The sequence below is a fragment of the Oppia nitens genome, unplaced genomic scaffold (genome assembly GCF_028296485.1).
Source record: "Oppia nitens isolate AA-2021 unplaced genomic scaffold, nextdenovo-longstitch-racon4-pilon3 scaffold14_pilon_pilon_pilon, whole genome shotgun sequence".
Taxonomy (NCBI): domain Eukaryota; kingdom Metazoa; phylum Arthropoda; class Arachnida; order Sarcoptiformes; family Oppiidae; genus Oppia; species Oppia nitens.
The window spans coordinates 1,857,867-1,929,955 of NW_026533193.1; the positions used below are offsets into that span (position 1 = coordinate 1,857,867).

The 72,089-nt window shown below is 22.9% G+C and overlaps 11 protein-coding genes and 1 pseudogene across 12 annotated transcripts; 3 read left to right on the forward strand and 9 right to left on the reverse strand.

Annotated features, from left to right (window-relative positions):
• Positions 1 to 5,369: 5,369 nt before the first annotated feature.
• On the reverse strand, positions 5,370 to 6,368 carry LOC128962661 (TD and POZ domain-containing protein 3-like). The gene has a single exon (XM_054309059.1). The coding sequence runs from the start codon at positions 6,366 to 6,368 to the stop codon at positions 5,370 to 5,372; it is 999 nt and encodes a 332-aa protein (XP_054165034.1).
• Positions 6,369 to 6,522: 154 nt separating this feature from the next.
• LOC128962671 (speckle-type POZ protein B-like) lies at positions 6,523 to 9,340 on the reverse strand. Its single transcript, XM_054309070.1, has 2 exons — positions 8,428 to 9,340; positions 6,523 to 6,578 (listed from the first exon to the last, which is right to left on the reverse strand). The coding sequence occupies exons 1-2, from the start codon at positions 9,338 to 9,340 to the stop codon at positions 6,523 to 6,525; spliced, it is 969 nt and encodes a 322-aa protein (XP_054165045.1).
• A 3,218-nt stretch (positions 9,341 to 12,558) lies between these two features.
• On the forward strand, positions 12,559 to 13,767 carry LOC128962683 (putative vitellogenin receptor). The gene has a single exon (XM_054309082.1). It carries the CDS (start codon positions 12,559 to 12,561, stop codon positions 13,765 to 13,767), a length of 1,209 nt encoding a protein of 402 aa, XP_054165057.1.
• A 7-nt stretch (positions 13,768 to 13,774) lies between these two features.
• LOC128962690 (speckle-type POZ protein-like) lies at positions 13,775 to 14,967 on the reverse strand. The gene is made up of 2 exons (XM_054309094.1): positions 14,017 to 14,967; positions 13,775 to 13,780 (listed from the first exon to the last, which is right to left on the reverse strand). The coding sequence occupies exons 1-2, from the start codon at positions 14,965 to 14,967 to the stop codon at positions 13,775 to 13,777; spliced, it is 957 nt and encodes a 318-aa protein (XP_054165069.1).
• A 1,107-nt stretch (positions 14,968 to 16,074) lies between these two features.
• LOC128962700 (speckle-type POZ protein-like) lies at positions 16,075 to 18,457 on the reverse strand. The gene is made up of 3 exons (XM_054309105.1): positions 18,106 to 18,457; positions 16,488 to 17,472; positions 16,075 to 16,081 (listed from the first exon to the last, which is right to left on the reverse strand). Exons 1-3 carry the CDS (start codon positions 18,455 to 18,457, stop codon positions 16,075 to 16,077), a joined length of 1,344 nt encoding a protein of 447 aa, XP_054165080.1.
• A 2,267-nt stretch (positions 18,458 to 20,724) lies between these two features.
• LOC128962711 (speckle-type POZ protein homolog) lies at positions 20,725 to 21,626 on the reverse strand. Its single transcript, XM_054309117.1, has one exon. The coding sequence runs from the start codon at positions 21,346 to 21,348 to the stop codon at positions 20,725 to 20,727; it is 624 nt and encodes a 207-aa protein (XP_054165092.1). The 5' UTR covers positions 21,349 to 21,626.
• LOC128962722 (alpha-aminoadipic semialdehyde synthase, mitochondrial-like) lies at positions 21,451 to 24,598 on the reverse strand (annotated as a pseudogene).
• Positions 24,599 to 25,062: 464 nt separating this feature from the next.
• Positions 25,063 to 28,989, reverse strand: LOC128961493 (maltase-glucoamylase-like). The gene is made up of 11 exons (XM_054307742.1): positions 28,899 to 28,989; positions 28,224 to 28,665; positions 27,944 to 28,118; positions 27,747 to 27,843; positions 27,430 to 27,668; positions 26,945 to 27,349; positions 26,747 to 26,831; positions 26,518 to 26,656; positions 26,267 to 26,435; positions 25,803 to 26,165; positions 25,063 to 25,735 (listed from the first exon to the last, which is right to left on the reverse strand). The coding sequence occupies exons 1-11, from the start codon at positions 28,987 to 28,989 to the stop codon at positions 25,190 to 25,192; spliced, it is 2,751 nt and encodes a 916-aa protein (XP_054163717.1). The 3' UTR covers positions 25,063 to 25,189.
• A 1,307-nt stretch (positions 28,990 to 30,296) lies between these two features.
• On the forward strand, positions 30,297 to 31,295 carry LOC128962733 (speckle-type POZ protein-like). Its single transcript, XM_054309138.1, has one exon. It carries the CDS (start codon positions 30,297 to 30,299, stop codon positions 31,293 to 31,295), a length of 999 nt encoding a protein of 332 aa, XP_054165113.1.
• Positions 31,296 to 35,211: 3,916 nt separating this feature from the next.
• Positions 35,212 to 39,771, forward strand: LOC128961475 (low-density lipoprotein receptor-related protein 1-like). Of its 2 annotated transcripts, none has more exons than XM_054307731.1 (3): positions 35,212 to 39,064; positions 39,122 to 39,486; positions 39,592 to 39,771. In XM_054307731.1, exons 1-3 carry the CDS (start codon positions 35,441 to 35,443, stop codon positions 39,698 to 39,700), a joined length of 4,098 nt encoding a protein of 1,365 aa, XP_054163706.1. In that variant the 5' UTR covers positions 35,212 to 35,440; the 3' UTR covers positions 39,701 to 39,771. The 2 variants fall into 2 exon arrangements, with proteins under 2 accessions (XP_054163706.1, XP_054163698.1); XM_054307723.1 differs by having other exon boundaries at positions 35,213 to 39,064; positions 39,119 to 39,486.
• A 2,808-nt stretch (positions 39,772 to 42,579) lies between these two features.
• On the reverse strand, positions 42,580 to 43,569 carry LOC128962744 (speckle-type POZ protein B-like). Its single transcript, XM_054309149.1, has 2 exons — positions 43,448 to 43,569; positions 42,580 to 43,204 (listed from the first exon to the last, which is right to left on the reverse strand). Exons 1-2 carry the CDS (start codon positions 43,567 to 43,569, stop codon positions 42,580 to 42,582), a joined length of 747 nt encoding a protein of 248 aa, XP_054165124.1.
• A 511-nt stretch (positions 43,570 to 44,080) lies between these two features.
• On the reverse strand, positions 44,081 to 44,710 carry LOC128962755 (speckle-type POZ protein-like). The gene has a single exon (XM_054309160.1). The coding sequence runs from the start codon at positions 44,708 to 44,710 to the stop codon at positions 44,081 to 44,083; it is 630 nt and encodes a 209-aa protein (XP_054165135.1).
• Positions 44,711 to 72,089: the final 27,379 nt, after the last annotated feature.

A 72,089-nucleotide genomic window follows, 5' to 3' on the forward strand; every position in this document is an offset into this window, starting at 1 on the left:
ATTATCAAATTATTTATTATTTAAAAAAAATTAGTTTCATGTAACAGTACTAAATATCAATAAACATTTACTAAATATACTATTTGTGTTATATAGTAGAATAGTTTTATATTTATTTAATATATGTTGTAAATATTTTTAATAGATATAACATTGAAATAAATAAATTGACGATAAATTGACGATAAATAATTGTTTAAATAAATTAGGAAATAATAAAAAGGAAATTTACGATTAAATACTATAACATTTTCAACAAAAAAAAAATAATCAAATCATATATTATATCACTGGTTATCATATAATATTGTTTAGTATTTATTAGTCTATTGTAATTTTAAAAAATAAATATTTCTATAACATTTCTAAATGTTTTTAATGAAAAACCAGCATTTCCAGAAAAAAACTTGAATAACATAAATATTTTGATATAACCCATTAGTTTGTAGTCATATAGTTTTTGATAGTTTTCATTAGGATATTAAAAATATAATTTTAAAAAAATATTTTCAAAATTAAAATATTATAATTTTATTTTGAATAATCAATTGTATATTAATTTAAACTAGATTATTTTGTTTATTTTATAAAAATAAATTTAAATTAGTAGCTATTAATTTAATTACAGTAGAATTGAATGATAAATTAAATATTGTAATATTAATATATAGAAATTGTTATAATTTAATATTTAATATAATAGTAATAGTAATTGTATTCATCAACAATTAAATGGTTTAATTTTAATTATTAGTAATTTCTCTAAAATTATTATTATTATTAATTGATATGTCGTCCACAATGTTATTATCATTTTTAGTGTCACGAAATTTGATGAAATTTTTAATAAAATTTTATTATTATATATTTAAAAGAAAATATTAATTTTCATAATAATTATTATTATTAATTTTCTTGTATTTCATTATTTACTGGTGATATTTCCATAATACCTGTATTTTCTTTTTCCGTAAAATTGCGAAAACTTGCAGAAATTTTTTGTTTATATTGACTGAAATGAAAAACATTATAAAAAAATATTAGATAAAATTTATATAAAAAATAATAATATAATAATTTGTTTGAAACAATTGTTACGATTTTTTTGGTTTGCGATAAATAATAATATATAAAATCATTAAAAGATTTATAGTCACTGATATGACAATTGTTATAATCCAATAAATGTTTGAATGATTTTGATTATTATTATTATAATCAATGTCCTAAAAATAATAATACATTTAATTATAAATAAAAAATATTTTTAATTAAATTAATAAAATATTTTGTTGTTGTTATAGATATATACCATAGATCTTGTTGTACTCTCTGGACAGTAACCGGTTGGACACACACATGTGTAACCAATTGCTGCATAACTAGACGGCAAACACATATGGGTACAGTTATGTTGAGCACAACGATCCCGGCCGCCATCACTTGGCTGTAGGTAACGGGAGATTATCATAAATTTGGATATAAATGTACCTAGTTCAATTAGTTTAGTTGAATTTTGTTGTTGTTGTTGATGATGATGTTGATCCACAATAGGCGACCTATAAATTGATTGGTAATAAAACCAATAGATGTGATCATTCATAACAGTTAGTGTCGATGAAACATATTTTAATTTATTGCTAATCATATGTTGTTGTCTCTGGTCGTAGACCTGTCTATCGGTTCCGTCATATTTCATAGACACCAAAACTGTTGTCTCATAGTTTTTCAGATAACGTTTCAACCAATAAACACGTTTAGTATGAATATCCAGTGTCAATGTTTTGCTTACAATATCCCTGTCCTCGGCTATCACTTTAATATCGTTGCCATCCTGTGATGATCGCATAATTTTCGGTACTTTAGTGGCACTATCGGTAAACTCCAACCAAAACAGTTGACCATCGTTTGGATCGACTTTGATTGCATTGATAACTGTATGACAGCCTTTTGTTTTATACACTTTGACCCCTGAATGTGTCGGTGCCTTCAAATCGATGGCCATAATACCGAAATTGTTACAACTTTTATCGCAAACCGAAACATAGGCTAAATGGTGTATCCAATCGACGGCCAGTCCATCAAAATCAGTAGAGTTAGCATTGAATGTCTTTACTAAATATGATGAATAATGATTATGGTTGGCTACCGGTGCCACTATGGCACTGGTATCTGAAGGGTTTAGTGTTTTAGCATACAGTTTCATAGTATGTGCCGTTTCGTTATAGGCTAACCAAACAAAATAATTACCGGCAATACTATAATCATAGTTAACACCGTTTGGTATTAGTTGAAAATATTCTGTATTAAAATAATGTGCTGTTTGTTGTTGTCGTGGATCAGGTATTTTAAAAAGTCGTACTTCAGTATAATCATCAAAAATAATTAGTGAATCTCTACTCGACACTAGATTGCTAATAGCATTGCTATTATTATTATTATTATTATAGCTAATTGATGGCAACGGTAATAATGGATGAGATTCATTGCACCGTTGGTTTTGTGGCAAATCATTGCACAGACAACGAGATCGTTGACCACCAATACCATCATCATCATCACCACCACCAGTGGGCAAACATATATGACTACAGTTTTGGTTTAGGCAATAATTTTTACCATTGATTGGCTGCTGTTTGTTGTTGTTTTCAACGATAATTTTAAATGAAGTTATTTCTGTATCTGCAATGACAACTGTTTCCGGCGTTTCCATCGTATAGTTATCATCATCGGTAGCATTGATTATCGATACACGATATATATTTTCAGATGATGTCCAATACACGGAACCGTTAAATATATTCATTGACTGACAATCGCTGAAGTATTGTTTGGATACGTTCAATGTTTTCCTATGATTTCCCATATAATCAATGGATGACAACGAATGCAAGACATTGTCAATCCAGACAATCCTTTTGGCGGCGAAATCTATTGCCAGACAATTGGGTTGTCGGATGTCCCGGAAGACTAGTATACGTTGATCACTGCCGTCACCATTACATCGTCTAATTGATGCGCCTTTTTTGTACCATAACTGTGTAAACGTCCAAACAATAAACCCGTTGTCGTTGTCGGGATTGACAACAATTGTACCGACAGTTGAGTCCATATCATCCATGAGATTACTATTCAATAATTCGTGGTCAATGTCTTGTCCGGTATTATTGATATCAAATACATAGAGATTTGGATTTATATAATACACTAAATTATGTATCCAATCGATGGCAAACTGATTAGCATTTAACTTATTTTTTAACTTTTTTATAATTTCAAAACTCAATTGATTATTATTATTATTACCAGTTTTATCGGTGCTGTTATGATGTTTGAGCACCGACATCAATAAGCTACCCGATTCACTTAACCATATCATATACTTATCGTTGATATCAATCAATCTTATTAATTGACTAATTATTGGTTTACTACTATAAATATTATTATTATTATTATTATTAGTTAAAAAATAATAACTTAAAGAAGTTTGACTACCAATTATTATAAATGTATTATTAGTATTAATAATATTTTTAATGTCACTATTTTTATTATCATCATCAAAACAATTAGTAATATTTTGATTGATTAATAAAATAATTATAACTAAAATAATTACTTTTATTAAATATAAACTCATTTTTTTAAATTAGTTATTTAGTAAGTGTAAAATTTTGTAAAATAAGTTTATATCAGTAGTATATGTTTTATGTAACTTTATGTTTTTTATTATATACTTATAATTTTTTTTGATAATTTAATCTATTACTAATATACAGTATATAAAAATATTATTGAATTTATAATCTAAAAAATAATTTGATTATTGTATAACATTAAAGTTGTTATTGAAGTTTAATAGATTATAATATTTAAACTATATTTAATAATATAATCATAAAAATATTTACTAAAAAAATATTATCAGTCCATCCATTAGATAAAAATATGATTAATTACTATTAAAAATATTTTTAATGATTTATTTAACAACAAATCTTTTTGTTTAATATTAAATTATGTTTTTCTTAAAGTTATACTTATTTTTTTAAAAAAAGTCTAAACACTAAAGTTTATTTTATTATAATATTTTAGCAATTAAAAATTATTATTTCTATTAAAATAGAAATGTTTTATTTTTGTTTCAAATACTTGAAAATAATAAATAAAAATTATTTTGAATTAAACATTTTATTTAAACATTGTATATAATCGATAATTCAGTGAAACATTATTATTATTTTTTATATTGTGGGAAATTTGATATTTTTACTAAAATAAAATAATTGAAGTAAATTGTAATAAAAAATAAAATTTTTGACTAAATAAATTCAATAATATAATTGTTAAAATTTAAAATTAATTACATAACTTATTACTGTATTCAGCTTTATTATAAATTTATACTATTATTTAGAAATATTTAATAGATATAAAATATGTATAAACATTATTTGTTTATTATATATATGTATTTTTTAAAAATCAACAATTTATTAATTTTTAATAATTATTAATTTTCTATTGTTTTAAGTTTTAATTTACTGTATTTTATACATATTTGAGTCTTTAATTATATTACATTATACAGTATTATAGTACATATATTACAATAATTAGCTGCTATTTAACTGATTTAAGGTTTATGTGTTTATATACTGTATATATTAAAATATAGTAAATGATTGCCTTTTTTATAAAACATAATTAAAATCAATTGATTTTTATTTTATAACATTTAATATCTTTTATACAATACATTAATTTCACATATGTTATTAACAATATATTATATAACTTATATTTATATTTAACAAAGAAAAATGATTTACCATAAATATGTAGTTTTGCCATTAATATAGATTATCTAAAGTTATTATTATTATACTATTAAAAATTAGTATTAAATACAATAAACGAAAAAATTACACAATAATATTGGAGTAATTAAAAAAAATTCTTTTAATAACTATTTTTGTATGTATTTTTTTGAATAACTATAATAATACTATTTATAACTATATTTATCATAATTACAACAACAAAAAATAAATCAATGAATAGTTTAAACATAACTGATAATTATTGAATAATTCAAAAGTAACGGTAATATCAATTGAAATGATTAACATAATTAAAGAAACAAAATTATAATTATTGTATGGCAATAGTAAATACTAATATTACTATTAATAATTAATAATAATTATTATTAATATACTCTATATATATATATATATATATATATATATACTATATTACAGGTAATGTAAGGCAATGTTGACTTGAAATTATTATTTTTTATCCACTTTTTCAAATAATTTGTTAATTTTTGACATAGAGTTGTCATTAATTACGATTTCAAATTATTTTTTATCAATATTATTAAACAGTTTATCAACTTTGACGCCAATTTGTGAAACAGATTCAGATTTAATGTCGTAATGTTTTACAATTAGTTTACCCAAAACTAAACCGACATTTTTGGCAATAAAGTCATGTATTTTTGCCATAAGATCTTTATCGGCGCCAAAGTCTTCAAATAGTTTCAGTGTTTCGATTGCATTCTCGCCATTGATTTTCATATAATACCTATTAAGACATATAGTCTTCAGCGATGCCACCAAATACTTGTTGGCGACGATCAACAACTTCTTATACCATTTGTCCAATTGGTCGCACTCTCCAGTATATAGATATTGCAAAAATATTTCAAAGACATCGCTATCGATGTCATCGATGACCACTTCATTTGTTGTCTTTTCCAAACAATCAGTGGTAAACATCTTTTGGAAGACTTCCGATTGAGAGCTGAGAACAAACTTCGAGACGAAGAACTCTTTGTTTTCTTTGCCGACAATCAATCGACAATCGCTTAGTTCGCGGACACCAAATAAATGATTACATTTGAAACTTCTATTGCAATCATTTTTTTTATGGACAGTTATTTCGACGGCAACAGTGATGGCATTGTTCGGTAATAGTCGGTCCTTATTGTCCATCAATTGTTGTTTATCGATAATATACTCGAAACCCATGCCTTCTATCTTCTCGAAAGTGTGATTAATGTTTTGTTTGTCATATATCTGGTTATTGTTGTCCACGATATACATGTCGTATTCAACCGAAACCGATGACTCGTATGTCTGAACCAAATTCAAGTACAGACCAATGTCTTCATTAAGACATTCAATATTGATTTGCCATTTATCGTATCCAATGGTAAAGATTTCACTTTTAAACACTTTCATATATTTCCATTTGTTTTTCAATTGATCGGCAAAGTTGTCGACTTTGAACAAAACTTTACACTTATTGGTGATACTGTTGTCCATATCTGATATCGTGGTCTTTGTTGTGGTCATTGTTGTTGTTGTTGTTGTTGTTGTTAACACTTGTGTTGTTGTCTTATATTTATTGACAAAATGCAATGCAATTCAATGTAAACTACAGTTACAAACAATTCAATGCTATTATTATTATTGCAACAAATAGTTCAAAAGTATTAGAGACTAGAGGTTAGAACTGTTGTATTATTTGTGAAACCGAAACATAAATTGTCGAACAATTGGTCTCTGAATTAAACAAAACTTATATTAATTATAATAATAATTGATATTAAATTGATTTTATTTTATAATTATTTTTATATCTTTTTATTTCATTTATTTTTAACAGTATATATATTTAAATAAATAGTTTTATCATATTATAGATTATCTAAAATTATTATTATTATTATAAAAAAATTTGTCGAATACATTAAATTAAAAATTACTAATAATATTGAGATAATTCAGAAAAATAACTATAAAATTTAAAACAAAAACTTTTTTTTATTACTAAACCATTAATAATAAATTGTTTAATAATAACAAATAAATATTGAATAAATTGCTTTAAAAAAATTAAATAATAATTAAAAGAATGAGCGATAATATCAAATAAAAAAAATAAATAAAGTAATAATAATAATTGAAATACAATATAATAATTATTTTTTTTAATCAATACAATTATACTAAATACTTGAAATTATTTTATTAGTTATCTTTATTTTTTATTATTGTTATTATCATTAGTATTATTTAAAAAATTATATCTTAAATATTGTGGATTACTAATTATTATTACTACAGTATTATTAATATTATTATTATAATCACTGTATTTATTATCATCAAAACAATTAATAATTGTCTTTTGATTGATTAATAAAATTATTATAATTAATATTTTTATTGAATATATACTCATTTTAAAAATAAAATAAAAATTTATTTATTGAATGTTCATTTTTCTCACAAACTACTGTATAAATAAAACTGATTTTTTTTAAAAAATATTGATTAAGAAAATATTTATAATTATATAAATACAAAAATTTTTATTATTATTAAACATAAATTTATTTTTCAATTAATATTTAATAAATGTACATTATTTTTTTCATTAACTATATTTTGTGTATTTTTGCATTAATTTTAACCTAAATGTTTATATATTAATATTAAATATGTTTATATTTATTACTATATTAAGTCTATATCTAGTATTTTTTGTGATAATTTAATTTATTTCCATTAAAAATAACATTGATTTCATAATTTTAGATAATGTTATAGTAGTTTGAATTTTTAATTTACTTTAGTTTATATTTAAATCTATAATTAATTTATATCACATTATATTACAATAATTATCTGCTATTTATCTGATTAAGGTTTATGTGTTTATATATATAAAAATAGAGTAAATGATTGCCTTTTTTTATAAAACATAATTAAAATCAATTGATTTTTATTTTATAACATTGAATATCTCTTATACAATACATTAATTTCACATATGTTATTAACAATAAATATATTGTATAACTTATATTTATATTTAACACAAAAAAATTATTTACCATAAATATGTAGTTTTGTCATTAATATAGATTATCTAAAATTATTATTATTATTATACTATTAAAAATTAATATTGAATACAATAAACGACAAAATTACACAATAATATTGGAATAACTAAAAAAGTAAAAAAAAAATATTTTAATAACTATTTTTGCATCTATTTTTTGAATAACTATAATAACATTTCTATTAATTACAATACATAATTAATTACAACAACAATAAATCAATCAATGAATAGTTTAAACGAATAATTATTGAATTATTCAAAAGTAACGGTAATATTACCGGTAATTGAAATGATTAATATAATGAAAAAAAACAAATAATAATTATAGTACGGCAATAGTAATAATAATAATTACTATTAATAATATATATACTGTATTACCGGTAATGTAAGGCAATGTTAATTGAAATTATTATTTTTTATCCACTTTTGCAAATAATTTGTTAATTTTTGACACAGATTTGTCATTAATGTCGTAATGTTTTTCAATTAGTTTACCAAAAACTGAACCGAGATTTTTGACAAAAAATTCATATGTTTTTTCCATAAGATCTTTATCGGCGCCAAAGTCTTCAAATAGTTTCAGTGTTTCGATTGCATTCTCGCCATTGATTTTCATGTAATACCTATTAAGACATATAGTCTTCAGCGATCCGACCAAATACTTGTTGGCGACGATTAACAACTTGTTATACCATTTGTTCAATTGGTCGCACTCTCCAGTGTATAAATATTGCAAAAATATTTCAAAGACATCGCTTTCGATGTCATCGATGACCACTTCATTGGTTGTCTGTTCCAAACAATCAGTGGTAAACATCTTTTGGAAGACTACCGACTGAGAGCTGAGAACAAACTTCGAGGCGAAAAACTCTTTATTGTCTTTGCCGACAATCAGTCGACAATCGCTTAGTTCGCGGACACCAAACAAATGCTTACAATTGAAACTTCTGATGCAATCATTTTTCTTATGGACAGTCATTTCGACGGCAACAGTGATGGCATTGTTCGGTAATAGTCGGTCCTTATTGTCCATTAATTTTTGTTTATCGATAAACTTTTCGAAACCTCTGCCCATTATCTTCTCGAAAACCTGATTATGGGTTTGTTTGCCATATATCTGGTTATTGTTGTCGACGATATACATGTCGTATTCAACCGAAACCGATGACTCGTATGACTGAACCAAATGCAATAACAGACCGATGTCTTCATTAAGACAATGTATATTAATTAGCCATTTATCGGATCCAATGGTAAAGATTTCACTTTTAAAACTTGTCATCCATTCGTCTTTAAATTCATCAGAAAAGTTGTCGATTTTAAACAACACTTTACACTTATTGGTGATACTGTTGTCCATCAGTGATGTCGAAGTCTTTGTTGTCTCCATTTCTGTTGTTGTGGTCATTGTTGTTGTTGTATATGTGTTGATAAATTCAATACAAATTCAATGTAAAGTAAATTTTAAGTGAAATTGAAATGAAAAAGAAATGAAAAAAATAATTTATTTTGTTGAGGATTAAAATATGACTATATTTTTACCATTAATTTTATCATTTTATTTGCTTTGTATTGAACTACTATATCTATTTTTAGTACATTTATACTCTATTTTTAGTCACTTACAGTTCCTTATCTACATATTCCTGGAAATACCAGTCATTGTTACCATTCACTGGCACCACAATGACCGGTCAAATATCAATTATCATATCAAACAGTTTAATATTCAAACTATCCAATCAATGCCTTTCCTTTCAAAACTACTACCTGTTTGACTGTACAGTATAAATACAGTACCAACAGTCAAACAGGCAGTTAGTGTCTTAATACCAGTCATACCATACATCCCTCTCAGTCAATACTTTTATACTTACTTTTATTACATACTGTACAACACGTGTACTATCTTATCCACCATTATTTTAACCATTGTTTTAATTGTTAACCTTTTATAATAAAGTGACTATTATTGATATCTTGTGTCCAATCATTCCTACATCAGTGACCGGTCCACAAAGTGACCACCAATTCATTACAGGCACCGACCGTCAAGTTCACTGATTCACAAGATATACCGCTCCGCTGACCATAGATTTGGTTTGTCATACATTGAAGGCTTGGATCAACCCATTGGCTACCACTCGTGTACCACAACTGCAAGATCGGCTCTTATATCACCTGTTGGTCTAATAACGACTTAACTGGTGATCTTATAGTAGATATCTGTCTCATAACGACTCATATCTACTAGTGTTTAGTATCGATTAGACGGGAAGTACAGGTCTCATACCGACCCACGCTAAGTACCGACCGGTCTATTTAGGCATTTATTGTCTGAGTAGACATTCCTCTGGAACTAAACAATACTACACACAACAATTTAAAATAATAATTATAATAAAAGTTTAGTATTATTACTAATGATATGAATTTTATTTTAAAACAAAAATAATTTCAATATTTCCTTTTATCAAAAATTATAATACAATTTGTATTTGATATTAATATTAACATCAAATATGTTTTATTATTAATTTTAAATATCATGTGATTTTATTTTGCTATATTTGATATAAAATTTTTGTATTTAAATATTAATACCTTTAATCTGTATTTATTTACTTTATGTATTTTGTATGAGTTTTGTTGCCTACAAACAGTTTATTTTAATAATATTAAATATTAATTTTTTTAAAAATGAGCGATAATATCTAATAAAAATAATAATTAATATTATAGTATTAATTAGTTGATCCAAAACTAATCGGAAATTTTTCTCCTTGTATAGTAATAAGATTTTTTTTTTATAAAAAACTTTAATAATAACTATTACATTGAAATACAATATAATAATAATTTTTTTTATAATATCAATACAATTATACTAAAAACTGGAAATTATTTTATTAGTTATCTAAGTGTAAAAATGATTATATATTCAATAAAAATTATTAATTATTATAATAATAATAATTTTATTAATCAATCAAAAGACAATTATTAATTGTTTTGATGATAATAAATACAATGATAATAATATTAATAATACTGTAGGGTATAATAATTAGTAATCCATAATATTTAATATATAATTTTTTTAAATAATACTTATAATAATAATAATAAATTAGTTTTTCAATTAGTTTACCCAAAACTGATCCGACATTTTTGACAACAACATTGTTTTTGTTGTTATCACTTTTGTTGTGTAAATGTGTCCAAAAAAATAAAATAAATTTCAATATAAACTAACAATAAATTCAATACTACCGGTACTATAGGTCATAGCTGTTGTCTATTTATAACTTATTTTGTTTTTATAATTATAATATCAAAATGAGCTAAAGTTGTATATCATTAATAAAATGCAAATAAAATTCAAATAATTATTTAATAATTTTCTATTTATTTGCCATAATTACAATTTACTGGATTCTCTGATAAATTAGTTTATTATTAAAATAAAATTAACAAAAAAAATAATTATTTTTCTATAAATTTATGCTTAAGTAAAACTAATTAATGATTAATTTATTATCAATAAAATTATTTTTATAAAACTTATTTATACAGATATTTATATAAAATTAGTGAAACTATTAACTAAAAAATTATTTTGTTTTTTTTAAATTACATAATAACTATAATAAATATAAATTTTATAATAAACATTGTTTTAATCAACACAAAAAGTTTTGATTTTTTTTATTGATCACTAGTTTTTTTGTCACATAAATTTAAGACAATGTTAAATATAAATATTAATATATTAAAACATTTAAATACTGTTCATAAATTGTATTGTTTTTTAAAAATTAATATACAATTCAAGGTTTTTATGTGTTTAATACTGTCTATTAAATGTACAGAAAGTGATTGCATTTCCTCATCAAAACTAATTAAAATCAATTGATTTAATTTTTTTCTATTATGTACTTTGAATAACTTTTTTTTATTGTATTACACTAATTGTATTTTTAGTTTTTTAACAGTATTTATTGTAATATTTATTATAGTACAGTATTAGCTGTATGTTTATAAGTATATAAAAAAAAGTTAATAAAAATTGTTATTATAAATGTGATTTGTCATTATATTTTAATATTATAGCTTTATTGTGATTACAAGTGTACAGTAAATGATATTTATTACTATATATATAATAAATTGTTAATTATTTTATTTTATTTATTTATACAATAATACTAAAACTCATTAATAACATTTATTTTGATTTAATGATTTGAGTTAATGTTGATAATTCAAAAGTTTTTTTTGTGTAAAAATAATTATCTAAAAATAAACTTATTATAACTTTTTTTTATAGTTATGTTATTTTTTTGCTGATATATTGAATAGTTAGTAGAAATAATGAATTTCTATATAAAATACAAGTTATATCTTATAATTATTACTGTATTCAACAATTTTATTACTAATAATTGTTTATTGAATGATAATAATAATAATAATATCTTATTCAATGATATCCATACATCAGACTATAATCCCAAGTCAGACACCAAAACATCGAGAAACACCTACAATGCCAGTGCCGTACGTACCCTACTGTCAACTAATCTGCCATTAATACTGTATGTCAAGGAATATTCTGGTGCCCAAATGAGACTGTTTAAATTGGTCGATACCCACCATCATCAGCACCACCACCACCAACATCATCATCAAAATCGGGTCAACCATTTGCATACAATATTTTATGAACAACTGAGACACACTGGACTGGCACTGGACTACAGTATTTTTGGCAATTTTATTGTATGGCTAATGTTTGACAAATCAAACGTTTCACTGTATACGAAAATACTGGATCCGTCACTGGCCAACAATGTCGGCCAGGAGTCAACTCGTACTGTCCTATCGATGACCTACGACTGTATGACCTATGATCGCGATATAGCATTGGCTGTCGATTGGATACACTATTTATTGTATATACCGGTTTGCAATGAAACTAACAGAAATTTTGGTCTAATGGCTGTTAGACTGTTGGCACCGGTAGCTATGGTACAGATATACAACAGTGACAAACCGGTCCCAAGAATCAGCGATATCAGAGTTGATCCACAGGTTTCGCTAGTATTTTGGACAGAATTTTCCTACAATAGTATACAAATGACACCCAGAGTTATGCGCTCAACACAGGATGGCCATCATATTAGAGTGATAGCCGAGGACAGGGATGCCATTGCCAAGTCGTTGACACTGGATATTCATAACAGACGTGTTTGTTGGCTAACAAGTTATCGTGAGTCGCGACAACTATCTGTAGCAATGTTAGTCTGTGTCGGCTATGACGGCACTGGCAAACAAGTCTATACCCATTTGAATAGTTATTTCAAAAATATTAATCCCAACATTAATATACTAAACGGTAATATCTATTGGATTAGCGATTTAGGCAAATCAATATCAATGATACCTATTAGTAGTAGTAATGAACACTTTCCGTCAATAATAATGGACAGTAATTATAATATCGGTATAAATCAGTTTAGAATCGTTGACCGTTCCCTACAATCGCTGGGTAAGGATCACTGTACAGATCATAACTGTTCCCATATGTGTGTTCCGACACCAGATAATACAATGGGTTATAGGTGTATGTGTCCAACTGGTCGGGTAGTTTGGAACGGTAGTCAATGTTTGGATAAAATTGAGTTAACAAACAAAATAATTATGTTTAACTATACTACTAATATGATAACCAATAAGTCATCGCATTTATGGCATAACTATAACAAACACATAATACTATTATCATTATTATCAGTACTAATCCAACTATCATTACATGATATAACTGTATGATATAAATCTAAAACTGTTATATAAATTATGTTAAGATTTAATAGATATTAAAATTTGTTTTAAATAAAGTTAGAAAAAAATATAAATTTTTTATAATACTTTTTTATTATTATTAAATAATTTCCAAAAAAAATTACAATATTAATATCAATTATGTAAACTTCATAATATAAATTTGAATTCATTGTTATTTATAAACTATTTTTAATGATAATTTATTAAATCCCTATTTTTAATGTATTTATCAACTCTTTTGCCAATTTCTGCAACAGATTTAGCATTTATTTCGTAATGTTTTCCAATTAGTTTACTAAATAGTGAACCGACATTATAGACAACAAATCCATATGTCCTTAACATAAGATCTTTATTGGCGCTAAAGTCTTGAAATAATTTTAATATTTTCATTGCATTCTCGACATTGATTTTCTCGTAATACTCATTAAGACATAGAGTCTTCAATGATTCGACCAAATACTTGTCAGCGACGATCAACAACTTGTCATACCATTCATCCAATTGGTCGCACTCTCCGGTGTATAGATATCGCAAAAATATTTCAAAGACATCGCTATCGATGTCATCAATAATCACTTTATTGGATGACTTTTCCAGACAATCATTGGTAAACATATTTTGAAAGACTTCCGATCGGGCGCTGAGAACCAGTTTTGAGGCGTAAAACTCTTTCTTGTCTTTGCCGACAATCAGTTGACAATCGCTGAGTTTGCGGACACCAATCAAATGATCAAATTTAAAACATTTATTACAAATACCATTCTTCAGGACAGTTATGTCGACGCCAACAGTAAGTGCATTATTGGGTAATAATAGCTCTTTATTATCCATCAATTGTTGTTTGTCGGTAAACGTAAGCCCAGAACCTATATTTCGATAAATTGTCGCATTTTTGTTTTGTTTGCCATATATTTTGTTATTAGAGTCCATGATATACATGTCATATTGGAAAGAAACCGATGACTTGGATGTCTCAACCAAATGAAAGTAAATAGTAATGTCTTTAGATGTATATTCAATACTGATTTGCAATTTGTTTGATGAAATGGTGAAGATATCACTTTTAAATGTTGGGAAAACATTTGAGATATTATTTTGCAAAACATTGGTATAGTTGTCGACTTTGAAGATAACTTTACATTTATTGGGAACACTGTTGTCTATGACTGTCTTTGTGGCCATATTTACGGTCTTCACTGTCTAATTGTGTGGTCAAACACTTCCAGTTAATAGATATATATAATAATTACGATTCAATAACACGTTTTAAACTAAAGTAATTAAAAGTATAGATTTTATTTGACAAAAATTAATATAATTTATTTTGTATTGAAAAAACATTTATTTATATACACACAGAGTGTATGATATTGTTATTTCATTAGAAATACCAAACAGATTAGTATATAGTGTTTAAAACTATTAATTTATTTTAATCTAATCCTTAATACAAATATCAAACATGTTTTTCGCTTAACAACAGGATCTTCAAAAATAAATAATATCTATCAGACCATACATTTGAACAGTCATTTGAAAAATATTAATCATATCATAGATATACTGAATTGTAATTTCTATTAGATTAGAGATATTTTAGCCAAAACAACATCAATTATCCCTATAATTAGCAAACATTTGAGAAAAATAAAAACAATAATAACTTTAGAATAATATATAATAATAATAACACTAATTAAATAATAATAGTTATAAATTTTATCTTTAGATTACTTAGTTTTAATCAATTTATCAATTTTGTAACTAATTTATGACACAGTTTTTACATTAATTTTCTAATAATATTCAATTTGTTTACTCAAAACTAATTCAATATTTTTTTGCAAATTAAATAAAAACAAAACAATTTATAATCAATTTATCAATTATTTCTATAAATTTAAAGTTTATATAACTTAACAAAAACTAAATATTCGACGTAATGTTATTTATTTAGTTTATCTAAACTGAACCAACATTTTTGGCAATAAAACTACTGATAACTATTATTATTATTATTATTATTAGTCAACATTTGCCGATAACAGTAATTATAATATAATTGTAATAAATAGCTATAAATCAGTTTAAAATTATATAATAACAACCACACGGTAAGGATCACTGTGTAAATAACAACTGTTCCTATAATGTGTGTGTGTGTGTGCTGTCACCAGATAACACATTGGGCTATATAACTGTATATATGTAATCAATTGATCGGGTAGTTTGGGAAGGGTAGTCATTTTTTAGACATAATTGAGTTAGCAAATAAAATATTAATGATGTTTAATAACTATAATATAGTAGTTAACAAATTAACAGATTTATGCCATGACTATCACAAACAAATACAATACTACTATTATTAACATTACTACTACTACTACTACTACTACTACTACTACTACTACTACTACTACTACTACTACTACTACTACTAAAATTTTTGCTTTTAAATAGTTTTTAATGTATTACAAAGTTTATATTAATTATTATTAATATTATAAAAATTAATTAGTTTATACTGTACTATAATTAGATTGATAATTTTAGCAATTTATTGATTTGTTAATTTAATAAAATTATAAATAATAATTAACTTATTGTAAATAAGGATCTATAATATATTAATTAAATTTTTTGATCAATAATATTAATTATACAAAAAAAAACATTATTTTTTAACAATATTTTTATACAATTTATCAATTTTGTAGCCAATTTCAGACACAGATTCCGATTTAATGTCATAATCTTTAGCCAATAATTTACCGAAAACTGATCCGACATTTTTGGCAATAAAATCATAGGTCTTTGCCATTAGTTCATCATCGGCTCCAAAGTCTTCAAATAGTTTCAGCGTTTCGATTGCATTCTGGCTATTGATATCCATATAATACCAATTAAGACATATAGTCTTCAGCGAACCGACCAAATACTTATCGGCGACGACCAACAGTTCTCTATACCAGAAACATAACGTTTCGCACTCTCCAGTGTATAGATAGTGCAAAAACTTTTCAAATATATAGCTTTCGATGTCGTCGATGACCACTTCATTGGTTGTCCGCTCCAGACAATCGGTGGTAAACATCTTACGAAAGACTTCCGATCGGGCGCTGAGTACCAGTTTTGAGACGAAAAACTCTTTCCTATAGTTGCCGACAACTAGTCGACAATCGCTTAGTTCGCGGATACCGAACAAGTCATTGACTATTAAATACCGGTTGCAATCATTTTTCTTGTGGACAGTCATATCGATGCCAACAGTAAGTGCATTATCGGGTAATAATACATCTTTATTATCCATCAATTGTTGTTTTTTGATAAACAATGCAAATCCATAACTAATTGCTTTATCAAACGTATGATTAATACTTCGTTTGCCATATAATTGGTTATCGCTGTCCACGATATACATGTCGTATTGGACCGAAACCGATGATTCGTATGTCTGAACTAATCGCAAGTATAGACCAATGTTATCGTTAAGACAATGGACAATGATTTGCCATTTATCCGATTCAATGGTAAAGATATTGCAATCAAATTCTGTCGATTTTGTTTGCAAATCTGTTTGCAATTGATCGGCAAAGTTGTCGATTTTGAACAAGACTTTACACTTATTGATTATACTGTTGTCCATCACTGTCTTAGTGGTGGCCATTGTTGTTGTTGATGTAACTATTGGTCAAAACATTTACAGTCAATAGGAGATATTAATTCAAATATATAAACATAAAAAAGTCTTATATAAAAAATATAAAATAAAAGTTTAAATTTTTTTAGTATATGTTACGTAAAGTTTATGTTTAATACTAATGTTTTAATATTATAAATAGCATATAAAGTTTATTATATTAATTATAACTTTTAATTTATATAATAATAAACTTTATATTTTATAAGTATTAGTCTATATGTCAATGTGTCGACTAAGGGACAGCACCGGCACCCTATTTGAAGTTCAAATTTTGAACAGTTATTTATTAAAAAAAATATTAATCATAAATAAATGGTTAGTAAATGATAATATCTCTATTATATTAGCAATTTAGGCGAAACAATATCAATAATACCTATTATTAGTATTATTATTATTGAACACTACTTATTACAGTAATTATAATATAGGTATAAATAAATTTAGTATTTATTTATTTAGTTATTTTTTAAAAATAATTAATTAACTTATTATATAACAGCATAACTGAAATTATTATGTTTTATGTGTAATTGTTATCAATTTATCAATTTTGTCATTAATTTCAGATAAAATTTCTGAATTAATTTTATAATGTTTTTCAATTTCTTTACTGAAAACTGATCCAACATTTTTGGCAATAAATTCACAGGTCTTTCCAATAAGTTCTCCATCGGCTCCGAAATCTTGAAATATTTTCAATGCATTTTCGCCATTGATTTTCATATAATACCAATTAAGACACATAGTCTTCAACGATTGGACCAAATACTTGTCGGCGATGACCAGCAGTTCCTGATACCAGATATACAGACTATCGCACTCTCCAGTGTACAGATAGTTCAAAAACTTTTCAAACACATAGCTATCGATGTCGTCGTCGACGATAATAACTTCATTAGTTGTTGTCTTCATCTTCATCTTCATCTTCTTATTCGACGAACACTTAGAAGAAGTGGTAAACATTTTCAGAAATACTTCCGATCGGGCGCTGAGAACCAGTTTCGAGACGAAAAATTCTTTCCGATCTTTGCCGACAATCAGTCGACAATCAGTCGACAATCGCTTAGTTCGCGGACACCAATCAAGTGATCAAATTTAAGACATTTTGAGCAATTAGTCATCTTGTGGTGGACAGTGATGTCGACGACTATAGTAAGTGCATTGTCGACCAATAGCCTATCCTTCAAGTCAATCAATTGTTGTTTTTTGATAAACTGTTTGTAACCCCAGTTCTGTATGTTTTTAAATATCCGACTAATGGTTAGTTTGTTATATATTTGATTATCACTGTCCACGACATACATGTCGTATTGGACGGAAACTGATAAAACTGATCGATGTCTGAACAAATCGCAAGTATAAACCGATATTGTCTCGATCTCTGGTAATAATTATTATATAGTTTAAATTTATATTAATTATAAATATTAGTTTATATGTCAAATGTTTAAAAAAATAAAAATAAATTTAGTCATTAAAATAATTTATTTTTTAAAAAGTTTCTACTATTTTATCAAATATATAGTATATATATATGGAGATATACATGATTTTTAATAGATTACCGACACATATAAAAATTAATATACAATTTAGTCGACAATTTATATACATTATTTAAAAAATCATTTAAAAGTAATTAAAATATTTAAAAAAAAAATTTATAAAAATAAAATTATTTTTTATCAATATTTTTAAACAGTTTATCAACTTTGACGCCAATTTGTGAAACAGATTCAGATTTAATGTCGAAATTTTTTTCAATAAGTTTACCCAAAACTGAACCGACATTTTTGGCGATAAAATCATGTGTTTTTGCCATAAGATCTTCATCGGCGCCAAAGTCTTCAAATAGTTTCAGTGTTTCGATTGCATTCTCGCCATTGATTTTCATATAATATCTATTAAGACATATAGTCTTCAGCGATCCGACCAAATACTTATCGGCGACGATCAACAGTTTCGGATACCAATAGTCCAATTGACTACACTTTTCGGTGTATAGATACCAAAGAAACGTCTTGAAGACATCGCTATCGATGTCATCGATGACTACTTCATTGGTTGACTTTTCCAAGCAATCAGTGGTAAACATTAGACGAAAGACTTCCGATCGGGCGCTGAGAACCAGTTTTGAGGCGAAAAACTTTTTCTTATCCTTACCGACAATCAGTCGACAATCGCTTAGTTCGCGGACACCAAACAAGTGATCAAATTTCATAAAACTATTATTATTATTGCAATCATTATTATTCTTGCGATGGACAGTGATGTCGACACCAATAGTAAGTGCATTGTTGATCAATAATAGGTTATTATTATTAGGATTATTCAGAAATTGTTGTTTTTTCATAAAACTTTTGTATCCCTGACCGACATTTACATCGAAAGTTGAATTCAGATATCTTTTGCCATAGATTTTGTTATCACTGTTCAAGATATACATTGAACAGTGTATGGGAACCGATGACCGATAGGTTTGTCTTAATATTAGATAAAGACCGATGTTTTCGTTGTGACAATCGATTTTCATCAGCCATTTATCTGATCCAATGGTAACTAAATCGCTATAGAATTCATCGGCCATTTCTGACCAATCGTTTTCCAAAATTCTTGTAAAATCATTGATTTTGACTAAAAAATTACATTTATGGCTGACATTGGTGTCCAAAATTGTTGTCTCGGTTTCTTCGGCTGACATTTTTTATTGGTTATTGTTGTTGTTGTTGCGGTAAACTTGTGGTCAATTATGATATGTCAAACACGTGTCAATTATTAGTCACAAACTTATTAATAATAATTAATCTGAATTTATTTTTTTTTATTTCAAATAACATTACATTTATATACTATAGTAATGAGTCTAATGTAAAGGCATTTGAATGTTATCTCCAAATTGAAATCAAGTTTTATTTTGTTGATTATAAATAAATTTTAAAGTTTTATTGCAAATACTAATCCTTTAATACAAATATCACATGTTTTGCAATAAAAATGTAATTTATCGGTAATTATTTTAATATATTATTAAAATAGTTAATTTTTGTTTTGTTTTGTTTATAATTAATAGTTTAATTTTGTTGAAACAACCAAAAAAGCCAAAACAAAATTACAAAACATATATGATTTATATAAATTTTTAAACTTAATTATCATATCATATATAACTAAAATTATTTTTTTAAAATAATATGTTCAGTATATGAATTGCATAATTTTAATTTTAGATTTTAATCATTCAATTTACTAATTTTGTCGTTAATTTTTGATACGACATCCTCTCTAATAGCATAATCTTTGATAATTAGTTTACCCAAAACTGAAGCGACATTTTTGGCAACAAATTCAACAGTTTTTTCCATAAGTTCTTCATCGGCGCCAAAATCTTGAAACAGTTTAAGTATTTTAATTGCATTCTCGCCATTGATTTTCATGTAATACTGATTAAGACATATAGTCTTCAGCGATTGGACCAAATATTTGTCGGCGACGATCAACAGTTTCGGATACCAATAGTCCAATTGACTACACTTTTCGGTGTATAGATACCAAAGAAACGTCTTGAAGACATCGCTATCGATGTCATCGATGACTACTTCATTGGTTGACTTTTCCAAGCAATCAGTGGTAAACATTAGACGAAAGACTTCCGATCGGGCGCTGAGAACCAGTTTTGAGGCGAAAAACTTTTTCTTATCCTTACCGACAATCAGTCGACAATCGCATAGATCGCGGACACCAAACAAGTGATCAAATTTCAAACCACTATTACAATCATTATTCTTGTGGTGGACAGTGATGTCGGCGCCTACAGTAAGTGCATTGTTGGGCAATAGTTGGTCCTTATTGGCCATCAATTTGTGTTTTTTAATAAACTTTTCGCAACCTTTGCCCTGTATTTTATCAAATATTTCAATAAAATATCGTTTACCATATAATTGGTTATTGTTGTCCACTTAATACAAATCGTATTCAACCGAAACCGATGTGTCGTACGACTGCAACAAATGCAAGTATAGACCGATTTTATTGTTAAGACATTCAATACGGATTAGCCAATTGTCTGTCGAAATGGTAAACGATTGGCTGTAAAATACTTTCTTTTTTGTCAAAGATGTTAGCAATATATTGGCAAAGTTGTCGACTTTGAACCAAATTCTACACTTATTGTGGACACTGATGTCCAGCATTGATATCCTGGTCTTTGTTGTGTCCATTTCTGTTGTTGTTGTGGTCATCGGTGTTGTTGTTGTGTTATATGTATTGACAAATGCAATATACAGTATGTAAAGTGTAAATTGAACCTTGGTGCAATAATTTTATACAATAGATATCTATCTAATGCAAGTACCATGATAAGTACATTTTATCAACTATTATTTTTTTAATTAAATCTAATATTATAATTGACATTTTTTAAAATTTATATTTTATTTATTTATTGTAAATAACACTTTAAATAAAAAATGTCAATTATAATATCATATTTGTTTAAAAAAATAATAGTTGAAAAAATTTACTTATCATGGTACTTTCATTAACTAGACTTCTATTGTATAAAATTATTGCACCAAGGTAATCTGTTCAATTTAAACGTTTACATACTGTATTATATATTGCAAGTATGAAAATATGTACAATTAAGACAAATTTTCATAAATAAGTTATTATTTAAATATTTAAAATTATCGATAATTTGATTTAAATAAAAAGAATCATTAATATTTAAAAAAAAACAAATTAATAAAAATAATAATATAAAAAGCAAAATTATAAGAATTATATATAATTGTTATTTTTTTGGCAACAATAAAAATTTTTTTCAATGTTATTGAGCAGTCACTGATAGACCCTTATGTTGTAGTACATTGTGTATTAAATGACTCCCCCCACGCACCTACCCTTTTATCACATCCTCTATTTGTGGAGACCACTATCTATATCCATACTTGCAATACATTATGTATTTCAATGGAAAACTATCAGTCAATTCAATGTTATTATCAGGGTTTTATGGAAATAAATGCCTGCCCTGGCAATGCCCAAATAGATGCTATAAATGCCAGGCATTTTGGGCATATTTTTTATTTGCCTGACAATTTAAATTGCTAAAAAGCAACTGTATTTATAAAAATAATGTAATTTAGTGTTTTTAGCGTGTTAATTAGATTTACAATTAGATTTACTTATTTCCAATGATATTACCTTTTAATTAAAGGCATACAAAACAAAAATACAACCAAATACAGGGATATTGGATGAACTTGTGAACGTATTTGATGTAAGATTTGACTGTCTAAACATGTGTTTAAAATATTTATTTTCATAACAAAACAAACTATAGTGTTATATAATTATTGTGATATTTTTTAATTAAAAGTGCAATTGAAAATGTGGCCAAAGGTCACGCCCGAAGTTCGGGCACAAGTAAAGGCGTTTTTAGACATAAACTGGTCATTTTCGGTGATAATTAAATATTTCGAGTCAAAGGGCATCCCGTTATCTAAGAGTATGATATCTAAGATAAAAAATGCGCCAAAAATAGCGGACAATATCCCAAAGAAACCCGACTTGAGAGGCAAAAAGAGTGTCCTCTCAACTAACCAATTAAGTCGATTGAAGAAAATGGTGGAAAATCCCAATCCAATCACACAGAAAGCGATGGCACAACAATTGAAAACTAATGAATGGGTTGTCAACTACCAGATCCGCAATGTTTTAAAGAAAAAGTTGGCCAAAAAACCAAGAGGACAGGTCCTTAGCGCCGCAACCATTGAAAAGCGGGCAAAGAGATCATGTATATATTATAAAACACTGTATATGTTTGTTTGCCTCGTCTGTATCAAAGTCACCGCCATCTTTGCGTATCCAATGATCAGAGCGACTGACAATAGATCCATAGACTTTGGTTGGTTCACCCAATTGGGCCACTTTTGACAAATCTTTTACATCGACGTACTCGTAGGGCAACTCTTGAAATATTTCTTGGGCTCCTTGAGATACATTTCCTATATATAAATGGCATTTAGACGAGATTTATAGACAACAATAGTGTTATCTTTACATACCTGAGCCGGTAAAGACAAATATAAGTAGACCTATTGATGGTGGCATCATTGACAATGCAATATCGTAGCCAACTTGGCGGACAGCCTGCCTAGTCATACGACTATTGCGATAGCTATGCGCCCGACCGATATACATGAACGGTGTTTAATGGCCCAGTGCTAACAGTCTAAGTCCTAAACCATGCATTGATGTCAATCATACCGGCAATTCCGGCATATCTACCAAATGATACCAAACGTTGGTTACCATTGTTTGGTATCATTTTTTCGTAATCTATTAATCTGTAATTAAAAGTCAATTATATTTTAAAAAGTTTTAAACTAAAAATACTATTAAATACCTGATATTTCTATCGAGAATAGCATCAAGAAGTGGCACATTTGCCTCTTGAGCTTTGATTGTATGCGAAAAGAAAGCATAGGTTTTGTTTGGAAGTAATAAATAAATCGATACTTGTTTTATACCGATAACTACCGGTGCTTCGCTAATATCCTCTTGAATGACAGCACCCGCTTCGGCATACGATTGCAATGGATAAGCTCTTCGGTTAGACGGCTGTACTATAACTTTCACGCCATTCATCACCAGTTGTCTCACATGAATCGGTGCTAATGGAGCTCTTCTTTCCCAAACTGAAGAGTCTTAACTTCTAATGGCTTTTGTTTTAATAAATTTTAAAAAAAATTATTAAATATATTATTAGATAATTATTTTTTTAATTAATCAAATATATATTTTCTAAACATTATATATATAGTTATATTTAAATTGTAAAAAAAACATTTTTATTTGACATTTTGAAAATTATATTTCGACATTAAATTCTAATTCAATAGAGATTTAATTATAATTACTATAATTATAATATTAATTAGTATACAATTATAATTGAATTTCTTATTTAATTAAATAATTTTTTGATTGTCAAAAAAAAATATTTCTCATATATTTAATAATTAAAATTTACATATACTTTGTCACAACAACAACAATACCTATAACTTTATGATTAGGACAGTGAGAAATTGGTAACATTTTTAATTGATATATTATATGATTTTATATGTGATATTAAATTTATTGATTTGATTAATAATGTCTTTTTATTTGGTTAGTTAACACCAATGGTATCGTTTATATATTGTAATTTACATGTAAAATTTGTTGTAATGTTTCACTAAATTTACGAGTAATTTACATAAATTGCATGATTAGCAATCCTAAACGTTTATATATGTAAATATAATATATAGTATAAAGTATTATAATTTATAATTTTATAATTTTTTTTTAATGAATTTCTTTTATGAAAAGTGTATATTAACATAAATATTGAATAACAGTTATTTAATATTTGTATAGTAATTTAAGTAATATATCAATAGTTATATTATTGTCAAATAATTAACATTTACTTTTAATTTTATTTTTTTTAAAAATACTTTTTATGCATAAAGTCTTCTGAAACCGATATTACAAGTAATAAAAAAATACTAAAATATATTCAATTCATATATCAATAATTAATTACTTTAAGTACTTTAAGTACTTTAATATAACTTTTTTTTTGTTAATTATATTTTAGTTGTTATATCAATAATTAATTATATAATCAAATTTTGGTAATCAAACGGGTTTCCATTTTAGTGTCCACTTTTGTCCAACCGATTTGCCGAACAAATCAATGTTGACGGCAATGTTGGCCAATCCTCGATTAACTTTGACCGACGGCAATGGTTTGTCATCCAATGTGACAGTCCATGTCTGGCCCTCATTGCTGGACAATATTTCTATTGATTTTAATAACTGTTTTGTCTTATAATTTAGTTTTTCAATTTGCAAATCCAGCGAATTGTTTGCCACCGAAAACGTATAGTAATTATACACTGATTTTTCGATAGTATCGATACTGTCGCCGTCGTCCCAGAAAAAGTCGCCGACGGCTCGGCCACTCTGATCGGGTAATACCAACAGATTGATACCGCCCTCTCTAACGGTTCGGGTATTGACATGCGGATAGTCGGAACTGATGGGCAGTACATAACCGCCTCGAAAATGTACGGGTATTATACCATAATCATCGATAGCTATATAACCCGATTTCGATCGGTTTAGATTTAAATCATACCATACAGTGTTATCGGGTAAATAGGCTTTCACTTGTTTTTGACCCTAAAATTTTAATAATAATTTTTTTAATACTAGTTAGTAAACTACTTGTGCTATACGGTACATATACCTCATAGAGAAACGGTGACACCAGTACTGCCGGTCCAAACATAAACTGTTCGTCAATTGAATAGGTATTGTTATCGGTGGGAAACTCGTGAAACACGGGTCTGGCCACTGTCTGGCCCCGGGTATGAGCCCTGTAGAACAATGTATAGAAATAGGGTAGCAGTTTGTAGCGTAAACCAAATGACACTTTCATGGCTTCAGTGACCTCAGGATGACCGGCCGTTATCCACGAGGCCGGGTCCTGATCTCGGCTACCGATACAGTTGTGGTTACGACTAAACGGATAGAAGGCGCCCAATTGGTGCCACCGTTTGCACAGTTCGGGTGTTGTATTGCCGCCAAAACCGCAAATATCTGGTCCGACCTATTATTGAAAAAATTTTATTTTATCTTTTTTATAGAAAAGTTGTATTTGTGTGTAATATTTTCCAACAAAAAAAAATAAATAAAATAAAAAGTGTTTACAAAATTAATGCCAAACATATTGAACTCGAGTATACCAATTATCGAGTACTTCATGTGTGGCCATTCACTGGTATTATCGCCCAACCAGTGGGTGCCGTACCGGCCCGACGATACATATGTTGAACGGGAAACGGCAAACCCACGTTTGCCGGTCGCTGCATGTATAGCCCTAATTGGTAGATACAATACAGGTATACAACAGTATGTATAATATTAATTTATAATTGACAAACAAATTGTTTAAAACAAACTTTTGTGTGGCCATAGTCTCGGTTAGGCCGTACAATGAATGGACGTCATAGTGCAGGTGCCCATTGTTATCGCCCTGTCTGGTAGTCATACATATGGTTTTGTGACCCAAATCGCGGATATTGTTACCATAGAGAACCTCTACAATAATGATAACAGTTTTGGTATGGATTTATTAATTGTATAGTTTTATTATGATATACGGATTGACTTGACATATATTGTACATACTTGTCCTAATAGCTGGATAATCGTATTTATTTTGTGGACAGTGATAGACTTTATCATCAATCAGATTGGACGGTTCGTTCATATCCTACATGAGCGCACACATTATGTTTTTATTAAAATGCATTATTAAATTACAATAATAATGATTAAAACTTTTCATAACTAAAAAAAAAAATTATAATAGCAATACACTCTTACAATCCATAGGGCATCAAATTTGAGATCATTGTGCAGTTTGACGACCCACCTAAGCCACCAGTCCTGGGTAACATTTTTGAAAAAATCAGGAAAAGCTACCGGTCCCCGGGGCCATACTTTTCCATACAATACATCACGATCTGATGGTACGTTTGGCGGATTATATCTGTCTTTCTTAGCAATACTTTTATCCCATTTGACGTAAACATCGCGACTATAGCCGTCCATAAATACTTGATTGTCTTTGTCCACGGCTTCGATGGCCGGATCCAGGATTAGTGTCCAGTGAAGGTTACTATTGGTTTTGGTATCATTAATCAGTTGAGGCAATTGACCGAAAGCTTGTTTATTGTAGGAAAAGTCGTGATATTGATCCATGTAATCGATATCCATATACATGACATCCTAATTAAAAATATATGATTTTTAGAAAAAAAAGTTTAATTTGGTTTTATATGTCTAAAAGTAAATATATAACATAATACCAGAGGAACGTTGGCTTTTAAATTACGATCGATTACTCCGCGCACATCATCTGTACCTTTATATCCCCAACGAGTCAATTGAAAGCCCAGTCCCCAGAATGGCGGCAAAATTGGTCGTCCGATCAGCGATGTGTACAACTCGATCACGTGTTCCGGATTATCGCCGACAAACACAAACATATCTAATACACCGCCCAGTGTTTTAAATGATAGGCCCGGCTCCGGGAGCAATGTATACTCTATTTTTTTTATTGATAAAAATTATTATATACAGATACAGGTATGTATTAAGTGGCATTTAAATAGTATATTAATACCCATAGCATTGCTGCTTAGATAAAGTATGCCATGAGATTGACCATCACTTTCCAGACATGTATAAAACGGATGGACACCATAATAGTTGAATTGTTCCTAAAAATTATTGGTTAGTATTGATTGGGATAACCAAATAAATAATGATTAAATAAGTGGTTAATAAAAAAAATGGATTAATAGGCAGATAAAAACATACATCACCGGTACCCCTGTCCTGTGTAAACAATGGAAACGTCTTATAATTGTTAAAGTCGTGTCTGAGGGAATGGTGTGTATTTTCGCCCATACCGTACACGTTGGCCGTCGGCAATCGGGTAGCTATTTGTAGCAATTGGTCGCTAAATATCAGACCACCGATTGATGTATCAAAACTTCAAGGTTCAAGGTTTAGTCCAGTATTTCCAGTCCAGTCAATTATTTTGTAATAATAATAATAATAATAATAAGTAATAAATAAGTTATATATGTTTTCATACATTTTAGTTTTTGTCGACTTTCTCTGTATTGAAAAACTAAAGTCATCCAAATCTTGGCCAATGTCTACACTGTATTGTAGTTTTTGTGGATCAACTACTGATAATTGTTTGTCAACTAAAAGCGGAAAGTTTTGCTGAATGGGAACCTCATATCTCTTGGTTGTCGGGTCCACAAGTTTTACCCGAACAATACGATCCGTCAGATATGTCCACTCAACCCGTACTGACTCTACTTGCGGTGACTTTGTCAGTACCGATCGGGCACTGTCTTTCAGCGACAAATCCAACTGTAAACCGGTCGTAGTATTGCGGATATCGCCGACCCGCCGATAGCCCACTCGATTGCGGTCTAAATAGCAAATGGGAACGCCGTTCGGCCGTTTCTCTCCGTCCCAAATACAACCTCTCTGTTCACAGGAGACCTTATCGACGCTAAAATCATCTAAAAATTTATAATAATTATAATAAAGATTTTTTTTTAAAGAGATTTACTGTTTGCTAATAATAATTATAAAATACAGTAATACACACAAAAAAATGATAACAATGTTGTATAAATAATAATATTATTTTTTTCTTAGTTTGTATTTATAATAATATTATTTGATTAGATTTTATTATTAAAAATATATTTTTAAAATTAATTATTATTTTATTTGTTTATTTGACACTTACTTTCCAACCAACAATCAAGTCTATCATTTAATGAACAGTTTATGTTGTATTGTAGGCTCAAAATCAAAAACAAACTTAATATTAATTTCATTATTAATATTTTTAAAAAATTTATTTTAAACTTTAAATATTATTTATATCAATGTTTTTCATTTATATATTGATATATTATGGGTTAATAATGATAACATTTATTACTGAACTATAAATTATTATTGAATACTGAAATCAATTTTTTTTATTGTATTGATAAATATATTTATTTTAATAGATAATATTGATATTAAAACTAATATTTGTAGTTATTTTTCCAATTAATACATGTGTATTACTATTATCATATATATTACTTAAATTAATATTATATATAATTATTATATATAAAATATGATAACTAAGAAAAACTAATTATTATTTTTATCAACATTTAGTTTTCAAATATATTAATCATATATTTTGTACTATATTTTTTATAAAATAATTAACAAAAATATAATATCTATGATATGCTATAGCAAAATAAAAATATTTTTATTAAAATTAATTATTTATATAATAATTGACATTATAATTTGAATAATTTAATACAGTATAATTTAGTTACAGTACAATAATTGCTATTAAAATGCATGTCATATTATTCATATTGAGGATTAAAACTTATATAATATACTTATTTAATATTTATTGTATTTTATTTTACTTTAAAAAATCACTACAAATGCTACTACAAAACTAAACTGTCATTTTATTACAATTTATATTCAATATATTTTTGTATGTGATATTTATTTTCAGGATTAAAATATTATTAAACTTTATCTAACCTTAAGAGTTATGAATTGTAATATTAGTTTATTTTTATAAAAATAAATATCAATGTATTACATAAATGAAAAATTTTATTTTTCTAATTATATGATTTAATTTAATTATTTATTAAGAAACTATAAAATAATAAAAAATATACCTTACATTATTAATATAGTATTGAAATTAAAGTTTTTTTTGACATCTATTTAAATGTTATATAATGGTATATATAACCTAAATTATGATAATAATAATTTTAAAGTCATATTTTTAAAATAATTTATTGATATTATTGTAGAGAAATTTTTTTTCGAGAACTAGTAAAACAAATTAATTAATAATAAATTAAAAATAAAAATAATACAAAACTTTATATATATATATACAGTATATACAGTACACGCACTTAATGCGAGACAATAACAATAGTAAAACTAAATCATTAGAATATTCTACAAAAAAAATATTATACAAATTAAATTGGACTGTAAATATATAAACGGTTTTTATTGTAAGTGATTTTTTTTAACCACAATTTGTTTGTTAATTACAACAAAATAGTTGATATACTGTAAAACAATAACAATGACTACAACATCGCTGAAGATAGAGAACAGTTTACATAATAAATGTAAAATTTGGTTCAAAGTCGACAATTTTGCCGATATTTTGCAAACTAATTGGACAAAAAAGAAAACTATTGAAAGTCAAGAGTTTAGGATTTTATCGGACAAATGGACAATAAGTATTAAATGTCTTAACGATGATATCGGTCTGTACTTGAATTTGATACAGACATACGAGTCATGTATTTCAGTCCAATACGACATGTATATCGTCGACAATGATAATCAAATCTATGGTAAACGAAGCTATAATCGGACATTTGAGAAGATAGAGGGCTTCGGTAGCAAAGTATTTATCAAAACTAAACAATTGATGGACAAAAAGGATCGACTATTGCCAGACAATAAACTAACAGTTGTCGTCGACATGACTGTCCACAAGAATAATAATAATATTGTTTTCAATAGTAGTTTAAAATTTGATCATTTGTTTGGTATACGCGAACTAAGCGATTGTCGACTGGTTGTCGGCAAAAACAAATCAGTGTTCTTCGTCTCGAAACTGATTCTCAGCGCCCGATCGGATGTGTTTCTGAAGATGTTTACCACCGATTGTTTAGAAAAGACAACCAACAAAGTGATCATCAAAGACATCGATAGCATTGTTTTTGGAAAGTTTTTGCGTTATCTATACACCGGAAAGTGTAACGATTTGAACAAATGGTATCCGAAACTGTTGATCGTCGCCGACAGGTATTTGGTCGCATCGCTGAAGACTATATGTCTTAATCAGTATTACATGAAAATCAATGGCGAAAATGCAATCAAAACACTAAAACTATTGCAAGACTTTGGCGCCGACGAAGATCTTATGGCAAAAACCCATGAATTTGTAGCCAAAAATGTCGCTTCAGTTTTGGGTAAACTTATTACCAAAGATTATGACATTAGATCTCAATCTGTGACACAAATTGGCTATAAAATTGAGAATCTGATTAAAAATAACGATAAAAAATAGTTTATTTTATTGTTTAAATCTTAAAATCTAAATTTAAATTATAACTTTCAATACTAATAGTATTATTATATAACCATTTTAAAAATGTTTATTGAAAAATTTGTAATTCATTTATTTTTATATATTGTCAGTATTGATAATAAAATAATATTTATTTATTAAACTAATTATGTCAATGTATTGTTTGAAATATTTATATGAAATATTTATATGAAATACTGTTTTTATAATTTATTATTGAATATATTTTTTTACTACTTGTAATCAGTTTAATAAAAATTTATACATAAAAGTATTTAAAAAAAATTAAATTAAAATTAAATATGAATTATTTAACAACATTGTTTTGATAATAATATAATAATATATTTGTATTTTACATTACCGTTAACTATATATATATATATATATATATATTATTACTTAAATTACCATGCAAATATTAAATAACTATTATTCAATATTCATGTTAATATACACTTTTTTAGAAATTCATTTTTAAAAAAATTATAATAAGTTATATATTAAATTAAATACTATTTTCATATATATAACAAGTTACATGTAAATTACAATATCTAAAAGATACCATTGGTGTTAACCAGGCCTTAATTTTGAGTGAAAATTTTGACGTCATATAGTATTGTTTGAATTCAAAATAATTAGATATTAATAAAATTACATTAATACAAGATATTTGAAATTTTTTTAACAGACATGAAAATTAATAAAAATTTAAAAATATAAATATAATTGATATTTTACTATAATAATAATGCTTATATTGTTTAATAACATTTCTATTATATATATATATATATATATATATATATCTATTCTACTTGTTTTAGTGCAATTGTAATGTATTTTTAATATATTGATAAATTTTATTAATACCTGTTTCCAAAATTGCTAATGATTAATGCCATTGACTGGCCCCACAATGATCGGTCAATTATTATTATTGTTGATATTAAATAATTTGCAAATTATTATTAAACAACTACCTGTTTGATAGCACAGTATACTTAAATAATTACTTATTTGTTAAAAAAAGTGATCATATTACAATTTAAATATAAGTTTAAGATAGTTTAATAAGTTAACAAAACAACAAATACTTAAATTACAAGGTTTTTATTAAAAATTTTTAAAATTTTAACTTAATAAAAAATTAAAAATATTTTCAATTTTATACTTAGTATTCAGTCAGTATTTATATAAAAATAACAATAAAAAATAAAAATATAAATCTATAAACTTTAAACATTAAGTATTATTTTAAAAGTTAAAAATTACTAAAATAATAAGAAAAATCATAGTGTATCATTAATGCTTTTATAAACTATTTTTAAGTATTAAATACATTATTATTTTATTTTTTGTTAAAATTTGTTTTTATTAATTTTTTAAATTTTTTTTAAAATATTTATTTTTTGTTAAAATTTAAGTTTTCGTTAATTTTTAAGTTTTTTTTGTATTTTTGGAAATTTTTGGAAATTTTACCTATTTTCCTGGGAATTTATACGGGAACTTATGGGAACTTTATCTAATTTACATGGGAATATTCGGGAATTTAAGGGAACATTAGGGAATTTTCTCTTGATCCCCCTTGATTTTGGATTTTTGAAAAACTTGCCGTTTAAAAATGCTATAAAAATCTTACCCCACCCAATACCCCCCCCCCCCCCCCCCCCCCCCCCCCCAAGATTTTTCGAGAATTTTGTAAATTTTACCCCGGTCTACCCCCCCCCCCCCCTAAAATCCAAAACCTTGCTTAACCCTGATATATATATATATATATATATATATATATATATATATATATATATATATACTGTATATTTGTTATACTTTTTTTATAAAATCTATGTATTATTATATTAGAATGAAATGTAGCGATGAATTATTTATATAAAATTTTATTATTTTATTTAATCTTAAATATTATTATTTTTTTGCTTTATTTTTTTTGTTTTTATTGTTATATATTAACTTTTCTTAAAATTAAAATCATGAAATATATTTTATTTTTTAAAAATCAAATATAATAGTAGAGTTAATGATAATGAAAATTTTTGTTGTTGTTGTTGTTATCATTTATTATTATATAATATAAACAAAAAAAAAACAGATATAAATAATTTATTTTACATTTCAATCACACACAAAAAAATTATGATTCATAATATACTAGTAGTTTGCTATTGAAAGAAAATGTTTGAATAAATTATAATTGTTTTTCTGTACTTAAAATTTTTGATAATAAAGTTTAAAGTTTTTGTAAACAATATTTTTGCTGATTTATTGAATAATATTTCTAATTAAATAAATAAAAATTTTACGATAATTTATAATAATTTTTGCTCAGTTTATTATACATTCAATTTCTAATATATATAATAAACATAGAAAAAAAATTAATAAAATATTTACTAACATTTTAATAAAATGATTAAATTAATAAAAAAAATATTAATAATTTTCTCTCTATCCTAATTGTTTATTTTAAATTAATTAATATGTTATGATATTATTAAGTCATTAAAAAATATATATAAAAGGGTTATTCATTAATCTCGCGCATGGGGTTTTTGCTATAAATCTTAAACGGAGTGAGATATATTAATTTTGTAAAAAGTGTATTAAAATATGATTTACGCGTGATATCTTAAAATATAAAATTTTTAATTTTGATAACGTGATCATATTTATGACGGGCTGTTTGTAAACCACTATGTCACAACCTAACCTATAAATGATAGAATAAAATTTCAATAGCAATTTTTTAAAGCCTGACTTGGAAAATTATGGGAAGAAAAATTTTTTAAAATTGGTCGAAAAATAAATTTTTTATGGCTTTTCAAACTTGTGAAAAAACACATTATATAAAATAGTCAAAAATAAAATGACGTTATTTATGGATAGTATACACTTATAAGATAAAGATTTTAATACTAATACATATTTTAAAAACTAAATTCTTTTATGTCTAATATTTTTTTAGATAATTAAATTTAAAATTAAATTACATTATCAAATTATAATGCTATGTTTTTATTGTAATTTTAATATCTAAAAAAATATTTGACATAAAAAAATTTAGTTTTTAGAATAAGTAATAGTATTAAAATCTTTATCTTATAAGTGTATACTATCCATAAATAACGTCATTTTATTTTTGACTATTTTATATAATGTGTTTTTTCACAAGTTTGAAAAGCCATAAAAAATTTATTTTTCGACCAATTTTAAAAAATTTTTCTTTCCATAATTTTCCAAGTCAGGCTTTAAAAAATTGCTATTGAAATTTTATTCTATCATTTATAGGTTAGGTTGTGACATAGTGGTTTACAAACAGCCCAGCATAAATATGATCACGTTATCAAAATTAAAAATTTTATATTTTATGATATCACGCGTAAATCATATTTTAATACACTTTTTACAAAATAAATATATCTCACTCCGTTTAAGAGTTATAGCAAAAACCCCATGCGCGAGATTAATGAATAACCCTTTTACTTATCATCTAATAATACAGTATATCTTATACATTATTAATTTATACAATATCTAAATATAGCTTAATTATTATACACAATATATATATATATACTGTATGTATATAATTAGTTAACTGTTATATCATATATTAATTTTATCATATATACTATATATATATCAATATAAATTTATTTCATAGATAAGTTATAGTCTATATATTATAGAATTACTTTGAAATATTGATATACTTTTATGATTAGTTATCCAAAATAAAAACAGCAAATATAAACAATTTTATCATCAAATATTATATATATATATATATATATATATATATATATCTTTACTATTAACACACAATTTACATATAAATATTAAATAAGTTTTAAAACGTATTTTTATTTTTTTTAAACAAATTTTATTTATTTGTGGATCAATGTTAATAAAACAACAACATTAATAAAAAAAATAACTAAAATATTGTGTTAAAAATTAGTTTGTTTTGTGTGGTTTATTTTTAGTTAATTTAAAATTAACTATTTTATATTAGTTTAAAAAAACCTAAAAAATTATTTAACTAAATGCTTAAATTAATTGTTTGTTAATAATAATAATAAAAATTGGTTTTTATAGTAAATATGTCATTAAATAAATTATTAAATCTATTGATACAGTTAGCTATAGTAGCAATAGCTATAACTGAAACTAGTAATGCAGGTTTTTTTAGTCAAAATAATAATGATTTAACTACCGTTCCTAGCAATCAACCTAACGGTGCTATTGATTCTACGATAACACTTCCCATAATATTGTTCAACAACGATGATAATGCTATACACTATGACTTTATTAGTGACGACACTACTACTACTACTACTACCACTACTAATCAATCGGTAATAATCACGGAAAAAGCGGCCAAACTCTACTCAACCGACTACAAGATCAAGTGTCTGGACATTGATGTCAGCGACAAATACATGGTATGGTCGAGTGCTTCCTATCCGTATCCGATATTTTTGGCCGAATATCGATCGAAAGCCGATCCCAGGGACAGTCGTCGGACACGACTACAAATCTACAAACGCTCGCTAGTGGTCACCCGTAAGACATACTACGACCGATCGGATGTGGCCATCGATTGGGTACACGATCTGGTCTACTATTTCAACAATTCGGCGCTCAGTGTTGTCGACATCCGGGTGCCCGAAGTTAGCTACGAACTGACTGCTGTCGGTACCGCCGACGATGATAGGTTGACATCGTATCGGTCATTCAAGACGGGCAACATTGCCGTCAATCCGTACGACGCTTTTATTGTATGGTCCGAGTATAGGGTATCCGATGGTATGGGTGTTATCCGTCGGTGTCAACAGGACGGCAGTGGCCAACAAATACTTGTCCAACAAAACGTATTGCTGCCGATATGTTTGGTCATTGATTTCCGAAACAAACGTATCGTATGGATTGATAATGATTTGCATTCGCTATCATCGGTTGACTATAGCGGCGCTAATCGCCGGACACTCAGAGTATCCAAACAATACTTCAGCGACTGTCAGTCTATGGACATACATAACGGATCACTGTATTGGACATCACCTAAACATAACAATGTGTTTCGGTATGATCTGGACGACAACAGTACTACAACAAGCAGTGGTAATATCCGAAAAATTGTTGAATCAGATCTGGACATTGATTTTGTACGAATCATAAGCTCCGACAAACAATCCACACAACCGGCCACTAACTACTGTCAGGCGGCTAACTGTTCGCATCTATGTCTACCGAATGGCCCGTCGAGCTACCGGTGCGTGTGTTCCGATTCGCCCAATCAATTGGACACTTGTACCGAACCGAACCAACAAAAGTTTCAATTGCCAAAACTAGCCGAACCTAAACAAAATACCAGTGCTATAGCCGAGCTGACCAACACTGACGATCCGCTGATATTGTTTGTCAGCAGCAGTCGTGACATACGATTGGGTAGACTGTTGTCCACTAACATCGGTACAAACGGCGGCGGCGGCGACAACAATCCGATGCACTTTATGAGCTCGGAATTTGTCCACAAAATCAATCACTCGGTATCGGCACTCGAGTACTCGGTTTCCGGCAATTTTATTGTATGGTTCAAAATGTTTTCGTTTTACGAATCAAAGACAACAATGTTTGGCGCGCCGTTTGTCGACAACCGCGACAACGATCTCCAGCACCAGCCGGGCGTCAACTATATGGTCAACATTACCGGATCGTCGCCACCGCGGACAATGGCATTGGATTGGATACACAATCTCCTGTATTTCCCGATGTGTTCAACCAGTTTGCTATACGTCAATAAGGGTGTCTACGTAATGAATCTGACAGCTCAGTCACCGACCATCTATCAGGTTGTACCGCACGACCAGTGCGTTACCAAAGACGTACGGGTCGACCCGGTACAGGGCTATCTGTTTTGGACTGAACTACACGAATCGGTACCGACTACTTCCAGGACTGGCGGCGGCTATTCACGACTAACCAGTAGCTACCGATCGTACGGTGGATCGACTTATGGATCGACGACCTACAAGAGCCAGATATGGCGGTCATTACAAGACGGCGAAAACAAGACACTACTTCACGAGACGCCACTCGTTCGCCGAAATACACTGACATTGGATTTGGCCGAACAACGACTCTATTGGATTGATATGCAATCGGTGTTGACTACAGTCAACACACTGTACTCTATACGCTATGACGGAACTGATCTGAAAGCCATTCACACATTTCAGCGACAGTTCAAAGATTCGGTAGTATCGGCAATGGATGTCTTCGGGAATCATGTCTATTGGACAGAGAATACAAACGATACGATTATGCGAATACCTAAACGCAAAACAGGAGCCGAGTCGGTGACGCTGACCGAAAGCCAGACACCCGAACCGGAACTGGTGTTGCAGTCCAGTGTCGATATCGACTCGTTTAAGATTATACACCAGTCTCGTCGGCCGAGCGGTCAGAACAAGTGCGCTCAACATAACTGTCATAATATTTGTCTACCGATGCCAACCGGCGCCGACAATCGATTTCATTCGTGTTTCTGTATGCAAAACGAGGTCTGGAATGGCCATCAGTGTGTCTACTCGGCCACTACCGGCACCGGCGGCGGCGGCGGCCAAACAACGTCGATGTCTACATCGGTTATTGGCGGTGGCGGCGGCGGTAGCGCTACCGGGATTACCGCCGGTCGTACGCCGTCGACAAGTTCGCGATCGTTTGAAGTGTTGAACCCAAATAAGACCCGATTGTTGTTTGTAGTCTACAAAGAGGGAGTCTATGTAAAGCCGGAAATCAATGAACTGAATACCAATTATATGGACAGTCTTGATCTGTATCCGGATACCGATTGGATTACCGAAGTTGACTACAACTATCGGGACAACTATATGCTATGGTTGGAAAGTAATATTTTTGACGGTTTCAAACTAAACGCTGCACCCATTGATAAAAACAAGACCAGCCGCTATGGTCCCGGTGTTACACTGTTGTTGATGCGGACATTCAATGCCAAACGGCTGTCCTACGACTGGATCCATAATCTAGTCTATATGGCCATCGACAGCAACAAGTGTATCGATGTGTTTACATTGGCACCCAATTGGTACAGTTATACAGTAGTCAGTCACGACTCGACACAGGGAGATGTGGCCGTCGATCCGGTTAATGGTGTACTGGTTTGGTCGCAATGGAAATACCTATCGTTGTCCAACCAGCACACGGGTCAGATAATGCGGGCCAATCAGGACGGATCGGATCAGCGGACACTGTTCCAGTCGGCAAAGATACCGAATACACTGGCCCTGGATATGGACAGTCAGCTTATCTATTGGATCGACACATCGCAGTACTCGCTTAGCCGTATAAGCTATACGGGTTCTGGTCATACGGTAATACTGACCTCACAGGCACTGTTCGACGGCGCCTTTTCGATGGACGTGTTCGACGACTACGTGTTTTGGTCGAACTACGAGAAAAACAACATTCTGGTCACCCATATCTCGGGTGCTAACGGTACTGAACCGTTACCCCTGGTCACCGCCTACACAGATCTGGAAGGACTACGTGTGCTGGACAGTAGCCGACAGCCGAATGCCACCGATCGCTGTGCACAACATAATTGTTCGCAAATTTGTCTGCCGGCCGCTGGCGCCGATAGCTACCGGTGCGTATGTTCAAAATCACAGCTACCGTTTACCAGCCGGTGCGCTGAACAGGTATGAGACAACTAAAATACAGACTTTCCGTTATTTGTATTGTTATGTATGCAGCAGACAACAGAACAGTCGACGACAACAACAACAACAATGACATCATTGATAACAACTGAACCTACAGTTGATGGCAGTCTTCGCGGTGATGATAGTAATGAATACATGACAACAATAACTACGACACCAACCACCACAACATCGGCACCAGTAGACTATGTCAGACCAGTGGCCAGTCATGTGATTGCCAATGAAGAAGATCCCATACATTCACATATCAAAAATCTGACCAATCGTTTGGATTCGCTGGTTCAGGGAGTGGACAGCGCTCGGGGAACAACACTAACCTGGGTTTCGGTAGCTGTAGTATCGGTTGTCGTCAATGTTTTGATTATAATATCGTTATATATTTATTATAAGCGCAAAAAGTAAGCTAATAATAATAATAATTATTTTTTTGAAAAATTATTTTTCAAAAAAAACAATTAATAATTATTTTTAACAATTTTTTGTTGTTGTCGTTATAATTTCAGTCAACTATCCACACAAATGAGGGCTCAGTTCAGTAATGATAGAGAAGAGGTATATCTAAATCAGGGTCACAGCACTGATAATATTGTTATCGAAGAGGAACGGGACTAATAGACAACTATTTTTTTAGTTAAAAAATAAAATAAAATAAATATAATATTTTATAACTTTTAAAATAACTAAATATAAAAGTTATTTTTTTGTTTGTTTTAATAATAATTACATTTTTAAAATATATCAATAAATTCAAAAGTAGTTGATGTTATTTTAAAAAAAAAAATTATTAACAAATTTGACAAAATATATTAATTAATTTTATTTAATTTAATAAATTATTAATTCAGAAATTAAAATTTAATAGTTTTTATAGCACTTTTATAATAATAATTAATTATTTATTAATTATTTATTTATATAATCTTATAAATTGATTAATTTAATGAACTTAACTGTATTTCTATATTATTTAATGAAATTAACTGTATTTCTATATTATTTAACAAAATTACTGTATAGAAAATTGCTAATCAAATTAATATAATAATATATTTTTTTAAATTTAATATATTGATAGTATTAATTTAAAGCTGTTTAAATTAGTTATAAAGTAATAATATATTTTCAAATTATTTTTTAATACTATCGATAAACTTTGACATTGACATCAAATTAATACCGTATTGTTTACCAATTTCTTGACCGACAACTGATGTGATGTTTTCGGATATAAATTTAATAGACTTTTCAATGATGTCTTCATCGGCACCAAAGTCTTGTAGTATTTGCAGTGATTTGAAAGCATTATTTGTATTGATTTGCATATATATGAGATTAAGACATATAGTCTTAAATTTTTTCTTTTCTTTGCCGACAACGAGTCGACAATCGGTGAGTTCGCGGACACCAAACAAGTGATCAAATTTTAGACCACTATTGCAATCATCAGTCTTGTAGACAGTGATGTCGACGCCAACTATAAGTGCATTGTCTGTCAATATCTGTGTTTTATTATTTATTTTTAATAAAAAGTTAAGACTATTAATTTTATAATTATGAAAAAAACAAAAAATAGATATACTTTATTAAATATTTTTAATTTAATTGTTTAAGTAATAAACATATTTAATATTATAAAATAATTTCTAATACACTAAATTATTACAATATCAAATTGTAACTATAATAAAAAAAATATATAATAAGTTTAATATAAAATAACAAAATAAATTATAAGATAAAAATATTTATTAATTTTATGATAACAATACAAATACAGAATAATATATTATTAAAAAATCATAAATTTTATATTTAATTTTTTATTTCAATATAATTATCAAATCAAATAATTTTATTTCATACATAATTTTTATTTTTTTAATTAACTCAAGTATATGATAACAATATACTGATAAAATACATTATTATACTTATATAGTATATTAGGATATATCTGATTTATTTTTTAATATTGTCAATAATCTTAGACATTGACTCTAAATTAATACCGTATTGTTTACCAATTTCTTGACCGACAACTGAAGTAATGTTTTCGGATATAAATTTTATGGACTTTTCAATGATATCTTTATCGCCACCAAAGTCTTGCAGTATTTGTAATGATTTGAAAGCATTATTTGTATTGATTTGCATATAAATGCAATTAAGACATATAGTCTTAAACGATTCAACCAAATATTTGTCGGCCAATAATAGCATATCCTCACACATATCATCTAATTTATTACATTTTCCGGTATAAAGATAACAAAGAAATTGCTCAAAGATTTCGCTATCGATGTCATCGATGATCACTTCATTTGTTTTCATTTCCAAACAATCAGTGGTAAACATCTTTCGGAAGACTTCCGATCGGGCGCTGAGAATCAGTTTCGAGACAAAAAATTCTTTCTTTTCTTTGCCGACAACGAGTCGACAATCGGTGAGTTCGCGGACACCAAACAAATGATCAAATCTTAGACCACTATTGCAATCATCAGTCTTGTAGACAGTGATGTCGACGCCAACTATAAGTGCATTGTCTGTCAATATCTGTGATTTATTATAAATCAATTGTTGTTTACTCATAAACATTTGAAAACCATAACCACATTTTTTCTCAAATATATATTTAATATTTTTTTGGCCATATTTTTCATTATTTTTTTCAACAAAATACATGTCGTATTCAGTATTAACTGACTTTGCATTTGTTTGCATTAAAAGCAAATACATTCCAATGTGTTATCTTTGCATTCAATATTTATAAGCCAATCATCGGATTCAATGCTAAAGATATTACTTTGAAATGCTTTCAATTCCGACCAATTGTTGTCCAATTCATCGCCAAAGTTGTCCACTTTGAATATGACATTAAACTTATGTATGACTTTGACACTGTTGTCCACTACACGGGTCGATGTCTCAATTGTTGTCGTCGATGTCATCTTATAAATAATATACAGTATTTACAGTACTATTAATTAATAACAAGGAAATACTGTATATATATATATATATTTTTAAATCTATATATTTATTATTAATAAATAGTACTACTATATTAAATAAGACTATATTAATTTATAATTATGAAAAAAACATAAAATAGATATACTATATTATATATTTTTAATTTAATAGTCTAAGTAATTTACGCATTTAATATTATAAAATAATTTCTAATACACTAAATTATTACAATATCAAATTGTAACTATAATAAAAAAAATATATAATAAGTTTAATATAAAATAAAATAAATTATAAGATAAAAATATTTATTATTTTTTGTGATAACAATACAATTACAGTATAATATATTGTTAAAAAAGCATAAATTTTATACTTAATTTTTTTATTTAATATAATTATCAAATTAAATAATTTTATTTCATACATAATTTTTTTTATTATTTCAATTATATGATAACAATATACTGATAAAATACATTATTACACTTATATAGTATATTAGATATATTTAAGTTTTATTTTTTAATATTATCAATAATCTTAGAAATTGACTCTAAATTAATACCGTATTGTTTACCAATTTCTTGACCGACAACTGATGTGATGTTTTCGGATATAAATTTAATAGACTTTTCAATAATATCTTTATCGGCACCAAAGTCTTGTAGTATTTTAAGTGATTTGAAAGCATTATTTATATTGATTTTCATTGAAATACAATTCAGACATATAGTCTTAAACGATTCAACCAAATACTTGTCGGCCACTAATAGCAGATCCTCACACATCTGATCCAATTTATTACATTTTCCGGTATAAAGATAACAAAGAAATTGCTCGAAGACATTGCTGTCGATGTCATCGATGACCACTTCATTTGTTTTCTTTTCCAAACAATCAGTGGTAAACATCTTTCGGAAGACTTCCGATCGGGCGCTGAGAACCAGTTTTGAGACAAAAAATTCTTTCTTGTCTTTGCCGACAACGAGTCGACAATCGGTGAGTTCGCGGACACCAAACAAGTGATCAAATATTAGACCACTATTGCAATCATCAGTCTTGTAGACAGTAATATCAAAGCCAACAGTAAGTGTATTGTCTGTCAATACCTGTGTTTTATTATTAATCAATTGTTGTTTACTCATAAACATTGGTAAACCAAAACCACATTTTTTATCAAATATATATTTAATATTTTTTTGGCCATATTTTTCATTATCTTTATCAACAAAATACATGTCGTATTCAGTATTAAATGATTTATGGTTTGTTTGTATTAAATACAAATACAATCTAATGTAATCATCTTTACAATCCATATATATAAGCCATTTATTGGATTCAATGGTAAAAATATTGCTTTTAAATATTTTTATTTCTGACCAATTGTTGTCCAATTCATCGCCGAAGTTGTCCACTTTGAATATGACTTTACACTTATGTATGACTTTGACACTTTTGTCCACTACACGGGTCGATGTCTCAATTGTTGTCGTCGATGTCATCTTAAAAATAATATACTGTATATACAGTATCTACTATTAAATATTGACAAAAAATATAATTTTTTAAAAAATAATCAATAGTTTTATTTTTAATAAAAAGTTAAGACTATATTAATTTTATAATTATGAAAAAAACAAAAAATAGATATACTGTAATAAACACATTTAATATTATTAGATAATTTCTAATACACTAAATTATTACAATATCAAATTGTAACTATAATAAAAAATATATATTCAATATAATAGCTCAATATAAAAGTACAAAATAAATTATAAGATAAAAATATTTATTAATTTTATGATAACAATACCACTACAGTATAATATATTATGAAAAAAGCATAAATTTTATACTTAATTTTTTATTTCAATATAATTATCAAATCAAATAATTTTATTCCGTACATAAGTTTTATTTTTTTTATTACCTCAAATATATGATAACAATATACTGATATAATAATTATAACTATAATATTATATTTATATAGTATTAAATATAGTTTTATTTATTAATACTATCAATAATCTTAGAAATTGAATCTAAATTAATACCGTATTGTTTACCAATTTCTTGATCGACAACTGAAGTAATGTTTTCAGACATAAATTTAACAGACTTTTCAATAATATCTTTATCGGCACAAAAGTCTTGTAATATTTTAAGCGATTTGAAAGCATTATTTGTATTGATTCGCATATATATCTGATTCAGACATACAGTCTTAAGCGATGCCACCAAATACTTGTCGGCCACTAATATGAGATCCTCACACATCTGATCCAATTTATTACATTTTCCGGTATAAAAATAGAGAAGAAATTGCTCGAAGACTTCGATATCGATGTCATCGATGATCACTTCATTTGTTTTCATTTCTAAACAATCAGTGGTAAACATCTTTCGGAAGACTTCCGATCGGGCGCTGAGAACCAGTTTTGAGGCGAAAAATTCTTTCTTGTCTTTGCCGACAACGAGTCGACAATCGGTGAGTTCGCGGATACCAAACAAGTGATCAACTCTTAGACCACTATTGCAATCATCAGTCTTGTAGACAGTGATGTCGGCGCCAACTATAAGTGCATTGTCTGACAATATCTGTGTTTTATTATCAATCAATTGTTGTTTAGTCATAAATTTTGGAGATATTTAATATTTTTTTGGCCATATTTTTCATTATCTTTATCAACAAAATATATGTCGTATTCAGTATTAACTGACTTATCATTAGTTTGTTTTAAACATAAATACAATCCGATATCGTTATCATTACATATCATAGAGATATACCAGTCATCGGATTCAATGCTAAAGATATTGCTTTTAAATGTTTTCAATTCCGACCAATTGTTGTCCAATTCATCGCCAAAGTTGTCCACTTTGAATATGACTTTACACTTATGTATGACTTTGACACTGTTGTCCACTACACGGGTTGATGTCTCAATAGTCGTTGTCGATGTCATGAGATGTCGATGTTATAATTGATCCTCTATTGAGATAAGTATTAGTTTTTTATAAAAAAAAACAATTAACTATAAATATAATAAAATTCAATTCAAATAATACAGTATATATATATATATATATCTACAGTTAACTATTAACAAAAACTATGATGTTTATAATAAACACAAAACAAGTTAACAAACAACAAATATTTAGTATTTTTCTTGTTTTTTTTAATTTCATTGCTTTAGTTGTCATACGCATTTATACAGTTTAATTATTACAATATAAAATTTAACTATAGTACAAAAGTTTAAGATAAAACAATAAATATAATTTATAGCAAAAAAAATGATTAATTTAATGATCTTAAATTATAATACAATAACATAGAGCATATTTTTTTATTATATTGTAAAATTACAATATATACACAATAATTTATTTCAATGTAATTATTATCATTTCATATTTTTCAAATAATTTTATTTAAAAAAACTTATAATAAGATATCCAAAATAAAACTATAATAAAAACTATCGTAATAAATTTTAGATAATATAATAATTTATAAAAAAATAATATAATCAGACAATTAAATCATAAATTTTAATACAGTATTTTAATATAGTTTAAAAACATTTAGAAAAAGCTATAAAAAATTATTGTATAATAAAATTATTTCATACATAATCTCTATTTAATCATTATTTTAACAATAAGTAATATATTTATAATATTGTATAAAAATATGTATTTAATTATGTAATATAATTAAAAAAAATATTTATCAGTAAAATACAAAATTTAATTAAATGTTTATGATATACTATAATTAAAATATTATAAATTATATATCTTTACAATTTTTATAGTTTACTTTATTTAATTAATCAGTTATTTTTAATTTATTTCAATTGAAAAACAAAATAAATCTTAAGTAAATATAATGTTAATAACGTATAGAGTAGTTAATACAAAGTAATAAATATTCAATAATAATATGTATTTTCAAAATTTAATTACAATACATACTGTATATTTTATAAAAATTATTTTTTAAAAAATTGTATACTTAATAATAATTATTCAATGAACTAAAAACGGTTTTATAGTATATATATATATATATACTATATATGATGTATATGTGTTTTTAATGTTTATTATTATAAGCATTAAATTATTTTGCATAATATATTATCAATTATCAACATATAATGATAATCTATTCAACATTTATTTTAAAAATAAATAGATTAATTGGTATAAAAAAAAATAAAAATCAGATATTGAAATCTTATATGATATATAAATCTTAAAAATTAAATAACAAAACAACATTTTGAATAACTTTATAATTTTAGTCATTAGCTAAAAAAACTAAAAATTTTAAGTTATATTAGTAAATATATCAAAATATTTTAATATTGTTAAATAATATTAATAATATATCTAAATTTATCATTTAATATTATTTAATTAGCTAAATAAATTGAAAAACAATAATAAATTTTATTAATCACAACATTTTAAATAACTTGAATATTATTTTTGTCATTAGCTGCAGAAACTGAAAATAAAATTGAAAAAATATAAAAAATTATTAACATAATTATATCAAATATTATATAATATTGAATATATATATAAATAATTTTATTTGTTACCATTTGATAAGTAAATTGATTGATAATAAATAATTTCCAACAATAGAAACCAATTTTTTGTTTAGCAGTCAATTCAATAAATGTATTCAACTATAAATATTATTATAATAAAATAAAATAATTAAATTTTATTAATAATTTAATAATAAAAATTATATTTATATATCAATACTTTTATTTTGTTATGTAATGAAATATTTGAATATTTACTAATCAATAGTTTACAATTAAGTCGATTCAATAATTTATACGATTGTTTAGCATTAGTATTGACATTACTGGCAAACTCTACCAATAATGTCAATAATATTATTAGTATAATAATAAAACCAATCATTGAAAATACTATTAATTTAAAGTTAATTAAGTTTATGGACATAATTATTAAAAATGATATCAGAAAAATAATTGTCAAACAATAATACAATAATATTGTTGACCATAATTGATTTAGTTTATAATTTTTTAGACAAAATAAATTATATAATCTATAGATTTTTTTCGTTAAATAGTAATTAATAAAAATTTTGTTTATTAAATATTTTTTACTATTCAATAGTATTAGACAATTAATTTTCTGATTAATTACTATGATTTCATAGTTTTGATACAAACAAATTACTATGAAATATACTAATTGATAGGAAAACATTAGACCCAATTTGCCATAAATTATTGTATAATATACAAACCAAAATAAGCCAAACTTGATTAAATCATTTAGTGGATAATATAATGACAAACATAATCCGGGTAATATACCGTTTAGTGTATGTAAATTGATTGTTATTATTAGATTAAATAATTTAAAATATTTATAATAATTTGAGTTTATGATATTGGGTATAAATTTTTTATTTAATAAATAATAATAATTATTATTATTATTACTATTGTTTGTTGTATGGTTTAGTTTTTTAAATTTATAATACATATTAATTTTTGAACTTAACGTACACACAATAACAACAATTGTACATAATGCAAATAGTTTAAATTGAAATATATATGACCAATCACCAAGGTAAATATGATAATTTATATTATCAATGAATATGAATGATACAGTTTTAATTAGTTCAATAATTCCAATAAAATCAATAATAATATTACTTGTATTAGATATATGTTTATAATTAGGATTATATTTAGGAAATCCCAATCGATAGCACTGTTCGCCCAATAAATACAATAGGATATCATATTTTGTTATTTTCATGTTTTTTGATGATTAAAACTATAAATTTTAATTTATTTTATTTGCTGTTATAAATTTTTTTGATATTCATTTTTTTGTAGTATTATTTTATATTTATAGTATAATTTAAAAATTTATTTTTTTATAAATAATTCTAATAATAATATTATTAAGTAATAATATACTTAGATATATTATGCCATTATAACTTTATATATATATATAAACATAGTATATATTAAGTATAATAAATTATATCATTATACAAACATAATTATGAATATCTAACTATTATTATCAAATTAATTTTATTTTATTATATCAAATAGGCAACTATAATTATATAAATATATATATATACAGTACACGTATATTCAAAATCTAATTAAATATATAATTAAATATCAATGTAAATATTTCGTAAACTATAAATTAATTTTTCGAGTTTATAAAAAAATAATCAATAATAAAAAAAATAAAAGCACTATATCTTTATAAAATATTTATATATAATATTGTTTGTGTATACAATAGAGTATTAATTATTAATATTATATTACTACAAAAAATTATTTAATAATGTAAATTTATATCGTATTTAAAAAAAATATTACTATTAATTAATTTGTCCGAAATTTTCAAGTTGCAGATAATATTTAATTAATCTATTTATAGCTTAATATCTTAATTATTGTTTATTATGATACAGTAATAAATTAGTTTAAATATTAGTTTATTGACTTATTATAATTTACTACATATACTTTAGTTAATTATAAAAATATATTAACTAAGAATCAAATAAAACAATATAATTAAAAATAAAAAGTTAATTATATAGTTATTTTTGTCAATGAACTTATTTTTAATATAATATAAATAAAATTTAAATAGAAATGTGAATAAAATTAATATTTTAAATAATTATATTTTAGTGGTAGTACAAAAAATATGACAATAATAATTGCAATAAATAATTAACATATATATATATTATTTGAATAAAAACACTATATAAATAACATACATATAATTAAATTAATTATAAATATATCTATAATTATCTATAATTATTTTAGGAAATTAAATAATTTAAATATCAATTTGGTTATTATATGCAGGAACTAAAAAAAGACAAAAATATAAAAAATTAATTATGTTATTAAATTAAAACTAAATTTGTTAATTAAATTACCAATTGATATGTTAATTGATTTATAATAAATAGTTTCCAACAATAGAAACCTATTTTCGGTTTAGCCATTAATTCAATCAATAAATGTAACTGTAATTTATTTTTAATATATTCAATTTAATTTTTGTAATAATAAATAAAATTATTTTAATAAATAGCATTTAATTTACCTTTAATTTATTGAATAATCTTATTTTGATATTTCTATTTAATAATTTTGTATACAAACTATATGTTAATTTATATGTTTGTTTAGCATTGGTATTGACAGTACCGGCAAACTGTACCAATGATGTCAATAGTATACCATTTAATATCAATAAACCAATCATACAAATTGTAAAAAGTTTATTTGTTGATTGAATACACGTAATAAAAAACAATGCAATAACTATTAGAAAATAAATACAATAATAAAATAATGTTGTCGACCAAAATTTATTTAATTGATAATTTTTTACTAGAAATAAATTATATATTTTATTTAATTCTATTAAATATTTATATAATTTTAATGATTTGGTATTTTGTGATAATTTTTTAATTTTATTATTAATTGATTTTAGTTCATATAATTGATAGAAACATATTATTATAAAATAGGACATATGATATTGAAATATTAGTAATAATTTACCATAAACAATTATATAAAATAGACACCAAAATAGTCCAAATGTTAATAAATAAATTAATGAATAATACGATGACATAGCTATCAATGACATTATAGCATAAAATATATAAAATATACTCATTGTTATCAAATTGATTAGTTTAATGTATCTAGCATATTTATTATTGTATATATCTGGTATATAATTATTATTATATAATAGATTATTATTATTTAGTTTTGAAAATTTATAATAACAATCATATTTCATGATTAAAGCAAATACTAATGTATATAATGAACATTGTTGTAGTAATTTAAATTCAGGTACCAAAAAAACATTACCAAGGTAAATGTAATATTGAGTATTATTATTATTATTGATAAAATAAAATGATAATGTTTTAATAAATTCACAAATTATACACAAATCATGTATAATACTAGAAGTATTGGATATATGTTTATAATTTTGATTATATTTAGGAAATCCCAATCGATAGCACTTTTCGCCCAATAAATACAATAGGATATCATATTTTATTATTTTCATAATTTTAACTAAAAAAATATATATTTAATTATTTTATTTAGAGTAAGATTGTGTAATAAAGATAGTTAAACTCACAACTTATTCAAAAAATGTTTTTATACTAAATAAATTATACAATAATATTTTATTATACATATACTGATTTAATATACATTTTGTTTGTTATTCAAGTATTGTTATAAAAAAAACAATATTTTCAATAATTATTACTATCTGTTACTATATATACAACTACATAGTTTTTTTTTAAATAGTCTAGTTATAAATAGTTGTTATATTTTATTTATTTGTTATAAAAAAATGTTATTTTTAGTTAACTAAATTAGTTATTAATTGTTAATGTTAGCGTGTATTTAATAATTATACTTTATATACTGTCTATAAATATAGGCTAATTAATATTATTATATTTAGAATTTATTTTTAAATAAAATATATGAGTACTATAAAAATAAATAAATAATTATCAATATCGTAATTAAATGCAGAAACTAGACAAAAAATAAATAAATAAAATAAAAATTATAATTTATGTTTTTATTTACTTATTTTTTAATTACCAATTGATATACTGTATGAATTGATTGATTATAAATAGTAACCAACAAATAGAAACCAACTTTTCGGTTTAGCCAACAATTTAATTAATTAATTGACACTATTATACAGGTTTACTAATAATACATGTGGTCAGTCTAGTTGTCGACCAAAAAAAAAAATATTGAAAAAATTCAATTACGGTAACACTAGTTGAATTGTTAAAGTCAATTATGTCCAAAAAAATGTAATTAATTTAATTATTATTTATTAACTATAATTTTTTAATAAATAATATTAAATAATAAAAATAAGTATAATTATAATTAAATTTATAAAAGAATTATTTTTATATACATGAGTTATAGTGTATTATCAATACAAAAATTATGACAATAATTATTAAATAATTTCAATAAATCAATAATAAATTATTAACATATATATATTGTTTGAATAAAAAGAATATATTATTGACAATCATATAATTAAATTAATTATTAATATCTATAATTATTTTAAGAAATTAAATAATTTAAATATCATTTTTGTTATTATATGCAGGAACTAAAAAAACCAAATATAAAAAATGAATTATATTAATAAAATTAAAACTAATTTTGTTAATTACCAATTGATATGTTAATTGATTTATAATAAATAGTTTCCAACAATAGAAACCTATTTTCGGTTTAGCCATCAATTCAATCAATAAATATAACTGTAAATTTATTTTTAATTAATTCAATTTAATTTTTGAAATATTAAATAAAATTATATAAAAATATATTTAATTTACCTTTAATTTATTCAATAATCTTATTTTGATATTTCTATTCAATAATTTTGTATACAAACTATATGTTAATTTATGTGTTTGTTTAGCATTGGTATTGACAGTACCGGCAAACTGTACCAATGATGTCAATAGTATAGCATTTAATATCAATAAACCAATCATACAAATTGTAAAAACTATATTTGTTGATTGAAAAAATTTAATACACGTAATAAAAAACAATGCAATAACTATTAGAAAATAAATACAATAATAAAACAATGTTGTCGACCAAAATTTATTTAATTGATAATTTTTTACTAGAAATAAATTATATATTTTATTTAATTGTTTTAAATATTTATAAACTTTTAATGATTTGGGTTTATGATTAACTGTATATTCAAGCGATAATTGTTTAATTTTATTATTAACACTATTTATTTCATATAATTGATATAAACATATTATTATAAAATAGGACATATGATATTGAAAAATAAGTAACACTTTACCATAAAAAATTATATAAAATAAACACCAAATTAGTCCAAATGTTAATAAATTAGTTAATGAATAATTAGATGACATAGCTATTAATGGCATTATAGCACAAAATGTATAGTATATAATAATTGTTAACATATTAGTTAGTTTAATGTATCTAGCATATTTATTATTGTGTATATCTGGCAAACAATTATTATTATATAATAGATTATTATTATTATTATTATTATTTAGTTTTGAAAATTTATAATTACAATCATATTTCATAATTAAAACAAATACAAATATATATAATGAACATTGTTGTAATAATTTATATTCAGGTATCCAATATACATTACCAAGGTAAATGTAATATTGATGATTATTGATAAAATAAAATGATAATGTTTTAATAAATTCACTAATTATACACAAATCGTGTATAATATTATAAGTATTGGATATTTGTTTATAATTAGGATTATATTTAGGAAATCCTAATCGATAGCATTTTTCGCCCAATAAATACAATAGGATATCATATTTTGTTAAATTCATAATTTTAAAAAAGATATTTGTATTTAATCATTTTATTTTAAAATAAGATTGTGTTATATTTAAATTAACAACTTTTTTAAAAAAATGTTTGTATACTAAATAAATTATACAATACTATTTTATTATACATATACTGATTTAATATATATTTTGTTGTTATTCAAGTATTGTTATAAAAAACAATATTTTCAATATTTATTTAAAAAAATATTTATAATAAAATTTATTATTAATATATTGATATTTAAATAGTATTATCACAATATTATTTTATTATAAATATACTGAATTATATTAGTATTTTTTATAAATAAAATATTATTATTTTTCAATATTATGTTATATAATATATATTATACTAAAATTCAATATTAAAAATTACATTAATTATATTTTTAAGTTAATTAGAATATTTAATTAAAATTAAATTATCATATTTTTATGTTTATAATAATTTAATAGTTTTCAATATACATATAATTATTGTGTAATTAGCAAATATAATATATATTTATAATGTAGATGTTAGCAAAAAAATTTTTTTTAATAGACTAGTTATAACTGGTGGATAAGTCTAGAAATTAATATTATCATTAACTCAGTTAACTAATAATAATAATAATATTTATTTGTTTAATTATATTTGTTTATCAATAACATTTCTTAATCAAAAAAAATATTCATGAAGTTTATTTAAAAACCAGTTAAGAATGCTAGAAAGCATTTTCAGAAAAAAAACTTGAATAGCATTGAAAACCATTAGTTATAGCGGCTATATAATATATAAAAATTTAAAAACTGGTCAAATATACATTAAATAAAATTTTTTTATACTTTTGCCGCCATTTAAAAAAAATATGCTGAAATATTATATCATTTTTTTTGATGCTCTTTACAATTCTAAACGTTAAAATTTTTACCTAATTTTTGTTACTTTGGCCGCCATTTTCTTTATGATCCCGAAGAGATCAAAATTTTAATGCATATTTCTTATGCTTGTTTTTGATGCTTTATTCAAATCTATACTTTAAAAAAATTTCTTAAATTTTTTTTTTACTTTGGCAGCCATTTTGTCCATGTTCCCGAAGAAATATCAAAATTTTAATTCAACTTTTCAATACATTATTAGTAGTCCTCTAACCGAATCTGAAGTCAGAATTTCAAAATTCGCAAAAAAATTGCTACACACACACACAAAAGGCTCGTATAGATTTCAGAAAACAAAACTTTTCAAGTTTTTTTTGAATATTACACAAAATATATATTATGCTATTAATTAATTAATGTTTAATGTTTAATAATTAATTTTATATTTAATAAGATCAATAATTATTGCAATATCTAAATTAGTTATATAAAAACTTTTAGCAATTACAACTAAATAGTTTTTATACAATTATACAATTAATTGCTAACACATGTAAACATTTTAATTATCATGTTATTGTAAAAAAATGTTGTTTTTTGTTAATTAAATTACTTATTTTTCATATAAAATTAGTTATTTAATTTGTGTATTATAAACTTTTTGTTTTAATTTTATTTTAGTTATAAACTACATTTTTAAAAATAGTTAGATCATAGCTGAATTATAAGGTAAATTAAAAAAACTAAAAATTTTATCATTATCTGCAACATTTAATTATTTAATTGTTTTTACTATATAATTATAATTATTGTTTTTGAAAAATTTTGAAATTATTGAAAAACTATTAAATAAATAATCATAATATAGGTAAATACAATAATAAATTAAAAAATATAAAAAATAAAATGTTATAGAAACCATTTTATAATAATTTCAAATTGTTATAATAATAATTATAATTTTTAGCAATACAAACACATTTTATTTTGTTGTTATAATAGTCTATTGAATTAATTTATGTAACTATTATTATACAAAAAAAATAATTATTAAAAAAAATATATTTGAATTACTTTTTTAAATTGGCTTTTTAAAAATAATAATAATAATAATATTAAATAGAGAATATTAATTTAGCATTAATTACTAAATTGTAAATAATTTGAATATCATTTTTGTCGTTATTTGTATAAACTAAACAAAAAAATTATTATTAATTAGTAAAACAATTTTTTTTAAATAATTTAAATTTATTATAATTACCAATTGATATGTGAATTGATTGATCAGAAATAGTTTCCAACAATTGAAACCAATTTTTGGTTTTGCTGTCAATTCAATCAGTGTATTGAACTGTAAAAATAAAATATTTATTTAATTATATTAAAATAGTAAAAAATATATATAAAAAATTAATAATACTTTTAATTTTGTTTTTAATGTATATTCTCTATAATTTTCTTGTTGTTGTAATTTTGTATTTAAACTATACATTAATTTATATGTTTGTTTAGCATTAGTATTGACAGTACTGGCAAACTGTACCAATACGGTCAATATTATGACAAATAATATTAATGCAAAGATAATTGTAATTATTAAATAAATGTTGATTTGATTGTTAATAAAGTTAATAGTAATAATAAATACAAACGATATATTTATTAAACAAAATATACAATAATATAACAATATTGGCGACCATAACTTGTTTAACATATAATTTTTAATAAATAACTGATAATATAATTTATGAAAACGTTTTAAATAATTAATTATTAGAATTGATTTTTGTATTGATTTTTTTAGATAAGTGTTTAACTTTGAAATTAAGTTTTATTATATCTAATCGTTGATATAAACATATAATTGCAAAATATGTCATATGATAGGGTAATTGTATTATCTTTTTGTTATAAATTTTCAAATATATTAAATTCCATAATAAACCAAATGTTAATAATTGAATCCATGAATAATATAATAACATACCTATGAATGGCAATGGTATACACATTATCGATATAATAATATCTGTTAATAAACTTAATATTTTATAATATTTACTGATTTTATATTCTCTTAAATCAGGTATATATTTGTTATTATATAATAAAAGTTTAATTTTATTAGTAGTTTTTAAATATTTCAAACAACTATCATATTTAATAAGTAACAAAATTATAATTGATGAAATAAATATTAGTTTTATTAGTTTAAATTGTCTAATGTAGCACCAATCACCAAGGTAAACATGGTATTGAATATTATCGATAAAATAAAATGATATGAATTTACAAATTTCAATAATATTATAGAAATCACACAAAAAGTTTGAAGTATTTGATATATGTTTATAGTATGGATTATATTTAGGAAATCCCAATCGATAGCATTTTTCGCCCAATAAATACAATAAGATATCATATTTTATTAATTTCATATTTTAATTATTTTAAATTTGAATTTTGTATTAAATTTTAAATATTTTCATTTAATTAGATAACAATTTTTGTTCAAACTTTATAAAAAAACATTTTAAATAACTTGTTTGTCGTCTTATTAATAAAATATTTTATAGTATTTATATTATGATAAAAAATATAATATTATAAACATATTTGTTGCTAAAAGCAATAACAATTTAATTTAATTAAATTTCTATAACAAATAATGTAATTACTTTAATAGTATTGTAATAATAAATGTATTGTATTATTATAATAAAATAAATTGTTTTACAAAATATACTAGACATAGATAATAATATAGAAATAATAAAATTCAATATAAATTCAATTATTGTTTAACATTAAATTAATAAAAACTAATATATTTATTACATTATTGTAAAATAAATTCTAATAAAATCAATAAATAAATATATTATACTTTACTTGAAAATAGTTTAATTAAATTTCAAAAAATATGTATTTTTATATAATATTTTCTATACACATGTAAATTGATATTTCTATAAATTAATTGTGTTTTTTTATTGTAACTACAGTATGTGTTATTTATATTGAAACATTATAGTTATACTATTATAATACTGTCAAAATATTATTTATAAATATTAATTAAGTATATGTGTTTTATTATTTTCATATTAACTTAATTATGTTTATATTAAAAACAATTATAATAAAATTTATATAGTTTTTTTTAGAAAAAATTAAACACTAAGACTCAAAAATACTTAATTATAATACTTAATGTAATTTAACATACAAAAAATATTATTAATATATTTAATTGATATAATAAAGTAAAAAGAAATTACAAAAAAAAAATTAAATAAATATACAAATTATTAAGTATATTAGTAGTAATAAATGATTACATTAAACATTAGCTTAGAATTTAACTTTATTTACTATATTGTAAATAATTTGAATATCATCTTTGTTGTTAATTGAATAAACTAAATAAAAAAGATTTTTTAAAAATATAATTAATTAATATAAAACAATTTTTGTTCAATAATTTAAATTCATTATTAGTTAAAAAAAACAAAACATTTATTATAATACCAATTGATACGTGAATTGATTGATTAGAAATAGTTTCCAACAATAGAAACCAATTCTAGGTTTTGCAGTCAATTCAATCAATGTATTCAACTGTAAATATTATGAATTTTTTTAATTATCTAATATTTAATTTAAATATTAATAAAATATTATTACCTTTAGTTTCCTATCCAATAAAATGTTGCGAAAGTTTTGTTGTTGTAATTTTGTATTTAAACTATACATTAATTTATATGTTTGTTTAGCATTAGTATTGACAGTACTGGCAAACTGTACCAATGCAGTCAATATTAGGACAAATAATATTAATGCAAAAATTATTGTAATTATTAAATAATTGTTAATATGATTGTCAATAAATCGTATACAAGTAATAAATAGAAATGATATATTTGTTAAATAAAATATACAATAATATAATAATATTGTCGACCATAACTTGTTTAACATATAATTTTTAATAATTATTTGATAATATAATTTATGAAAGCGTTTTAAATAATTAATAATTTGCATTGAATTTTGTATTGATTTTTGTATTGAATTTTCAATTGATTTTTCAGTTAAACGTTTAACTTTAAAATTAAGTTTTATTATATCTAATCGTTGATATAGACATATAATTGCAAAATATGTCATATGATAGGGTAATTGTATTACTTTTTTACTATAAACTATCAAATATATTAAATTCCATAATAAACCAAATGTTAACAATTGAATCCATGAATAATATAATAACATACCTATGAATGGCAATGGTATACACATTATCGTAATAATAATATCTGTTAACAAACTAATTATTTTATAATAATTACTTAATTTATATTCTCTCAAATCAGGTATAGATTTGTTATTATATAATAAATGTTTAATTTTATTATCAGTTTTTGAATATCTATAACAACTGTCATATTTGATAAGAAACAAAATTATTATTGATGATAATGAAATCAGTTTAATTAGTTTAAATTGTCTTATAAAGTACCAATCACCAAGGTAGACATGATATTAAATATTATCCACAAAATAAAATGATGTGATTTTAATTATATCAATAATTAGATAGAAATCATAAATAAAGTTTGAAGTATTGGATATGTGTTTATAATATGGATTATATTTAGGAAATCCCAATCGATAACACTTTTCGCCCAATAAATACAATAAGATATCATATTTTGTTAATTTCATATTTAAATAATTTCAAATTTTTAAATTTTGTATTACATATAAAAAAATATTATTTTTTTTGTTCAAACTTTTATCAATTTATTAATAAAATATTTTATAATATATATATATATATATATATATATATTATGATATAAAATAATATTCTAAATTAATTTGATGTTAAAAACAATAATAATTTAATTCATTTAAGCAATTTCTATAAAAAAATAATGCAATTACTTTAATAATACAGTAATAAATGTATTTTAATAATAAAATAAAATAATTTTTTTACAAAATATAAGCTACGAATAATAAGATATAAAAAATATTAAAAATAATTATTGCTTGACATTAAAATAATAATAATAAAAATAATAATGTATATTTACATTAGTTTAAAATAGATACTAATAAAAATATATTATATTTTATTAAAGATTTTTATGATAATAGTTAATATGATATTTTATTGATACTTATAAATTTATTAATATTTTTATTTAATTTTTTATTATTTATTTAACTATAAATAATTGTGTTTCATTTATTAAATATTAAAAATTTATAGTCTCAATACAGTAAATAATCTTATTTTATATTAATAAATTATATATATGTGTGTAGTATTATTATTTTTTTTATTTGATAATTTTAATAATTTATATATTATTTTTATAATAATTAAATACTAATACACAATAATACATTTTAATACTTAATGTAAATTAACAAATAAAAATATATACTAAAAAATTAATTTATAGTAAACACTAATAACAAAAACAAATGGCTTACAAATTGTATCCAATTAACTACAAAAATGATATTCAAATTATTTACAATTTAGTAATTAAAGTTAAATTCTAAGCTAATGTTTAGTGTAATAAAAATAATATTAATTGTAAGTTACAATTAATATTATTTTTATTACACTAAACATTAGCTTAGAATTTAACTTTAATTACTAAATTGTAAATAATTTGAATATCATTTTTGTAGTTAATTGGATAAACTAAAAAAAGAAATATAATTAATTAATAAAAACAATTTTTGTTCAATAATTTAAATTTATTATTAAAAAAAATCAAAAGATTTATTAAAATACCATTTGATATGTGAATTGATTGATTAGAAATAGTTTCCAACAATAGAAACCAATTTTGGGTTTTGCAGTCAATTCAATCAATGTATTAAACTGTAAATAATTTTAATTTAAATTATCTAATATTTAATTTTAAAATTAATAACAATTATTATTACCTTTAGTTTCTTATCAAATGAAATGTGTCCAGAGTTTTGTTGTTGTAATTTTGCATTCAAACTATACATCAATTTATATGTTTGTTTAGCACTAGTATTGACAGTACTGGCAAACTGTACTAATAATGTCAATAATAGGACAAATAATATAAATAATGCGTTGAATGTGTATATTAAATATTTGTTGATTTGATTGTTTGAATTGAATTTAATGCAAGTAATAAATACAGTCGATATGTTTGTTAGAAAATATATACAATAATATAACAATGTTATCGACCATAACTTGTTTAGCATAAAATTTTTAATAAATATATGATAATATAATTTATGCAAACGTTTTAAATATTTATTTAATTTTATAGAATTTTTTATTTTAATGTCAGATAATTTAATAATTTTCAAATTTAGTTTAAGTATATCTAATCGTTGATATAGACATATAATTGCAAAATAAGTCAAATGATATGGTAATTGTATGATTGCATTGCCATAAACTTTTATATATATTAAACTCCATAATAAACCAAATATTAGAAAATCAATCCATGAATAGTATAATAACATACCTATGAATGGTATTACTGTACATAATATTATTGAAACAAATATATCTGTAAACAGACTAATAATTTTAAAATATTTACTTAATTTATATTCACTTAAATCAGGTATACGTTTGGTATTATATAATAAATGTTTAATTTTGTTATCAGTTTTTAAATATCTACAATAGCTGTCATACTTTATAATTAAGGCAAATATAATTGAAACAAATGCACTGAATTTAATTAATTTAACTGGCATTTTATAAAACCAATCACCAAAATATATATGATAATCAATATTATCGATAAAATTAAATGATATAATTTTAAAACATTCAATACTAAAACACAAATTCAAAATAATACTTTTATTATTAGATATTTTTTTATAATTTTGATTATATTTAGGAAATCCCAATCGATAACACTTTTCTCCCAATAAATACAATAGGATATCATATTTTGTTATTTTCATAATTAAAAGTTTTAAATTTGTTATAACATGTATAAATGTTTTGTTATTTATTAAACAAGTATCTGAATATTCTAGATATGATAAAATATTTTATAATAAATATCCTATTTTAGTATAAATTTATTAAATTATTTTACAGATTTAAAAAAAATATTAAATTTTACAATTTTTTATAACAAACTATGAAAATAATATGATTGTTAAATTGTAGTATTAATTAAATTACAATAAAGTTGTCATAGTTTTATTGTGAAATTTATAAATATGAAAACATTATTTAAATTTTGTTATTAAATATTTTATTAAAACTTAATTACTTATACTAATTGTTATTGCAAATTTTTTACCAGTTATGTCTAGTAAAACAATTAAGCAAACAATTATATTAATTATATTATTTTATTTAATAAAATATATAATAATAATTTTTAAAAAACTTTCATATTAATATATTTATCAATAATTTTAATACTAATATTATAATTAATATATAAACTATTTTTATTGAAAACAAGTATGCAATTGCTATTTAATATAATAAACCTAATTGTATGCTTAATTGATTTATTAAATATCAATTATAATTAAAAGTAAATAATGTAATATTAAAACAATAATTATGTTATTATTATTATTTTTGTTGATCTAAATTATTAAAAACTATTATATTAATAAATTGCAAATTGATATAAATGTAAAAAAATGTCAATAAAAGTTTCATATTTAATAAACAATAACTTATTCATAAATTATTAATAATTAAATATCTTATTTAAAAAATATTAATTTATTGTAAACACATGAATTTAATTAATATTATAAGTTATTCATTCAGTAAAAACTAATTATCTTATTGTATAACTATAATTAAAACATATAATAATTATGAATTTAATATTAATATTATTCATATAAAATAAAACAAATAAAATATACGATATGAGTAAAAATACATTAATTTATGAATGTTTAAAATTTTTATAAAATACAGTAATTGACATTTAATGAATAAATTGATTCATATAGTTTTAAAATACTAAACATAAATGTTAATTTTATAGATATTTATATTAATTTGTTTATAAATAACGTTGAGATAATAGTAGTAATAATAATAATATATTAACTATAATTAATAATTTAATAATATTTTAATAATTTATTGTTAAACTTTAATTAATAAATTGTAAATAATTTGAATATTATTTTTGTTGTTACTTGTATAAACTAAACAAAAAAAATTTTGTAAAAATTAATTAATAGAACATTATTTTTATTTTAATTATTTAAATTCAATATTAGTAAAAAAACAAAACATTTATTATAATACCAATTGATATGTGAATTGATTGATTAGAAATAGTTTCCAACAATAGAAACCAATTCTAGGTTTTGCAGTCAATTCAATCAATGTATTAAACTGTAAATATTTTTAATTTTAATTATATAATATTAAAAAAATAATAATAATAACATTACCTTTAGTTTCTTATCAATTGATGAAATGTGTCGATAGTTTTGTTGTTGTAATTTTGCATTTAAACTATACATCAATTTATATGTTTGTTTAGCATTTGTATTGACAGTACTGGCAAACTGTACTAATGATGTCAATAATATGACATATAATATAAATAAAGCATTGAATGTGTATATTAAATATATGTTGTATTTATTGTTAATTAATTTAATATAAATGATAAATATAATCGATATATTTGTTATAAAAAATATACAATAATATAACAATGTTGTCGACCATACTATGTTTAACATATAATTTTTAATAAATATTTCATAATATAATCTATGCAATCGTTTTAAATATTTATTAAATTTAATTGTATTTTTTAATTTATTTTCAGATAATTTAATAATTTTCAAATTAAGTTTTATTATATCTAATCGTTGATATAAACATATAATTGCAAAATAAGTCAAATGATAAGATAATTGTATTATTATTCTACCATAAACTTTACAATATATGAAACTCCAAAATAAACCAAATGTTAATAATTGAATCCATGAATAGTATAATAACATACCTATGAATGGTATTACTATACATATTATTGAAACAAATATATCTGTTAAGAAACTAATTATTTTATAATATTTACTTAATTTATATTCATTCAAATCAGTTATACGTTTTTTATTATATAATATTTTAGTATTAGATTTTAAATATTTATAATAACTATCATACTTTATAATTAAAGTAAATATAATAGAAACAATTGCACATATTTCAAATAATTTAAGTTGTATTTTATAATAGAAATCACCAAGATAAATATGATAATGAATATTATCGATAAAATTTATTGACAAGATTTTAAGACATTCAATAATAAGACACAAATTCAAAATAATGTTTTTACTATTAGATATGTGTTTATAATTTTGATTATATTTAGGAAATCCCAATCGATAGCACTGTTCGCCCAATAAATACAATAGGATATCATATTTTATTATTTTCATACCTAAAAGTTTTTTAATTTATATATTTGCAAAACTTGTATAAATGAATTGCTTTCTCTATTTATTACTAATAAATTATTTGAATATTCTAGATTTGATGAAATATTTTTTTAATAAATATAAATTAGTTTTATAATACTAATTTTCTGTATATACAGTATATTTAGTTATTATTTAGATTTAAAAAATTATTAAATATAATTTCACATTGTAATAACATATATAGTAAAACTTAAATATTTGTTAAATTGATCTGCAAATTACAATTAATATATTATAGTATTATTGTGTAATTTCTTTTTATAAAAAAATATTAAATGTATTATACTATTATATTAAATAATAATATTATATTATTAGTTTATATTAACTTAATTAACCATAATTATTATTATTGTATATTGTTTACTTAATATATAGTTATATTTAGTAATAATTGAACAATTAAGAACACAATTAGACTTATTTTTATTAATTATTAAAAATCATTAAATATATTAATGCTATTTATAAATATTTTTTATAAGAATAATTAATATAAATGTATATACTATTTGTTATAAAAAAAATTATTAAAAAAACCTAATAAAATAAACCTAATTCTACGGTTAATTGTTTTATGAAACATGAATATTAATTATAATTAGTAAAAATGTTGTAATTTAGTATAGATAATAATTTAACATTAAACTTATTATTTATGATATATGTTTTAAAATACTATAAGCTATACATAAACTGTACATAAATTATATTATAACTATTACCGTATTATATCTAATTGTTATTTATAATAAAATATTTTATTTTTCTTGTACAATATATTGATATACTTATAGTTTCTTAACTAATCGTTAAATTAAAATAACAATTTTTAATTAAATTTAAACTATTTTACCTAAAATTATTTTCCTATAGAATTGATTAATTTATTTCTAATTTAATATAAAACTAAATAACAGGATAATTATTATAATTGACACAAAAAAATTTATATAAAACTTACTGTTAAATACTAATAAGTTATAGTTAAATAGTATAACAGTTAATAATTATAATTTATTTTATAGTTTATATAACAAAAAATATATATTAATTTGTTGTAAACACATGAATTTAATTAGTATAAAGTTATTCATTAGATTATCAGCAAAACTAATTATCTTTTTGTTTATATATATATATATATATAAATATTACTATAAATAATATAAAAATGCTATAAATTGCTATAAATTAATATAAATTATATTAATTACTATAAATAATATATATTTATATAAATAATATATTTTACTATTAATAATTTATTTATACTTAACATACATAATAATTATGAATTTAATATTAGCTTTAATAAATTATTTTTTTTATAAAAATAAATAATATATTTATAAAAATAGATTAAGTTATATATGTTTTAATTAATTATAATAATCTAAAATTATTAAAAGTAAACTTATTTATATATATAAAAATAAATAAATTAGTTGTTATATCTTAATAGTATATAAATACCAGTTTAAGCAAATTTAAAAAATAATAATTTACATAACATTTAATTTTGTTTAGCATTAGTATTGATAGTACCTAAAAAAACTGTATCAATAATGCCAATATAATAGAGTATATTATTATACTATATATATATATATATATATATATATAATTATAAGATAAAATAAATATTAATTTGTTTGAATACTTATTTGATTTAATACAAGTAATAAATATATACGAAATAACAATCAGAAAAATAAATGCATTATAAGTTTACATACCATTAGTTATCCTTATTTTACAACATTTTTAACATTTTTAATATAATTTTTGTCATAATATGTATAAACTGTAAATAAATATATTAGTTATCAACAACAAAAAAAATCAAATCAATTTAAAATAAAAAATATTAGTAAAAAAATACCAATTGATATGTAAATTGATTTATTATAAATAGTTTCCAACAATAGAAACCAATTTTTTGTTGTGACATAAATTCAATACATGTATGTAACTGTCAATAATAATAATAATAAATATAAAAAATTAAATAATTTTACAATTAAATAATAACAGTTAAAATAATATAAAAAAATTAATAATAATTACCTTTAATTTTAATCGTAATGATTGTTTAAAATTTCGATAAAAATATTTAACATTCAAACTATACATTAATTTATAAGTTTGTTTAGCACTGGTATTGACAGTACCGGCAAACTGTACCAATAATGTCAATATAATACTAAATATTATTATATAACTAATTAGTAGATATAATAAATAATGATTTATATGATAATCGCTATTTGATTTAATACAAGTAATAAATATAAATGAAATAACTGTTAGACAATAAATACAATGATATAGTAATGTTGTCGACCATAGAGTATTAAGTGAACGATTTTTAATGAAAAATAAATTATAATTATTTTGCAAACGTATTACTGAATTAAATCTATATTTTCTATTAGTTAATAAACGTTTTATTTGTCTATTAATTTTCAGTAAATCATATTTTTGTGCCAAACATATTAATGTAAAATATGACATATTATATAAAAGCATTAACATAACTCTTGAATAGTTTATTAAATATATTATAATCCATATGAAACCAATTGTTAACAATTCAATCAATGAATAATATAAAGACATTCCCATTGATAATACAAATACTGTTATAATACGTATGGAAATTACGGTTATAGTTGTTATTAGTTTAAAATATTTTGTATAATTATATTCATATAAATCAGGTATACTAATTGTATTATACAATTTATTATTATTATTATTAGTAGTAGTAGTATTATTATTAGTATTATTATTAGTATTATTATTAGTATTATTATTAGTATTATTATTAGTATTATTATTAGTATTATTATTAGTATTATTATTAGTATTATTATTAGTATTATTATTAGTATTATTATTAGTATTATTATTAGTATTATTATTAGTATTATTATTAGTATTATTAGTAGTATTATTATTATTATTAAATTTTAAAAATTTACAATTATTATCATATTTAATTAGCAAACTACTAATTATTGTATGTAATATAGATAATCTTAACAATTGAAATTGTTTTAAATAAAATTGATCACCAAAATAACAATGATATTGTCTATTATTAATTAAATAAAATGTAACAAATTTAATAGATTCTATAATTAGATAAAAATCTAATAAATTGTTTATTTTATTTGATATATGTTTATAATTTTGATTATATTTAGGAAATCCCAATCGATAGCATTGTTCGCCCAATAAATACAATAATATATCATATTTTGTTGGTTTAGCAATCATTTTATAATAGAAAAAAATAATAATTATAATCTTTTATACAATAGTTAATAAACAATTTATATATATTTATATTAGTTTGCAACTTATAAATAAGTTATCCTAATTAAACATTAAACAGTATAATAATGTTAGTTACTGTTTAATAACTGTTTATATTTTTAGATTATTGTCGTATATATTGATATATACATGTAATATCATATATTATTAATCGATAATAATATTAAATAAAACTTATGTTAAGCTAATATTTAGTTACATTAATTTATTTTACATAATTACACCAATCATTAACATAATAATTGTTATTTATAATAAAATATTTTTAATTGTATTCAAAGCACATAATTTAATAACATGTTTATAGTTTCTTAACTAATAATATTATATAAATTTAATTATTATAATTATTAGAAAAGTGGCTAACAATATATATATATATAATAGAAATTTATTGTATTAATAATTTTACAAATAAAAAATAATTATAAATAAATTTGTTAGTTTATTACTATAATTATTTCATAAATTTTTAGTCAATATTATTTAATTAACAATATATACAGTATATATATATATAATTTTACATACTATACTTATGATCCTTTACAACATTTTTAACATTTTTAATATAATTTTTGTCATAATATGTATAAACTGAAAATAAATATATTCACAAAAAAAACAAAATCAAATCAATTTAAAAGAAAATATATATTAGTAAAAAAATACCAATTGATATGTAAATTGATTTATTATAAATAGTTTCCAACAATAGAAACCAATTTTGTGTTGTGACATAAATTCAATACATGTATGTAACTGTCAATAATAATAATAATAAATATATAATTATATTTTTCTATATTTTCTTTTACATAATAAACGTTTTATTTGTCTATTAATTTTTAGTATATCATATTTTTGTGCCAAACATATTAATGTAAAATATGACATATTATATGAAAGCATTAACATAACTCTTGAATAGTTTATTAAATATATTATAATCCATATGAAACCAATTGTTAACAATTCAATCATTGAATAATATAAAGACATTCCCATTAATAATACAAATACTGTTATAATACGTATGGAAATTATGGTTATAGTTGTTATTAGTTTAAAATATTTTGTATAATTATATTCATATAAATCAGGTATACTAATTGTATTATACAATTTATTATTATTATTATTATTATTATTATTATTATTATTATTAGTAGTAGTAGTATTAGTAGTATTTCTATTATTATTAATAGTAGTAGTATTATTAGTACTATTATTATTATTGTTAGTATTATTATTATTATTAATATTATTATAGTTGGTATTATTATTATTATTATTATTATTATTAGTAGTAGTAGTAGTAGTAGTAGTAGTAGTATTAGTAGTATTATTATTATTGTAAGTATTATTATTAGTATTATTATTAATATTATTATTATTAGTAAATTTAAAAAATTTATAATTATTATCATATTTAATTAGCAAAATACTAACCAATGTATTCAATATAGATAATCTTATCAATTTAAATTGTGTCAAATAAAATTGATCACCAAAATAAACATGATATTGTCTATTATTAATTAAATAAAATGTTAGAAATTTAATAGATTCTAATATTAAATAGAAATCTAATAAATTGTTTATTTTATTGGATATGTGTTTATAGTATCGATTATATTTAGGAAATCCCAATCGATAGCACTGTTCGCCCAATAAATACAATAGGATATCATATTTTGTTGGTTTAGCAATCATTTTATTTATGAATAAATAATTTTAATCAATAATACAATAGTTAATAAATAAAAAATTTATATTATTATTATAATTTTGCAAATTATAAATAAGTTAATGAAAATTAAACATTAAACAGTATAATAATATTAGTTACTTGTATAACTGTTTATATTTTTAGATTATTTACTTATATATACGGTATATATGTAATAACATATATAGTTAATAGATAATAGTTAATAAACAATTTATGTATTTATATTATAGTCTGCAACTTATAAATAAGTTATCCAAATTACAAAACATTAAACTGTATAATAATTTTAGTTACTGTTTAATAACTGTTTATATTTTTAGATTATTGTCGTATATTTACATGTAATTTATAATTTTTATAATTAATCGATAATAATATTTAATTAACTATTAATTAAATAAACTTAAACTTAACATTAATATTTAGTTACATTAATTTATTTTACATAATTACTAGATCATTATCATAATTAGTGTTATTTATAATAAAATATTTTTAATTGTATTCTAACACAAAATTTAATACTATAATTATACTTTCTTAGCTAAAAAATGTATAATTAAAAAAATTATAAAAATATAATTATTATAATTATTAGAAAAGTGGCTAACAATATATGTATATAATATAAATTTATTATATTAATAGTTTTATATAGAAAAATAATTATAAATAAATGTATTAGTTAATTAATATAATTATTTTATAAATTGTTAGCCACTTTTTTATAATTATAAATAATGTAATTTAATTAACAATATATATATATATAATTTTACATACTATAGCTATCATCCTCTAAAACATTTTAAACATTTTGAATATCATTTTTGTCATAATATGTATAAACTGTAAATAAATATATTAGTCATCAAATAAAATCAAATAAATTTTAAAAGATAATATATTAGTAAAAATAAATACCAATTGATAAGTGAATTGATTTATTAGAAATAATTTCCAACAATAGAAACCAATTTTTTGTTGTGACATAAATTCAATAGATGTATGAAACTGTTAATAATAGTATTATATTAAATTAAATTATTACATAAAAAATTTGATACAATTTAATTTAAAACAAAAAATTATTAAATTATAAAAAATAAAATATTTTTAGTATCTATATAACTGTATAATTATTATGAAATTGTTAATAATAATACTAATAATAAATATATACAAAGCATTACATAAATAATTAAAATATAATATATAATTAAATAATAATAAATACGTTTAATTTTAATTGTAGTGATTGTTTGAAATTTCCATTAAAATGTTTAACATTTAAACTATACATTAATTTATAGGTTTGTTTAGCATTAGTATTAATAGTACCGGCAAACTGTACCAATGCTGTCAATATTATACCAAATATTATTATATAACTAATTAGTAGATATAATAAATACTGATTTATATGATAATTGTTATCCGATTTAATACAAGTAATAAATAGACACGAAATAACTGTTAGACAATACATACAATAGTATAGTAATGTTGTCGACCATAGATTATTAAGCGTCGAATTTTTCATAAAAAATAAATAATAAAATTTTTGTAATTTTTTAATTATTATTATTAGTTTGTATTGAATTAGTTTTCGTTTATTTACTAAACGATTTATACGTTTATTAACTATCAATAAATCTGATTTATGTTTCAAACATATTAGCGAAAAATATGTCATATGATAGCTAAGCATTACTACTGGTTTACCATAAATTTTTGAACTCATTGTAGTCCATAATAAACCAATTGTTAATAATTCAATACATGAACAATAGGTTGAAAATCCTATGAATACTACTAAACTTGTAGCTAATTGTATGGATATAGACATCAATTTACTAAGTAATTGAATATATTTAGTACTATTATATTCATATAAATCGGGTATAGATTTTCTATTATATAATTTTTTTAATAATTTTGAATTTAATTTCAGAAATTTACAATTACTATCGTATTTGATTAGTAATATACTAATCAGTGTATATAATAATGATAATTTAAGTAGTTTGAATTGTTTCAAATAAAAATGATCACCAAGGTAAACATGATATTGTCTGTTATCAATAAAATAAAATGATATCATTATATTAAATATTATTATTAATATTATATCAAATAAACTGTTTAGTTTATTATTGGATATATGTTTATAATTAGGATTATATTTAGGAAATCCTAATCGATAGCATTTTTCGCCCAATAAATACAATAGTGTATCATATTTTGTTGATTTATCACTCATTTTTATGATAAAAAAAATTTAATAAATAAATAAATTATATTTTATTTAATAATGTAATTTACAATAGTTTATTTTTCCAACCAAATAACATTTATAGATAAAACATAATAATTTGTTTTTTGATATTATTAAACTATAAGCTATAAGTTAATTCAAACTAAAAAATCATTATCACTATAATATATCAACACAAAAGTAACATTTATATTTATTAATTATTAATTAACTATAATTAATATAGTTATATATATATATATATATTTATAAATTACATTTTAATGTACCTGCAATAATTAATAGTAAAATATAAATAATTTTAAGTATCAATAATGATAATTGTTTAATTAAATAGATATTTCTAATTAATTTATATATAAAAATATGTACCGGTACAGTAAACTGTAATTAATTTGCATAATATACTTAAATTATATTTCATATAAAATACAAAATAATTAATATAATCGACATTAAATATAATGAAATTACATTAAATAATTTTTTTAGTAATTAAAGTACAGTATTTTATTCATTATAGCTAATATAAAATTATCAATAATTATTATTTAAAAAAATAAATGTTTTTATGGAAATGAATAATACATTTTAATATATAAAATGTTTTTTTAAAAAATATTTATTATTGACATTATTTATATATATGATATATATATAAATTACACATTTAATATTTAATACAGTATTTATTATATTTTACTTTTGTTTTATATTTTATTTTATTTATACTATTTTTGTATAGTATGTCATAACTATATTATATGTATATTAAAGTGAATGAAATTCATAATAATATACTAGATATACATTAATTACTTTTAATATTCATTTATGGATATTATAAATAAATAAATATAATATAAACTCAAAACTAATTATATAGATAATTAATTAGTTATAATTATTATTAACATTAAATATACAAAATAGTTATTTTCAAACGAATTTAAACATTTTGATTATCATTTTTGTCATAATATACAAAAACTGTTCAAAAATAATAATAATAAAATAATTAATTTTAATAAATAAATTATATATTATAAATAAACTTAATAATTTACCAATTGATATGTGAATTGATTGATTATAAATAGTTTCCAACAATAGAAACCAATTTTTTGTTGTGACATAAATTCAAGCAATGTATTTAACTACAAAAAAAATATATAAATTATTAATTTATAGCAATTATTTATTTTTAAAATAAATATATATATATAAATAATACTTTTAATTTTATTTGTATGGATTGATTAAAATTTTTATGAAAATAATTAACATTTAAACCATACATTAATCTGTATGTTTGTTTAGCACTTGTATAGACAGTACTGGCAAACAATACCATTGATGTCAATATTACAAAAAATATACAACAATAACAAATCAATAAATAAATTATATATTGATTTACATTATAATATTTTGATTTCAAACAAGTAATAAATAGACACGAAATAACATTTAAACAAAATATACAATAATATAGTAATGTTGTCGACCACTGTTTATTAAGCATTAAATTTTTGATAAAAAACTTATGAAAAAATTGCTGTAATTTTGTTATTTTAATAGATTTATAGCTCTTTTTATTTATTAAATTTTTGATTAGTTTATTTAGTTTTAATAAATCTAATTTATGTTTCAAACATATTACAGAAAAATATATGATATAATATGTAAGCATTAGTATAATTTTGGC

Coding starts and splice junctions, on each gene's coding strand:
- LOC128962661 (XM_054309059.1), bottom strand. CDS start 6,368: ATGACCACAACAAAGACCACGATATCAGATATGGACAACAGTATCACC.
- LOC128962671 (XM_054309070.1), bottom strand. CDS start 9,340: ATGACCACAACAACAGAAATGGAGACAACAAAGACTTCGACATCACTG. Junction 6,579..8,427: donor AAATCTCGGTTCAGTTTTTG/GTAAACTAATTG, acceptor TGTTTAATTCAG/AGACCAATTGTTCGACAATT.
- LOC128962683 (XM_054309082.1), top strand. CDS start 12,559: ATGAGACTGTTTAAATTGGTCGATACCCACCATCATCAGCACCACCAC.
- LOC128962690 (XM_054309094.1), bottom strand. CDS start 14,967: ATGGCCACAAAGACAGTCATAGACAACAGTGTTCCCAATAAATGTAAA.
- LOC128962700 (XM_054309105.1), bottom strand. CDS start 18,457: ATGTTTACCACTTCTTCTAAGTGTTCGTCGAATAAGAAGATGAAGATG. Junction 17,473..18,105: donor AAATGTTGGATCAGTTTTCA/GTAAAGAAATTG, acceptor TTTGACCAATAG/TTACATCAACAACAACAATG.
- LOC128962711 (XM_054309117.1), bottom strand. CDS start 21,348: ATGGCCAATAAGGACCAACTATTGCCCAACAATGCACTTACTGTAGGC.
- LOC128961493 (XM_054307742.1), bottom strand. CDS start 28,989: ATGAAATTAATATTAAGTTTGTTTTTGATTTTGAGCCTACAATACAAC. Junction 27,844..27,943: donor AGGACAGGGGTACCGGTGAT/GTATGTTTTTAT, acceptor AATAATTTTTAG/GAACAATTCAACTATTATGG. Junction 27,669..27,746: donor TCTAAGCAGCAATGCTATGG/GTATTAATATAC, acceptor TAAAAAAAATAG/AGTATACATTGCTCCCGGAG.
- LOC128962733 (XM_054309138.1), top strand. CDS start 30,297: ATGACTACAACATCGCTGAAGATAGAGAACAGTTTACATAATAAATGT.
- LOC128961475 (XM_054307723.1), top strand. CDS start 35,441: ATGTCATTAAATAAATTATTAAATCTATTGATACAGTTAGCTATAGTA. Junction 39,065..39,118: donor CCAGCCGGTGCGCTGAACAG/GTATGAGACAAC, acceptor TTATGTATGCAG/CAGACAACAGAACAGTCGAC. Junction 39,487..39,591: donor ATTTATTATAAGCGCAAAAA/GTAAGCTAATAA, acceptor TTATAATTTCAG/TCAACTATCCACACAAATGA.
- LOC128962744 (XM_054309149.1), bottom strand. CDS start 43,569: ATGACATCGACGACAACAATTGAGACATCGACCCGTGTAGTGGACAAA. Junction 43,205..43,447: donor GATGAATTGGACAACAATTG/GTCAGAAATAAA, acceptor AATGTTTATGAG/TAAACAACAATTGATTAATA.
- LOC128962755 (XM_054309160.1), bottom strand. CDS start 44,710: ATGACTAAACAACAATTGATTGATAATAAAACACAGATATTGTCAGAC.